This window comes from Phyllostomus discolor, chromosome 4 (assembly GCF_004126475.2).
Source record: "Phyllostomus discolor isolate MPI-MPIP mPhyDis1 chromosome 4, mPhyDis1.pri.v3, whole genome shotgun sequence".
NCBI classification, from domain to species: Eukaryota; Metazoa; Chordata; class Mammalia; order Chiroptera; family Phyllostomidae; genus Phyllostomus; species Phyllostomus discolor.
The window spans coordinates 5,905,290-5,977,378 of record NC_040906.2 but is presented as its reverse complement, the minus strand read 5'-3'; the positions used below and the strand labels follow the sequence as shown (position 1 = coordinate 5,977,378).

Below are 72,089 nucleotides of genomic sequence, written 5' to 3'. Positions count from 1 at the left end.
TTATGTGTGTGATTTACAGATTTCCTCAGCCATCTCAGCAGAAGCAAAAAATTGGTATGTGATTATGTAGGGAGGATCTGTGCAGGAGCCCTTTGTTAATGGAGCAAATTCCCATGACATATATGGGTGACCTATTTGGTTCTTAAGAATTTTATACCAACAGAAACAGAGCTGTCCATGTGCAATCCCCAGAAACTGCAATCTGTTTCTTTTTTTTTTACTTTATTGTTGTTGTTGTATTCTTTTTTATTGTTGACACTATTGTTACAGGGTGCAGCCAAGAGGGGGGACCCCAAATGGGCATTTAAAATGGTGTCCAGAACTCAAGGTGTCTAGATTTTAGGATGTCTTCACCCCCCCCACCTCAATTGGGTGTGGGTGTGGGTTGGGGGAAGGGACAAATGGAGCACGGCCATTGAGAGCTGTTTTGCATAGCAACAGCCTTGCAGCTAACCTCTGGCATGGTCATTTAACATATCTATAGCCTTTGGCTGGTCGCTTAGATATGTTAAATAGCTGTGGCCATGCTCTGAGGCAGAGGAATGGAAGTAACTACCCCACCAAGGTGTAACTGGGGGGGCAGGTCCCCCCAGTTACAGCACCTGCTTGGGAGCTTGGAGATGATTGGCTCCATGGCATGGGGCCACACCTGCCCAGACTCATGATGGCAGTCCAGTAAAGCTGGAAGGGTATGAGTTCTAGCATGTGAGGCCGCGTGTAGGAGGAGTTGGAAATGGGGTTGCAGAGGAAGATTGGTGTGGGGATTTAAACCCAGATGCAGCAGCCATTAGAGAGAGAACCACACAGCTTTAGCAGAGTGAAGACTCCCGCGGCCCTGAGGGAGAGAACCACGCGGCTCTGGCAGAGTGGGGACTCCCGTGGCCCTGGGATTGAGGACCACGTGCCTTTGCCAGAGTGGGGAGCCCCCGCAGCTTTAGAAGGGGGAACCACCACCTGGTTTTAGCAGAGATCCCAGCGACTCAGCTGAGGGTGCCGGGAACCCAGGGAGGTCTCCCAGTAGAGATGGAGTACTAACTGGGAAGAACCAGAGGACTGCCTGAGCCATGGACTTCTATTTCCTTTCCTGAGATATGGTACTCTAGACTGGGCAAAGAGGGGAGGAAGGAAGGACTGTGTCTGTTTGTAGGTGTTTTAAGGGACTTTGGGATTTTAGTGAAGACATTAGGTCACTACTTTAAGTCTGTATAGCATTAAATAAACATTTCCTTTCCTTTTCACAAATCTCTGGCATTGAGAGACGTCTTTCCTCGGGCAACGGACATAACGGACCCGGGGGCTTCTTTCAATAACAGTATATCGTCCCAGGCCCCCCTTGTTGTGCTCTGTAACACTATGACAGATGTTCCCAATTCCTGCCTTTATTCACCGCCACCCAGCGCCCATCCTCCCTCCCTCTGGCCATCACCACACTGTTGTGCATGTCTATGTGTTATGCATATGTGCTCGTTAGGTAATCCCTTCCCCTTCTTTCACCCAGTCCCTTTGTCCTCCCTCCCCTCTGACAGCCATCAGATTAGTATCTGATATCCAGTTCAAGTTCTTTAATTTTTGCACATGACATTAAGTAAGGTCTTTGGGGGATGGCATATAGATATTCCATTGTCCTTGTACCATTTACTGAAGATTATCCTTTTACATTGAACCAATTGCTTTGACATTTTGGCTTATGGCCAAAAGTCATTTGCCCATCCAAGTAGGATGTATTTCTCTACTTCTTTTTCTGTTCTATATTGTTATGTGTCTATCTTTAGGTCAATATTCTATTTTCTTGATTACTACAGCTTTATGATAAGTCCTAAATTTATGTACTAAGACCTATAATTTTCTTTCTCTTTTTCAAAATGGTTTTAGCTATATTAGGCACTGTGTATTCGGAAGCTTCTTCTTTCTTTCAGTTTAGCCACTTTGAAGATCACATCATTGCCCAAGGTGCCTGCTGAATGCAGCCACCTAGACATGCTCTAGGTCATCCAAAGGAGAAATGGGGAAGAGCAAAATACACTTTCCTTCAGAGATCTGCCCCTTTTGTGAGAAGCTTTCCTAGACTTCCCCACCTCCCACCTCTCACTCATCAAATCTGAAACAGGTGGCCCTGCCAGCTATTAGTGAAGTTATGGACTACGGTATTTTGTCTGGGCTATGGCATCTCCAAGAAGGCACATGTTCTGTTAGTAAATTAGGAATTAAAAATGCACAGCTGGAATACAGTATGAAGAATTGACTCTTTTAGCTCTTAAAAATCTATTGAAAGTTTCTTTGGAATCTAATTGTGTGATCCATATTTATAAATGTTTTCTGTCCCTTTCAAAGTATGCACATTGGAACTATTTTGGTGATCTGGCTCCTCCCCATATACATTCTCTTCCTGAAGCAAACTTGGTTGTTTAAATCCCCTGGATGCACAGGAAATTAGGTTGTACGCATTCCATCCTGTCATATAGGGATGTATTACATGCCCCGAGTTGACTGTATATTTGACAATTCCTCCTTGTTCTGTTTTTTTACTGGAAATACTTTGAGGCTATTCATGACTGTTATTACTTAGGTGGATTTCTTCTTTTATAATTACAGAGTGTTCCTCTATATCATACTAAATACTTTTTACTTTAAAATCTTTACTCAGGGTGCTAATATTGTCACATCAACTTTTATGTTTTATGTTTTTTTACTGCCTTTTCTTTAAGTCCCCCTATGCAGTTTATGTTATGCCTCATAATGACACTCTGCCTCTTGCAACCTTCTCTGATAAATCTGGTCTTTTAACATGATTTTATTATTATTAGATTCCTGATATATGTGGACTTATGTATTCTATATTCTTGTTAACCATTTCTGTTGGGTGTTTTTATGGGGTTTTTTTCCCTCATCCTGATTGATTGAGAGAGAATTCCATATTCCACCATTTGTCTCTTCTGGTGTGGAAATTGGAGATAAAATTTCTGCAATCTCTCCAACTATGCACTAATCTCAAAAGATGTCAAGGATCTCAGCATGAATATTCTCAAACTACACTTTTAATCTCCATGATTGTTGTTTAATGTCTTGTTACTTCCTTTCAACTATAAATTTTGAAACTATTATCATTTTGCAGTCAATATTTCTGCAAAATAATTCTTCATCATTTTATACCCTTATCATTGTTTCTTTCCTTTGGTTTTACTTTGTGTCTAGTCGAATTAATACCTACTATTGTAGTGGCTGTCTATGTGCCAAACCTGCCAGTGTCGTATGTGCAAAGTTGCCTTTGATAGAATTTTAAATAGAAAGATGTCCTCAGTATGCCAATATGGTTACTGGTTGTCGTTCAGAATCTAGTGCATGGGTGATTATTTCTTTTTTGTAGTTTAAATGTCATTTTTTGCTTAATAGCTTCTTTTTTTGCCAAAATCTTATTTTCCAACTATCAAGTTGTGAAAATTTTAGGACCACTGAAAACTTGAAATATTGTACCATAGACATCAAAATACTTTCCCATCAATGCAAAATTAACACTCACTATTCTGGCTTTGTCACATTTCTGTCCATCTATCCATTTCCCTATCCATCCCTCAGGTTTGAAACATTTCCATCTGCAGGCACCAGTACATTTCTCTCCAATCCCTACAGCATGCAGAGTATTAACTAGACTGCAATATTTGTTTGCAGTGCTTTTCTTTGTCTCTTGACATAAAGTTTATCATTTATAATAAGATGCACAAATACGAAGAGCTATGATTAAAGTATTCTCTTGTAAAGTCCAATCTTTATGAAGATACAGAACATGACCATCACCCTGGAACATAAGGAGCTCTCCCCTGGGGAGAGGAGGGACAATGGACTATCCTAAAATATCTCAGGGGTGAGGTGATCTCTATTTTATATTGATCAGGTAACAACATTAACATTAGCTTGCAACACAGTTTCTTAATCACAATTCCTTGAAAAGATACCCTGAGGAACCTGGAAATGCCACAGAAAATTGCGTCCCAGTAAGCTCACCCCACATAGCTGAGTCTGGCAGTGTTCCCAGGAGGACACCACTCCACCAGCCACTCTGATTAATATCACCACCAAGGGGTGCTGAGTCCCAATCCATTCACTTGTTTCCTGCAGCTTTTACCAAGTCCCTTCTACCGCAAGTGCTTTAGGATCCCGTCATCACTCCTATGGTGCAAGTCACCATGTTTCTATGAGAGAGACAAGTGAACACAGTGCCCTCAAAGGGAAGTATTCACCGCTGTCGAGGTCTGTGAGGATGTGAATATATATCCACTGGGAGGTGCGGGGACAGGCATGATCTCCAGTCTGGGCCACTGGCCAGCTATAGGTCTTATGAGTTGTTGCTTCTGTTCATTGTTTCTAGTTTTTAGTGGGGCAAAGTCACTACCTAAGAACCATCTCTCCAATTTGCCTCTTATGTCTATGACACCATCCAGGTCACATTTGTTCTTTTCACAACCCTTCACCAAATGACTAAGAATCTATGTGGGGCACATTGCCCAGAGACATTCTGCATGGGATTTCAGATACTGGCACCAGCCCATTTCCTTGGATGCTCAGTGGCAGACTCAGCATCCCTGTGGTGAAAGGCCTGGACCAGGTGGTTTCATTCTCTAAGGAGGACTCAGGGAGCTCTGAATGACAGACATCATTAATGCCTCCTTACCTCCCCTACCTTCCTAGATGTTTCCTCCTCAGGTGCCTGGATCTTTGCTCTTCCTTCACTGTTACAAAACCTGTGTGTACTATTCCACTGGCTCCAGCTTTATTGTTCTTTCCATAATCTCCTGCTCTCACTCAGATTTTTCATCCATAAGGGTCACACATAAAATGGAAAAGGCATTTCCAAAAAAAAAAAAAAACACATGAAAGAAATTAAACCTGAATCATCTGGGCACTCCAAGGACTCCACCTTCCAGGCTGGTTGGGGAAAGTATGAGGCATGAATGCCAGCAAGGGTCAGAGCAGAATCTGGACTTTCCACAGTTGGTCTCTGTAACACCATTAATCCCCACATTCACTTTGGTCCTGAGCACAATGCAGGAAGAAGCTGATCCCTTTCTGCCTTCTTTGGGGGCAGCTGCCTTCAGGGACCAAAGAGCCCTCACAGAGAAGTGTGTGGACAAGACAAGACAAGGTCATCTCAGTCTATGGACTTAGATGATCAGAGCATTGGGTGTAGCTTTTGATAGATGACACACCATTGTCAGACTACAACTAGTCTAACCACCCATGCAATTTATAGATTGCCTAGAGATTCCTGAGCTCCCTTTCACACAGGAAGATGCAGGTACAGTCTGGGACTTTGTCCTCTAATGACCTAACTACAGGGAAATAGCACAGTTGCAGAGCTCCCTTCTACCAGGAACAGCAGTGTCACTGTCACATAAGACTCAGGGGGCTGACTGCATGGGAGCCTAAGACAGGTGTCCTGATGCCTGGTGTCTCTGCTAAAGCAGTTCTGAGTGTGGGGGGGTGGGTTGAGAGGTGAAATCAAGGCAAACGTTCTGTGGGTATGTATGAATAATGCCACTGAAAGAAAGGCTTGGAGACTCTGAAGATGTGTGGAATACAGTTTCCTTAGTATCCCTATGACTTGTAGAAACAGTAACTACATGGTAGGAACGTTCTCTGTGTGCAATTATGAAATGAGACAGATAAAAACCTTTTCTTTCAGGGTCAAGGACAGCAGCCAGATGCATCTGTGAATTTTCGTGCTGAAATACTTCCTGTGGCCTGTGGGGAGATGAGGGGGCTGTTAATTAAGAGAAAATTGGAACGAGGTAGGTTTCCAGGTTTACTTTAATTTGAAACCACTCTGTGAAGGAATCACATGAAATAATGGAATGACCCATGTGAATTTCCTGTCATTCAAGGAATTGAGTCCCCATTGTATCTTGAAAGAAAAAAGAAGGATCCCTAAGATGATATTTTTACACTGTAAGCAGTGCTGCGCATCAACTGCTCACCCTCATGTGCAAGTGCCCATGAGGATGCCCAAAGAACCAAAGAGAAGTGCAGGAGTGTCAGTCTCAGGGTTCAAAATACTGCATTTCCTACTTTGAATCAGATATAACAGGGAAGAGGCCCTCAGCCTCCAATGTTCACATCCTGTATCCCATCTGGGTAATCACCACCAGGACAGGGTGTTGGATGCAGTGAGGAGATCACAGAGTTTAGAGTCAGGAGACCTGATCCCAGCCTCAGCCCTGCTGAGAGTGACAGTGTGAAGACTGGGACCTTCCTGAGCCTGAAACTTTCCACCTAAGAAATGGATAATAATTACAAACATGCCTCCTGCTCTGACTTTGAAGAGTTCTTTTATATATGAATATAAGGTGTTTGTGATTTTAACATTATAAAGCTTAAAGCTTTTTGTCTATATGCTGAACTTCATATCAGATTACTAAGATTTTATCTATTATTTTTACAGAGAAGGGAAGGGAAGGAGAAAGAGAGAGAGAGAGAAACTTCAATGTGTGGTTGCCTCTTATGTGTCCCCTACTGGGAACCTGGCCTGGAATCCAGGCATGTGCCCTGACTGAGAATAGAACCAACACCCTTTGGTTCACAGGCCCGTGCTCAAGCCACTGAGCTACACCAGCCAGGGCTCAGATTATTTTAATATGGCTATGAGAACACTAATATGAATAAATGTTTTATCATAATTAATTTTAAACAACCTCCCAGAGACTATAACTCACATATGTATAATTCACCATTTAGAGTGTAGATTTCACTGATTTTTTTTATTTTGTTCATTCACAAGATTATAAACCCATCATCACAATCTAATTTTAGAACATTTTGTCCCCACTGAAGGAAACCCTATGCCTCTCAGCTGTCAGTGGCCATTCCCACCCAGGCTCATTGCCCACCCTAAGCAATGATTAATCTAGTGTTCTGACCTGTAAATTTGAGATAAGCATTTTATCTCAATTAACTCACATAACATCTGCCTTTCTGTCACTGGTTCCTTCACTTAGCATGAAGTTTTCAAGGTTCACATGTACAGTGGCATGTTTTATAAGTCATTCTCTTTATTGTCATCTGTGAGCCATAATATGGATATGCAATATTGTGTTTAGCCTTCAGTTAGGGTTTTCTCATTCTTTAGCTATCATGAATAATACCATTTTCTGTAAAGTTTTTTTGTGAATATATTTTTAAGATGATTTTTAGTATATGCCGTGGAGTAGAATTGAGGATTACCTGGTAATTCTATGTTTATCTTATTGAGAAAAAGACAAACTATTTTTCAAAGTATTGCACCAGTTTAATTCTCATCAGCAAAATCTGAGGGTTTCAATGTCTCTGCATTCTCACCAACACTTACAATTGTCAGTCTTTTTTGTAGTGGCCACCCTAGTGCTTAGACTGTAGAATTTGATTGTGGTTTAATTTCCTTTTATCTAATGATAATGTTGTTAAGTATATGACAATCTTTTACATATCAGTTAAATTTTCTACTGATTAATATTTTGCAATTATTTTAGTATCAGCTACCCATGATTTCAAGGATGGAAAAATATCTGCTCAATGAGAGTAAACTCAGAGAAAACTGTTGTAACACAGGATATGGATGTTGCCTTAGTGCCATTGTGAGCTGCAGGGCCCCCACTTGAGATTTTAATTCAAAGCAGCAAATCTCCTTGGAGGGAACTTAGAAGCTAGGATTCTAGGTTCTGAAGTATGGAAGGGGAGGCCAGATGCTCCTGCTATTGATCTTGATCCCAGATGGGTGACATCAGATCCAAAGTGGTGGGAGGCCAACCTCTGAGCTCTGAGGACAAAGAGGGGTCGGGATCAACATACCCTGGTCTTACAGGAGCCACAAGGAAGTGCATAAGAACTGAAGATGGAAACTGGTTCACCCCCAGGGAATTTGAAGTCAGAGGAGGCTACCAATCATGTAACTGGAAGACCAGCCTGACCTGCGGTGGAAAAAACCCTAAAAAAGCTGATAAAGGTATTTCAGTAACAGGGGCAGAAGGTATGACTTCCTTTGCTGTCATCAAAGATGAGGTCAGTATTCAATACCCAGTATGTGCTGAGTTGTGGCTGGAGCCTTGAGGCCAAGACTTTATCCTTTTCACAAGAAGAGGTGCCCCACACTCACACCTCAGTACAAGAGAACCCATCCATTTGTCAAAGGGGCTCTGTCAGGGTGACTGCAGGGACTTGGAGGAAGGAGAGGTCATTCTGACCCAGGTGCTTACAGACAACTTTTGGCACTAAAAGAAAGAAGACTGTGTATAGTCACACAACTGGGCAGAACACACTCCAGAGAAAGAGCAGTATAAAACCAGAACCACAGTTACCGTGACTCCATGAGTTGAGGTAGATGGATTGTGTGTGATACAGCATAATCCATCAATTGGAGTTGTTTGCAGAGGGATTTAACGTCAGGTTAAAGAGTGCAAACTGGTAACATAGACAGTGCAGAACCACAGAGTCTCCTGAGCTATGAAATGACATATTTAAAACAGTATTTCAGACAATGCGGGAACTTGAACTGAATTCACTGTCTTTCAGCCCAAGAAACGTATAGTCAACCTTCAAGGCTCAGCTCCCATGTCACTCCTGTCTGAATGTTCCCTGACTGACCATCCCTGGTCACTCCTTCCCTGGGTCCCCTGAACTCTCAAGTGAGGCCCTTCTCACACTGTCTTATTCTTATCCTTCCACCCATTCCCTTTGTTTCTCTAGAACCCCATAGGGTTTGTCCTTTATGTGCCCAACATTGTCCAGAGGGTGTGACACCCTGTAGGTGTGGGGCACGTGCATTCAGTTAAATAGCCCTGGTGTGAGCAGGCAGGTGTGAGTGGCACTGGTGGGAATGGAGAGGGGGTGAGAAGTGCCTAAGAGATTGTGAAGGAAAACCTCTGAAAAGTTATTTTAAAATGCACAAAAGAAAGGAAAGAATTTCCAAAGATGTATTTCTGGGTTCTGTGGATGGATCTAGAAGAACAGGTGAGGAGAGGGAGATGGCCCCTCAGTTAGACACCTGGGCTTTGAGATGACAGTTGGACATTTGTGCAGAAATATTTATAAGGAGGTGGGAATGCCAGACTCACAAAACTTAAACACAGGCTAAGCATCAACTTGGATCTTTTTTCTTTCAGGATAAACATATCCGTCCACCTCCCATTACACGTGAAAGCAAGACAATCGGTGATTATTACTTTATATTAGTTCTTATTCATAACTGATTTTATATGTACTCCATCATTTGTAATGGTTTCTCAGTTGTATAATAACTTTGTTTCTTTTTCTCCTCTCCTGTATCTTTATTTATGTACTGTGCATGTATGTATGTAATGTATGTATGTATGTATGTATGTATGTATTTTGCATGCCTTCAGAGTTGCTCCATTGAACATTAGGTTGTATGCAAGGTTATCTTGAATTGTAAACCATTTCAGATGGGGATGATAAGGAGCCATCAAAACAGATCTCTTAGCTGAGTGTTACCTATAAATGCAGCTGCTGTAAAGTTGTTAAAGTTGTAAAAGCAAACATGATTATGGAATACATGAAAACCTTCCTTAATAAGGTCATAGGGTTATCTTCGACTCAATCCCAGATTTTTCTGATAAAGGTTACTATTTTCTAACTTTAATGAAATTTAATTAAAAAAAAGTTTGCTCCCCATCATCCAGATGAACCTGTCTAGTGGATCATCTATCTTGGGACATATATGAAACCATATACTACTTCATGAGATAGGAAGCTAAGAGCGTATTTCTTCTCTAATTACTTGTGTACTCTTTCCTCCTTCAATAAAACATACACACAAACAAAATTCCTTCTGAAGCAGAAAATACTGGCAAATTTTTCATGAGGATGGTGCTGTTGGAGAGGGACCCTTGGGAGATAGATGTAGCTTAAGTGAGGGACAGACCTGGAAAATTGTTTACTTTGATGCCCTCCTTATAGCTCCACCTCGGGGTCTGTGCAAACTGATTTCTCCTGTGGATGAAGGCTATGGAGGCAACAAACACATATGTAATATGAATGCAGATCCAGGACAAAGTGGTAGTTTTTACAACATTGGGGATGAATGAGAACTTGAGAAGTGGGGGAAGGTGCCATTCTCTACACTACAGGTAGAAATGGCCTACCCAGGTACATTCACAGAATTCTACATTAGTTTACACAGAGCTGGCCACTGGGACTTCATCTAGCACTGGGAATGTGGGACCCAGGCCTTTACACTACCTGATGTTCTGGGTCTTTTAAACACTCAGACATTGGAACATTTCACCCACTGGGTTTAGTAAAGAGAAATTACTATCGGACCTAGTCAGTGACTGCTGTAAAGTTTCTATCATTCTCCATGTGCCTAGAGTTACCTTATCTGGATTACCTGAAGGAGCTAGCAACTTCCTACCCATAGGTTCTATCATTATATGTGGGTGCAACACTTTGTACCAACCAGGTTCAATTTTCCATATATTTTGTGTCTTTTCATCAAGAACCAAAGTGACTCAGGTTGGCAGATCTCAGGATGTATTACTTCCTTGGTGGATCCTCTGTATCTCCCACAACTTCTCTTGTTGATGGAGCCCCTGGTTCCTGGAAACTTCAGTGTCAATTTTGGCACCACACAACAGCTTCCTGTCATCAGATGAGGTCCACTCATACTTTCTGGTGACAGCTTCTGACTGTTGTCATGTAATCTGAAATAATCAGCCAGACCAACCATTTATTATATGCTAACATTTGCTAAAAAGATAGATGTTCTCTTTTCCTAAGTGAAACCATACTCATTTATTTACTCATTCAACATACAGCTACTCAGTGCATAGAAATACCCAATGACCATAAATAATATTGAAATCATATCCCTGAGCTCAAGGATTGTTTCAAATTCAATTATCCACCATGTAAAAATAACTATTGGAGATCAGGGACACTAGAGTACTCAAGAGACAGGCTGTGACATGACCATTTCTCAGGTCACTTTCCAGTGGATCACACTAGTCTGTGACCTCTCTGCCCTGGGTGGAGATAAAAGCTGAGGCTGCCTGAAGGGAAGGAGGCCAAGTCATTCCACTGAAGGTACAAAAGCACTGCAAGTGTAGTGTGCAGAGCTCAGTTTCCTGTGAAAGGCCAGCCAGGTGCCATCTGGGGATTTGGATGAAGGGAGAGGGGTGTGACCTTCTGGAAGAAGAATTGGAGTATAGAGGACCTAGGATTCATTTTATCATTAGGGTGGTGTCCTAGAAGAATTGAAGGAGCTGCTGGACTTCTCTGGGACATGTGCATGGTTCCCAGGACACTGATAAGAGATGGCAATCCAGTGGGTTCTGTGATACTGCCACTAACCAAGAGGCTGTCAGGAGGAGAAGGCAAGTGTTCCAGGAAGAGTACTCTCACTCCTGTTAATAACAAAGTTTTCCAGGATAGATATTACAGGCCAATTCAACAATGCCTTATAAGATTCCCATGCATTAATAACCACACTGGCTCAGGCTAAAGGTCAATTTAGGCTGTACTGGAATCACCTGAGGACTTTTGGAAAATAACACTGCTTTAATCCCACTCTACACAAAAGTTTGATTTCACCGTTCTACATTATCACCTGGACACTAGAATTGTTAAACAGTCTCCAGATGATTTTCATACACAAGTTACTCATTCTACAATTTAGGGAGAATGCCAATGCCTAAGCCCTACCAAATCAATTGATCAGAATCTCTGCCACTGGGACCAGGAAATTATTATTTCATATACTTTCCTCAGACAGTTCAAATGTATGGCTGGGCTAACAAAGAGTGAGCCAAAGAAATAAGAGCTGCTCTTGATTAAAATGTATGAGTGCAAGATTTTTAGGCACTTTTTACATTTATTATTTCCTTGTTCTTCTGAGAAGAGGGTTGCCACTTTCTGGAGAGGATTATGGTAATTTGAGAGTCCCTGCAGTGAGGAGAAGGAAATTATCCCATGGCTTCCATGGTGGAGCAGTCTCAGCCCCCACTGCACATGTGATTCAGGATTCGTCCAGAACACTGAATGGCAGCTCTTGGCAAGATGTCATTGGCACTTGCACTTTCTCCTATACGGATATAAAACAAATGACCAGACTCTTGATTCTGGGAAATCTTTTCACCCAAAATTCCAAAACATGATTCAAAATAATTCTTACTGACTTTTCATCCTTTATTATTTTGTACATTCAGAAAAATAACATAGCTATGTTCCAAATTACTCTGCCTAATTATTTAAGGACATTTCTGATCTTTCTGTGTTGTTATTAGAGATATAATACAGATTTGAGAAACGGACCCCTCTTTTATATATTAAGCTTGAACCATCCTTTAGGGTCTCAGCTTCCCTGTTTGCAGTGGACCCTACAGGGACAATGAATTTAACATCAACAAAAAAGCTTATATTTTACTGTGAGAAGAAATGGGGATAGATTGGATTTGGGACACAAGCAAGAATATGGACTCAGAATGGATTCTAAGGTTTGTGCTTGAAGGTGTATGTTTTATGAGATGGAAGCACCAGGATAGAACACGTAGTGGGTTGGGGAAAGAGAATACATTATGTTTTGACTGGATAAGTTTGGGATGTGATTTAGGGCCCAGGAGGAGATGCTGGTGAGCACAAGGATGTACACAAAGGCAGGAGGCAGGGTGGACATAGGGACACTAGGGACACAGTGATGTAACTGTGGCTTTGAGAGTGATTTAACCATCTGGGCCCAACCAAATGTCCAAAAATAGTAACCTGGAGTATCCTTTCTAAATGTTGGAGGAGAAAGACTGAAGGTAACATCATGCATCAGTGAGTCAAGGGAGTAACCCCAGGAGAAAGACAGCACAGACCATAAGTGTTTGGAGAAAGCAGAAGGGTCTCAATAGAGAAAGGTGGACGCTGTCATTCCTGCCTCCTGCTCTTCAACAGCCCACTTCCCTCCTACCCAGCACTCACGAATGGGAGGGCAGGTCCCCAACCTCCTTTGTGTCACCTCAGATGGGCACTGGAGGGGAAGAATTTCTCCCACAGTCCATGGGATAGACAGGATGTTTCTCTCTGGGAGAGAAGAACCTTCAAGCAGTTCTCAAACTTCTTGATTCTCTCAGAAGGCAAAACCAGGAAAGCAACCACGAGCTCATACAGTTCCTAAAAGTTCATCCTTCATCTATAAATGCTGGTTTTCATTTTTTAAGTGGGTTTTGCTTTAATCGCCCCCTTCTTCACCCTTCTTTAGGGGGGATGGCAAGTAATAACATCTGTCACAGCACAGTTGGATGGACAGGTGTTATTAGTCATACCTACTCCCACACTGTGAAAGGAGGTCAATGCCAGACATGCAGGCCTTACCGAGATCACAACCAGGAACCAAGTGGACAATGAGGGGCTGCAAAGTGTGGGGTGGCCGCCTGGTTTCCATGGGAGGTTGTGGCTGGCTTGTGTCAAAGATTGCCTGGCTCACAGGGAACTGAAACCTGGTATTCCACAATGGGCAGGATCAGTGCTGGTCCCTTGACAAGGGAATTATTTATTAATAATAATGCACAGCTAAATTACTTAGATGTAGGACCTTATCCAGGGAAATAGAGTGGGGAGAGGAATGTGCAGATAGGCTGTCTGAGGCCATCTCAGTCTTAGCAGATGTCACAGCAGCACCTGACTTTGAGCTTTAATATTATTTCTCACACTATTTCCTTCATTAACAAAAAGCTCAGTCACAGGCCAGTTCATTCTCACAGATACACACACTTGGATAGAATACAGTGTATCTTCATATCTGCTGTGCAAATTTATTAGGTTTTAATGAATAACGGTCAAATTTTGGATGAAAATATTATCAAATTTTATCTTCTCCAAGTGAAATTGAATCTGGTCAAAAGACACATATTGAGACTGGTAAGAAATCCAGTTTCAGTTGATTGTACATGGTTTAGGAGAGAGCTCCCCACTCTGTTTACAGCACAAAGCACTTGCCCCACTCTTTGGACACTCAGAGATGGAGGCTCCATATCATACATGCCACGGTGAGTCACAGGGCATCTTCCTCAGCCTTCCAGAATCAAAGAACTCCATCTTCCCTGGCAAGACATGGTCATTTGGGTCCATGATCTTTCCAACCCAAAGGCAATGTCACAGGGCCAGAGGCCCTCCAGGCCCAGAATCCATAGTGCAGAAACCCCTATCAGGCCCTTCAACTCAGGGGGAGCCTACAGCCAAGAAAACGGGACATTTATTCCACCTTATTGATATCCCAGCATACCACTTTTCCATGATTCAGTTCAGGCATTGTGTGTAGGTATAAGTATTTATCACTTTGTTTCAGAAACTTGATTTTTCTACAAGGTAATAAGATGATTCAGATTTCCATGAAATCATCCTCTTGTTTTGTTGCTTGTCTTTCTGAGTTAGGTTCTCTGGTTTCTTGTTTTGTTTTGTTTTGTTTAATTATTTTATTGTTGTTCAATTACAGTTGTCTGCATTTTCCCCCCACCCACCAAACCCACTTCTGTCCTTTGCTTCCACCCTCCCCCTTGGTTTTGTTCATGTGTCCTTTATACTAGTGCTTGAAAACCCTTCCCCCCACTGTCTCCTCCCCTGTCCCCCCTGGCTATGTTCTTAATTTCAATGTCTCTGGTTATATTTTATTTGCTGTTTTCTTTTGTTTTGGATCTCTGGTTTCATTGGAAAAAAACTTCTCCAGTCTGGTCACACAGGCCCCTCCTTCTGAACTTCACAGCAGACCAAGACTTCCTCTTCTGACACCTCCACTCCATGCTGCCCCTTCACAGCTCACAGAAACACATAAGAGTCCCTGCAGGCTCACACAAAGACCATGAGTCCTACATTCCCACGGTGCTTGTCATCAGGGGCCCATGAGAATGTGGACCTTATTTCACCTTCTAGGAGGAAAACTCAGACAAATGCACGATCTGCCAGGATGGAGGAAGGGTCTTCCCCTGTGAAAATTGTCAGAGCTTCTTTCATGGGGACTGTCACCTCCCACCTGTGGACACAAAGAGGTTTGTCAGATGCAGCCCCCTGTCTCCTTTTAGAGACCAATCCTCCCAACAAGCACAATACCCCTGCAAGGTTCCTCCTTGTTTCCTGATGGAGACAGAGTGGGGCTGGAGGTACAGGATCCAGCAGTATGATCCTGGGAGCTGTTGAAAGGAGCTAGCAACAAGAGGGTATTGTTCTCTTCTCTCCTTGGGGATCAGGGACTAGAGACTGGGTCCTTTGCCAATACACTGCTAATGTCCTTCCAGAACTTTCCCAGCACAGACACCTTTTCATGGGAGTGGTAGTGCCAATTGTCTGTATTCTGGGCTTATTCAGAAAAGGATGAAAACATGCCTGGTTTCCTCATTTCACTACATTCCAACTGGATGATGAAAGCCTAAGGTCCCCATGGGTTAAGGTCCAGTTTCTGGTGCTCAGGTTGATGGTCAGGGCTCCCTGTGCTCCCAGTAGCTCAGACAGGGAGAGGAGAGCCCACTACCCACACTGACTCAGCCTTCCACCCACTCACCCTCTGTGGTTACCCTCTATGAGTATCACATGAGAATTCTGGGGACCCCTGAAGATGTCCCCTTCACCCACAGTCTGCGCCTACTGGCCGTTCCTTAAAGACAACAGTGGGTGTAGTGATGGTGGTGCTTTCTGGGCTTTCTCTTTTCTCACTTATATCCAACATCTTAGGAATGGTTGGAATTGTACCTTCTGCACAGTAGAAAACTTTTCACCAAGTCTGCAGCTTTATATGGAATCTGAGGTCCTGGTGAAGCAGATGGATCCTGGGAGGAAGTTGGTGAGTTGAATGTGACCCCAAGCCTTTTCTGTTCTGCTCACATGTAAGAAATCAATCAGTCACAGGATGAGGGGGAGGGTGTCAGACGATGCCTCCTCTTCTGAATGTGTCTCAACCACAATGAAAACTCACCAGAAACTATATGCAGGAAAAAAAAATACAGTCATTACCTGTTAGTGTCCAAGAGCAATACCAGTGTGGGGATAATTCCAGAAGATTGATGTGGGCTTGTGTCTCTCATGGCATACCTTTGAGCTCATTCTCTCCAAGCTGTTTTTCATTCACTGCTGCCTTCTTTTGCAGAAATGTGAGTTCCTCCTCTTAAAGGTCTATCACCATTTAGAGAGCAACATTTTCCCAAATATTCCACATGGAATTTATGTGAGTAACAACAAAAAAACATCAATGCCAACCACCATGATATTTCCTGACCTTGACATGGGCATTTGTGGGATTTATGCTCTGAAGCCACTGGGAGGGAGTGCATGAGCTACTTTATTGTCACCTTGGATTTCTGCTGGATTTGATGGGAATCCACAGAACACATTGAACTCTGTCAAAACTCTCCATTTGATTGCTATTGATATATTTTTCACCAGGTTACAAAGGCTTCTCAATACCTAGGGAAACTTAGGAAGTTGGATATAATCAAGAAGAAACTAATCAAGGACAATTACTGCAAAGTGCAAGATTTTATGGAGGCCATGAACAAATTTTTTCATGACCCCAGGGTAAGTGGCTCCCATGCATTCATTGCATTTTCTTTCCATGAGCTTCTCTGCTCTCATTTCCTGTTGCTGGGGATTTTTTAGAGTTTCCCTCAGATTTTATGATAAGCCAGTATGAGCAACAGTTCAGAAAGTGAGTTGGACTTTATATAAGGATTTCAGCTCACCAAGTAGAGGAACTATGAGTGAGAAGGTGTGTCTGCATCCAGAACCCCTTGAGAGCTTCAGTAAAGGCAACAGGTGCCCATTGAGAACAATCATGTCGTTCTTCCTCCACACCTACAAAGGAGACTGTATCCTGAAGTCACATTATTCCTCTTACCTCTCCCCATTTATACTTAATGAGACCTCTCAGGGGTCCCAAAATTCAGAGTCTTTTGCAAGTGATTCCCCATATAGTTAACAGGGGTGACTAAAGGGGAATAGAAGTGTCAACATGAAAGGAAGACCACTGATTGTACTTAGACATCTGTGATGTTTGATTGTTTCTAAGATCTTAGGTTACTTTTCTAACTCTCACTGAAAGAGACAACCCAAACATAAGGAGTAAGAGTCCTCAAGAATGGTAATGATTTCCCATTTCTGTCTAGTCATCAAGAAGTAATCATGCTGTTAGGAAACAAGTTACTCTTAGCTGTGTGTGTTTTTAAACTTAACCTGGTTAAGAGTTCTGATCATTGTCAATTGCAAGATGTCTAATGACAATGTAAATGAGTATCATTATTTTTCTCTGCTTTTTCTTGTAGCGTGAGAAATTACACTTAAACCAGAGAGAATTTATGGAGAATTCCAAAAAGGTCTTCGCTATTCAGGAAACAAATTAGAACAGTGCACTGGTGCAGTGCATGCTGTTGGCACCCTGAAACATCATGCTGCTTTCTGGCACATTTCTTATCCCCCTGCTGCTATGAGGTTGGCTGCTGATGCCACCTCTCCACAATGTATTGCTTTGGGCCAAATGGAGCCAGATTCACCTGAATGTTATATCTCTGTGGCCTAGGGTGTGGTTCCCACCCCAAGGTTGAAACAACTATGTTCAGTGACTCCATGTCCCCCAGGGACTGAAGCTACAACCATTGTCCAGCTATGACTACATCCTTGCTTAGCTTTCTCCTCCATGGTATCCTGCATCCCTTATACTCCTCCTCCTGAGAGAATCCTCACAATAAATCATGTATTCAAGACACTTTATCTCAGGCTTTTCTTTTTGAAGCCCACCTTAAAATAATGGTTTTAGCAAGCCAACCCTTAGGCATAGAGTACTGAGTTGGGACACTGTCTAGCTGGAAGGTTCCAGGCAGAATATAGATAGTACCTGGGGTGCTCAAGCAGTGTGGTTCCAAAAACATTCACCTTCAGAAACTGAATGTAATATAGGCGAAGATGTATACTACCAGATACAATTGTCTAACCTTCACAAAGGGAGAAATAGTAACCATAAGAACTGTATAATTTGGTGGCTTTTTCTAAACACCACTAATGTCTTAAATATTGAGTACATGACAGGCCTAAATATATTGATCATTACCTACAGCTAGAAAGCAGGCCCTAAGGAAGGCCTAGTATAGCCCCTAAGTTTAAGAATGAGAGAACTTCAGTGAAGACTGAATTCTAAGCTCAGTGTGGCCTCTTGAGTCAAAGTCAAGGCCCTGATAAAGAAATCATGAAGCCCTGAAATTCAGAATGAGGCTTTCTAGGTAGATGCACCTGAACTCTGAACTATAGATCCCTCTTATCCCACAGACTTGCAAAATGGTCCCTTGTCCCTGTTGGTGGAGACCTCTGTCTTACCTCCCATTTAAGACTATACACTGTTCTCTCAGCATAACAAAACTAGGAATATAAGAGATAACACTCCTAGCTGAACAATTCAGCAGAGCTGCAGGACTAGAAGATTTGTGTGGGACTGGATCCTGGAAAAGCAATGTTACAAGGTACCACTGATGGGCAGTGGAGGCTACTGATACAGGTATACTGTCCTGGGTCACAGAGATTAATTAGCCTGGCAAGTTTCAAAGGCAATGATTCTTGGTGATTCTTAGTGGCTTGCTATAAAGCACAGTGCACACTAGATAGAGTGAAAGAAGAAATACTAGATTTGCCCGGGCCAGCAAAATGGAGTTCGGGCACTCAAAACTCTTAGGAAGATGGCACGGCTCTACTCTCTGCAACTGGAAAACCCATCCTTCAGGTGACCATGTTCTCAGGAGGCCTCAGATACACCACCTTAATGAGCATAAGAAATGCAGTCTTAAGAGGGCACCTGCATCCTTAAGATGCTCAGGTGGGACTGTCCTCTGTAGGCTCTAATAATGTAGGAATCATGTACAGTGCTGGATTCCTTCATAGCAAAGGAAATGATAGGATTCCAGAGTAATTTAAGCTATGTGGCAGCACTAGTTTATCAGAGAAAGATGAGTAATCTCCATAATGAGCAGCAAGCTTAGAATGACAACCAGGGACCCTGACCCATAGATGTCTAAGGAAATAGCTCATAGAAGATGGTGTTCTCACAGGCAGAACAGAGCAGCCAACAGGATATTGCTTCACATATCTCACCAAAAGATATTTTTTAAAGATTTTTATTTATTTATTTTTTAGAGAGGGAAGGGAGGGGGGGAGAGAGAGAGAGAGAGAGAAACATCAATGTGTGGTTGCTGGGGGTCATGGCCTACAACCCAGGCATGTACCCTGACTGGGAATCGAACCTGTGACACTTTGGTTCGCAGCCCGTGCACAATCCACTGAGCTACACCAGCCAGGGCCCAAAAGATATTTTTAAAAGAAGATCAGATGGTTCAGGTGCTACCTGAAAGAAAAGACAACATTCCTTGCCTCCTTTCCAGACCTCGGCCAATCCTTGCTCCAGAAGCTATTGTTGGAAATGAAGACAGTTTTTATCAGAAAGGAGGGTGCAAATGTACACAGTAGTAATTCCCTAAGTTCTTCACCAAAGGGGCCTATGGTCATTCATTCAAGCAACCATATTCAAAACAAAGAAAACATATAGAAATTTTAAGGGTTATTAATACAATATCTCAGTCCACATTTGGGGACCCAAAGCACCGCCTGTTAGAGTACACTTATGGAGGTAAGGTAATGACCACCTAACACTGAGTCCACTCAATCCATGTAGCCATCCAGCAGTCATTTCCCAAGTTCCCAAAGGTATATTCAGGATGCACATAGCAGTTGGCCAAACTGGTTTTCTATCCTACCATTCCTTAACCTAGGAAATAACAATGACTGTCCTAGGGACAGCCAGATGGAAGGCTCTGAAACTGAAGTTTTCTTTAGTGAAAATAGTAAGTTGAAACCAATGTCATAATTCTGGTGGCGAGGGGAATGACAGAGGTTGGTACCTCCTGCAAAGATTTAAAGTTGAAGGGATATCATCCTTATTACATCTCCATGTGATTCAGCAGTCTGGCTTAGGCACAAGCCAGGTGATTTCTGGCTACTAGATGACTGAGAGAAACTCAAGCAAGACTTTTGGCCAAGATGAAGGTGTAGATACACACACTGTACCTCCTTGCACAACCAAAAGAAGGACAACAATAATTTAAAAACAAAAACAACCAGAACTGACAGAAAATCAAATTGTATGGAAGTCCAACAACCAAGGAGTTAAAGAAGACATATTCATCCAGAACCAGTAGGAGGGGCAGAGTTCAGTAGCCTGGCAGAGAGGACTGGCAGCAAGGCAGTGGCTGGCAGACTGGGGCATGCAAGGTGGCAGCTGGCGGATCCAGTGAGGCAGCAGATTGTGGAGCAGGGTGGGCGAGGCTGCATTTGACCAGCATGGCAACAGCTGGCGGAGCAGGTGGTCGCACATTCAAGTGCAGATAAACCAGGTGTAACTGGAGACCACAAAACCCAGGGTCTCGGTGCAGGGAAATAAAGCCTAAAACCACTGTGGGGATTGAGGCGGCAGTCAGAGAAACTCCCAGCCTCACAGGAGAGTTAGTTGGAGAGACTCACAGGATCCTAGAACATGCACAAACCCACCCACCCAGGAATCAGCACCAGAAGGTCCCAATTGGCTGATGGGTGATGGAGGAAGTGACTGAAAGCTGTCAGAGAACAGTGCAAGTGCCATTGTCCCCTCTTGGATCCCTCCCCCACATACAGCATCAAAACCCAGAGATGTGGGTTGCCCCACCCTGATGAACACCTCAGGCTCTGCCCCTCACTATGTAACAGATGCATCGAGACAAAAGAGATGGCCCAAAAGAAAAGAATAGATCAAAGCTCCAGAAAAAATATAAACTAAACAATAAAGAGATAGTCAACCCATCAGATGCACAGTTCAAAACACTGCTAATCAGGATGCTCACAGAATTGGTTGAATTTGGTTGCAGATTAGATGAAAAAATTAAGGCTACATTATGTGAAATAAAGGGAAATGTACAGGGAACCAATAGTGATGGGAAGGAAATTGGGATTCAGATCAATGGTGTGGACCAGAAGGAAGAGAGAAACAACCAAACAGAAAAGAATGAAGAAAAATAAATTCAAAAAAGTGAGGAAGGGCTTAGGAACCTCCAGGACATCTCGAAACGTTCCAACATCTGAATTATAGGGGTACCAGAAGGGGAAGAGCAAGAGCAACAAATGGAAAGTTATTGGAACAAATAATAAAGGAGAACTTCCCCAATCTGGCAAGGGAAATAGACCTCCAGGAAGTCCAAGAAGCCCAGAGAGTCCCAAAGAAGTTGGACCCAAGGAGGAACACATCGAGGCACATCATGATTACATTATCCAAGATTAAAATGAAGGAGAGAATCCTAGAAGCAGCAAGAGATAAGGAGACAGTAACCTACAAAGGAGTTCCCATCAGACTGTCAGCTGATTTCTCCAAAGAGACCTTACAAGCAAGAAGGGGCTGAAAAGAAGTATTCCAAATCATGAAAGGCAAGGACTTACATCCCAGATTGCTCTATCCAACAAAGCTTTCATTTAGAATGGAAGGGCAGATCAAGTGCTTCTCAGATAAGATCAAGTTAAAGGAGTTCACCATCACCAAGCCCTTATTATATGAAATGTTGAAGGGACTTATCTAAGAAAAAGAAGAAGAAAAATATGAACAGTATAATGACTGCAAACTCACAATCATTAACAACCACAACTAAAACAAAAACAAAAGTAAACTAAGCAAACAACTAGAACAGGAACAGAACCACAGAAATGGAGATCACATGGAGGGTTATCAACAGGAGAGTGGGAGGAGGAGAGAGGGGGGAAAGGTACAGAGAATAAGTAGCATAGATGGTAGGTAGAAAATAAAAAGGGAGAGAGTAAGAATAGTATAGGAAATGTAGAAGCCAAAGAGCTTGTATGTATGACCCATAGACATGAACTAAAGGGGGGGAATGTGGGTAGGAGGGAGTGTGCAGGGTGGAGGAGAGTGAAAAGGGGACCCAACTAGTAGTGCTCCCCTTCTGCAGAGTAAAGCTCCTCATACCATCTGGTCAGAGAGCTCAGTTGGCCATTTTACTTGATTTGGGTCCCAAGTCACACCATACCACACCATGGAGCCTATTCTACTACCATGATGTTATAAAACAAGAAATCAGTAACAAAAGGAAAGATGAAAAATTCACAAATACATTGAAATGCAATCCCTATCATGATTCCAATAGACTTGGAGTCATGATCAATTTGGATCATTATTCCAAATTTCACAGAAATAAAAATAAATCCTAAAATTCTTCTCAGCAACAATTTATCTGTCTCATTATTATGGGTGGTTTGTAAAGTATTCACTCCAACTGAAATTCTAGAATAAACCATGTTTTATTTTAGAAACATGGTTTGTAAACTGTGTTTCTGCTCCAATGAGCACAGAAGTACGAAGTGTATCTAGCCTGGCTTGTGTCTCTCCGAACAAATACCTGCCTCTGATGCTCTGCACAGCAGCATCTCTCCTGCTTGGTGGGCAGAGGCTCAGGGGCACTGGGCCCACTGGCATCTCCAGAAACCAGAAAGAGGGCTGAGCGTGGGAATGGGCATAGCAGATCTGCTTACATGCAAGGACAAAGCTTTCTGCTTCTGATCTGTAGGAGTGAGCTCCTAATGAGCCACCCTCTTGCAGAAACAGCTGGAAACCCTGGGTAATATTTGGAGAATAAAGAGCTTGAAACTCAAGAAAGTGAACAAAAACAGGACAATTCTGCAAGGAAGTCAAATCTCACAAGCAGCAAACATGTGATGTTGCTAGTGTACTATTACCGGACTCTGAGAGCAGCCACAGGCTTGTGGGGTGGTCAACACTTTAGTAGAAAGTCCACCTTCTTCCTGGTCAGCAAAGTCAGGCAACCAGTCTTTCTGGGGGCCAGAGGGTAATCCCAGAAAGGAGAAGGTTATAGAGAAACCTCAAAATACCAGCATTCTCCCTGGTAAAATCTGGATCAAGGGACATGGCTTAGATGTGTGCCAAAAATAACCCCTAAATCTGAACCCCAGAAGTGGACTTACCCACATGGCCTCTAACTGCTCCAATCAACTGCTTGCACACACACCACCCCAGAGGCTGTTGTCCCTGTGCACTTGAGCTCTGAGGAGCACAGAGCCCTGGCCTCTCCAGCATGGTGAGCCCAGGGACACCTGCCAGGGAGCAAACTCACCTTTCACAGAACTCCCAGCCTGAGTGTGCCCTCGAAATAAGGGAGGTCAGGGGGACCAGGAACCCTCCCAATCCCACAGATACCACTGCTGTTCCCAGATTCAGATTTGTGCCAGCTTTCTCTCTCCCCCAAAAAGTGTCCCATGCTCTTTGGCTAGAGCAGGCTAAGTATAAGACTGTCCACCCAGGAGGCTGGCCATTATGGATTTTCCACCCAGCTGACTGCTATTCACCTCTCATTCACATGGTGACTTGATGACTCTAAGCAAACTCAGGGAAAAGCTGGCACATTTATGCCAACACCAAGCATGAGGGTGACCTAGTTTGCCGGCTGCCTGGGCACAGGAGAAAGAGTGTGAGGGGACGAGGTAAAAGGCTGGTGCCATCTGTGTCAGACCTCGTTGTGTCCCATGAACCATGGAGGCCAGGAGCAGAGGACAAGAGTGCCCAACAGAGGCTCAGCTTACTAAGTTTTCTTTTTCTTTTTTATCATCCTCATGCAAGAACCTGCTTATTGATTTTGTTTATTTTTTATTTTATTTTAATCATTGTTTAAGTACAGTTTTCTCTTTTACTCCCAATGCCGCCCATCCTCCCAACCCTCCCCACTTCCCTCCCATTACCACCCTCCCCCTAGTTTTTGTCCATGTGTCCTTTAAATTTGTTCCCATGAACCCTTCCCATTGTCCCCTGAAATTCCCTTTTCTCCCCTGTGGTCACTGTCAGCCTGTCCTCTATTTCAGTGTCTTTGGTTATATTTTGCTTGTTTCTTTGTTTTGTTGTTTGGGTTCCTGTTAAAGGTGATATCATGTGGTATTTGTCTTTCACCGCCTGGCTTGTTTCGCTTAGCATAATGCTTTCCAGCTCCATCCAAGCTGTTGCAAAGGGTAGGAGCTCCTTCTTTCTTTCTGCTGCATAGAATTCCATTGGGTAAATGTACCATAGTTTTCTGATCCATTCATTTACTGATGGGCATCTTGGTTGCTTCCAGCATCTAGCTATGGTAAATTGTGCTGCTAATGAGTTTGTTTATTTTTTTAAATTATTTTATTGTTGTTCAAATACAGTTGCCTGTATTTACTCCCCACTACTCCCTCCAACCTCAGCCATCCCCACCTTCCTCCCTTGCTTCCACCTCCCTTGCTTCCACCCCCCTTGCTTTTGTCCTTGTGCCCTTTATAGTTGTTCCTGAAAACCTTTACCCCCTTCCCCCATTATTCCCTCCCACCTCCCCTCCAGTTACTGTCAGATTGTTCTTAGTTCCAGTGTCTCTGGTTATATTTTGCTTGCTTGTTTGTTTTGTTGACTAGGTTCCAGTTAAAGGTGAGATCATATGGTATTTGTGTTTCACTGCCTGGCTTATTTCACTTAGCATAATGCTCTCCAGTTCCATCCATGCTGTTCACAAAGGGTAGGAGGTCCTTCTTTCTTTCTGCTGCATAGTATTCCATTGTGTAAATGTACCATCGTTTTTTGATCCATTCATTTACTGATGGGCACCTAGGCTGCTTCCAGCACTTGGCTATTGTAAATTGTGCTGCTCTGAACAGTGGGGTGCATAGGTTCTTTTGGATTGGTGTTTCAGGGGTCTTAGGATATAGTCCCAGCAGTGGAATTGCCAGGTCAAAAGGCAGATCCATTTTAGTTTTCTGAGGAAATACCATACTGCTTTCCACAGTGGCTGCACCAGCCTGCCCACCAACAGTGCACTAGGGTTCCCTTTTCTCCACATCCTCTCTAACACTTGTTGTTTGTTGCTTTGTTTATGATGGCCATTCTGACCAGTGTGGAGTGGTATCTCATTGTGGTTTTAATTTGCATCTTTCTGATGGCTAGTGATGTTGAGCATCTTTTCATATGTCTCTGGACCCTCTGTATGTCCTTCTTGGAGAAGTGTCTGTTCAACTGTTTTGCGCATTTTTTAATTGGGTCGTTTGTCTTCCTGGAGTGGAGTCGTGTAAGTTCTTCATATATTTCGGAGATCAAACCCTTGTCTGAGGTATCATTGACAAATATGTTTTCCCATATAGTGGTTATCTTTTCATTTTAATGCTGTTTTCTTTAGCCATAAAGAAGCTTTTTAATTTGATGAAGTCCCATTTGTCTGTTCTTGCCTTTATGTCCCTTGCTGTAGGGAACATATCAATGAAAATACTGCTGTGTGAAATATCTGAGATTTTCTTGTTTATGTTTTCCTCTAGCACTTTCATGGTGTCATGACTTATATTTAAGTTTTTTATCCACCTTGAATATATTTTTGTATATGGTGTAAGTTGGTGATTGAGTATCATTTTTTGCATGTACCTGTCCAGTTCTCCCAACTCCATTTGTTGAAGAAGCTATTTTTACTCCATTTATGCTTCTTCCCCCTTTGTCAAGTATTAATTGACCATAAAGACTTGGGTTTATTTCTGGGCTCTCTGTTCTGTTCCATTGATCTATGTGCCCGTTCTTATGCCAGTACCAGGCTGTTTTGATTATAGTGGCCTTGTAATACAGTTTGACATCAGGTACTGTGATCCCTCCTACTTTGTTCTTTTTTCTCAAAATTGCAGCAGCTATTTGGGGTTGTTTATGGTTCCATATAAATTTTTGAAGTATTTGTTCTATGTCTGTGAAATATGCCATTGGTACTTTATCGGGGATTGCCTTGAATCTAGAAATCGCTTTGTGTAGTATGGACATTTTGATTATGTTAATTCTTCCAACCATGAATACAGTATATGCTTCCATTTGTTTGTGTCTCCCTTAATTTCTTTTTTCAGTGTTGTATAGTTTTCTGAGTACAGGTCTTTTACCTCCTTGGTTAGGTTTATTCCTAGGTATTTTATTTTTCTAGTTCCTATATTAAATGGGATTTTTCTCCTGATTTCTGTTTCTGATATTTCATTGTTGGTATACAAAAATGCCTTTGATTTCTGAATATTGACTTTGTATCCCACTGTTTTGCCAGATTCACTTATTACATTGAGTAGATTTCTGGTGGAGTCTATAGGGTTTTCTATGCACACTATCATGTCATCTGCAAATAATGACAGTTTTGCTTCCTCCTTTCCAATTTGGATGCCTTTTATTTTTTTTTCCTGTCTGATTGCTGTAGCTAAAACTTCCAATACTATGTTGAATAAGAGTGGTGAAAGCAGACATCCTGTCATATTCCTGATCTTAGTGAGAAAACTCTAAGTTTTGGGCCATTGAGTATGATGTTGGCTGTAGGTCTCTTCACATGTGGCCTTTATTATGTTGCGGAACACTCCCTCTATTCCCACGCTAAGTGTTTTTATCATAATTGGGTGCTGTACCTTAGCAAATGCTTTTTCCGCATCTATTGTTATCACCATGTGATTTTTGTCTTTCATTTTGTTTATGTCCTGTATTATGTTTATTGATTTGTGAATATTGTACCATCCTTGCATCCCTGGGATGAATCCCACTTGATCATGGTGTATGATCTTTTTAATGTATTGTTGGATGAGGTTTGTCAATATTTTGTTGAGGATTTTAGCATCTATGTTCATCAATGATATTGGCCTGAAGTATTTTTTCTTTGTTATTTCTTTACCTGGTTTTGGGATTAGGATGATGATGGCTTCATAAAAAGAGTTTGTGAGGCTTCCATCTTCTTGGATTTTTTTTGGATAGTCTATGAAGAATAGGGGTTAGCTCATCCTTAAATGCTTTATAAAATTCTCCTGTGAAACCACCTGGTCTGGGGCTTTTGTATGTTGGGAGGTTGTTTTTTGTTATTACTGCTTCAATTTCATCTGCTCTTATTGGTTTGTTCAGGCTTTATGCTTCTTCACTCGGTTTTAGAAGATTATATTTTTCTAGAAATTTGTTCATTTCACCTAGGTTTTCAAATCTCCTGGCATATAGTTCTTTGTAGTAATTTCATACAGTCCTTTGTATTTCTGTGGTATAAGCTGTAATCTCTCCTCTTTCATTTCTGATTTCATTTATTTGGGTCCTCTCTCTTTTTTTCTTGATGGGTCTGCTTAAAGGCTTGTTGATTTTGTTTATATTTTCAAAGAACTGGTTCCTGAATTTATTGACTCTTAGAATTGTGCTTTTAGTCTCTACGTCATTTAATTCTGCTCTGATCTTCGTTATTTCCTTTCTTCCACTTGCTCTGGGCTATCTTTGTTGTTGTTCCTCTAAGTTCTTGTAGATGTAAGGTTAGGTTGTTCATTTGAAATGTTTCTATCTTTTTTAGACAGGCCTGTATCACTATGAACTTCCCTCTCAGAACTGCCTTCATTGTGTCCCATAAGTTTTGGATGGTTGTGAATTCATTTTCATTTGTTTCCAGAAACTTTTTTATTTCTTCCTTGATCTCATTCTTGACCCATTCATTGTTTAATAGCATGCTATTCAATCTCCATAAGTTTGAGTGTTTTTTCTTTTTTTCCTTAAGGTTGGTTTCCAGTTTCAGTCTCTTGTGGTCAGAGAAAATGCTTGATATAATTTCAATTTTCTTGAATTTGTTGAGGTTTGTTTTGTATTATGTGGTCTATCTTTGAAAATGTTCCATGTGCATTTGAAAAGAATGTGTACTTTGCTTCTTTGGGATGAAAAGCTCTCTCTCTATATATATACCAGTTAAGTCCATTTGATCTAGGACACTGTTCAATGTTGCAATATCTTTGTTGATATTTTTTTTGGAAGATCTATTCATTTTTTATAGTAGGGTGTTAAAATCCTCTACTATAATTGTGTTGCTGCCAATATCTTTCTTGAAGTCCTCCAAGACTTTCTTTATGTATTTGGGTGCTCCTATGGTGGGTGCATATATATTTACAATGTTTATGTCTTCTTGATGTATTCTTCCCTTGACTATTATGAAGTGACCTTCTGAGTCTCTTTTTCTGGACCTTTTTGTGCAGTCTATTCTGTCTGAGATGAGTATTGCTAACCCAGCTTTTTCTTCCCCTATCCATTTGCCTGGAATATTTGTTTTCCCTTCACTTTTAGTCTGTATAGATCTTTTGTTCTGAGATGGGTCTCTTGGACATCCCAATTGGACATTTAATCCATTTACATTTAAGTTTATTATTGATAGGTACTTATTCATTGCCATTTTTTCATACCTGTGTTTCTCTCTCACACACTGTTTTTCTTCCTGTCCTTATAACAGACCTTTTAGCATCTCTTCAAGAGCTGGTTTGGAGGAAGTATATTCTTTAAGGCTTCTTTGTCTGGGAGGGTCCTTATTTGGCCTTCCATTTTAATTGAGAGCCTTGCTGGATAAAGTAGTCTTGGTTACAGACCTCTGGTTTTAATTACTTGGAATATTTCTTGCCATTCCCTTCTGGCTTGGAGTGTTTCCATTAAGAAGTCAGCTGTTAGTCTTATCAGGGCTGTCTTGTATTTTACTTCCTGTTTCTTTCTTGCTGCCTTCAATTTTCTCTGTCTTGGAATTTTGCCATTGTTATGATGTGTCTTGAAGTGGGCCTCTTTGGGTTCCTCTTGATTGGGACTCTGTGTTTCCTGGATTTGTGTGACTTTTTCTCTCATCAAAATTAAGGAAGTTTTCCATCATTACTTTTTCACAGAGGTTTTCTATCCCTTGCTCTTCTTCTTCTCCTTGTGATATCCCTATTATATGGACATTATTATGTTTCATGTTGTCCTGCAGTTCCCTTAACACCTCTTCATTCTTTCTGAGTGTCTTTTTCTTTTCTTGTTCTTTCTGTGTGTTTTTTTTTTCTACCTTGTCATCCAGCTCACTGATTTGATCCTCTGCTTCATCTAGCCTACTTTCAATTCTTTCTATTGTGTTCTTCAATGCAGAAATTGTATTCTTCATTTTCTCTTGGCCCTTGTTGATAGTTTCTATTTCCTTTTTCATGTTAATATAGTTTGTAGTGAGTTCATTGTTGTTTCTCTGTAGTTTTTATTAATTCTCTGTGAGCTCGTTGAGCTTCCTGATAACCATTGCTTTGAACTCAATATCCAATAATTGACTTGTCACTATTTCATTTAGCATTCTTTCTGAGGTTTCCTCCTTTCCTTTCATTGGAGGTTTGTTTCTTTGTCTTCCCATTGTTTGTGAGACTCTTCCTATTAGCTTCTGCTTCTTAAATGAATCTGTTCTGACTCCCTAGGTTTATAGTGTGAACTTCTATGGTCCTACCTATGGACCTGTGATATTCAGTAGTGCAGTCTCCTTGACCTCCTGAACTTGCTGCTCTGGGCTGTTTATGTTGGCTCCCTGGATGTCTTTGGGTTTTGATTGTTGTTGGGTCTTTCTTTGGTGGGTCTTTCCCTCCAGCTGGTTAAGTAAGGGTCACTCCACCCACCAGGTCTTGTATTATATTGTGCAGGTGCAGACATGTTGCATCAAAGCTGTTTCTTCTGTCTAGCCTAGGTTTTGAGACTTCTCTCCCACTCTTGTTCATTTGTTTGTTCTTGGTAATTTCTCCACTGTTTAGTTGTAACTCCAGATTAGTCCTAAGTGGAGGTTAGTGTGGCTTCCACTCACTCTTTCATGTTCTTCTGCTATTATCTGTTGGTGGTTCATTTTTTGGTGAGTTCTCTCTTGCAACAGGTATACTGGTATTCACAGCTCCCACCTACTCTTTTATGTGATCATTTGGAAGGGGAAGGCATAATGGATTAAGACAGTGGGAGTGTATTCTAAGGGACTTAAAGTACCAACCCATAGAGAAGAGATAGGAATTGCTTTGGATAAGTATAGCATTAACTGTGATATTTCACCCAACTAGTCACTTTTAGACAGGGTGGAAAAAAAGATAAGACTCTTGTTAGGGGAGGGGGGAAGGATTGGAGTTGGATCCAGAAAATAATGAGCTTATGGGAGGTCAGATTATGAGATATAGTGAGAGTAAAGGATAGAAAATGTTTGTGATGTGTGATAGAATAGAGCTCACCACCACAGTAATAAAGTTCTGGAGGACAGTGAAGTGAGCTAAGATCAGGAGGGGTGTTGTATAGTATTTACATTTGTATGGAAGTACAATTTTTTACAATAGTGATGGAGCAACAATCATATGACAGAATCTATGTGATCTGAATAACAAGAATAGGAAGTACATGACCTATAGTAGTGTGCTACTATAACACAAGTGAAGTGAAAAAAAGGAAAATTAAAAATACACTATGAAAGATGAAACAAAGAAAACCAAACAATGCAATTAAACAAACAAAACAAAGAAAATTAAACAGAAAGAAGAGAAACTTTGAAAAATGCTAATAAAATAAAAGAAGTAAAAATAATGAAAAAATAATAATACCAATAAACAATCACTTGCAAGTTCTCTGGAATAGCACAGTGAAATTTGTCTCAGTTTCTCAGTTGTTGGGATGACCCCTCTTTGGGTCTGACTCTGTTCCTTTCACAGCTCCAGGTTTTATTGTCTCACTTGTAGGGGAAAAAAGAGAGAGAAAGGAAAAAGGAAGAAAGAAGCCTCCTGCTTACTTTAAACTGGCCAAGTGAGTTCTGCTGGTGTTCCTGGCTGCAGTAGGCTGAGGGGAGTTGGGTTTCACTTTCCTCTCTTCCTGTGGCACGATGGGGGTCAGGTCTGAGCCACACTCTTCACAGTTGCTCAGCCTCCCGCCCAGTCCCTCAGTTCACTGCCAGGCCTATGTCTTCAGTCCACCAGTAGTGTTGTCCTTGAGGTACACCAGTTACAGGCAACTCACACACCACTTTCTCGCTCTTTGCTGTCCTAGGTGCTAGGGACTCTCAAAGTCTCTTTAGGGTAGTTTGGCTCCCCCACCAGGTTAAGTCTTTCTGGGGGCTGCTGATTCCCTGAGCCCTGCTGCTATCCTCTGAGGGGGGGCATCTCTACCTTCCTCTTCACAGCTGGTCCACTCAGCAGGGCAGGAGCACTGCCGTGGCAACAGAGGTGGACGCAGGTGTGCACCTCTCAGCTTACTAATTTTTCTAAATCCAATGAGGGAGTGCAGCAGTGTTTGAGAGAGAGATCCTATACCCTTCCCCCATGTGTGCAGCATCTGGACACACTGACACCCAGCACTTTGAGAAAGAAATATCCTCATCAGTGTATGGAATCTTTCTGGATTGATGTTTGCCCCTTTGGGGGAAAAGAAAGGACAGAGGTGGAGAGAGGGTAGAACTTTCCTCTGTATCTTAAATTTAATTGGGCAAGAACCCTTAGTTCCAGATAGAGGGAGTCTGACTCAGAGAAAAACCATGGAAACCACCGCTATAAGAATGGTGCTTCTCCAGCCCTGTATCTGAACATGGAGACCTAACTCTGTTCCTCTGCATGCTCTTAGTTAAGCCTGTGAGAACATTGGGATTCACTGATGTTTTTTGTGTCTTGGTCCAAATAAAGAGAGTTAATGGGGGGATGGGGGGTCCTGCTCATTGCTGGAGTCCCCCACCCTGGTCCTCCAGGTCCTGACTGTCCCCTTCTTGAACTCCATTCCTGTTGCCACAGGTCCTGATGGCTGAGAACTACCCTGGGCCTGCAGGAGGCAGGAGACAACACTTGAAAAGTTACTTTCACTTTTATTTTCCCCATTTGGGTGGAGCGCTCCTTGGCTGAGTCAATTCACACACTTCCTGCTCAGGGTTGGACAGCCACACTGAAACCGGGCTGGGGGTTCAGAAAGGATCTGAAGTCCTGGCAGGGCCCAGGACAGGACCATGGCCAGTGGGGGCAGTGATCTCAGCACCAGGTCAGTCTCTGTCTTCCTTCTTTTAACTTCGTCTCTGGCTGTGCTGCTGCTTTAGTGCCTGTCGTTAGACACTCGTCTAAACCTTGAACTTAGTCCTGCTTTACATGTACGCTCACATGCAGTATAATGGAATGCGGGAGTATGTAGTGAGGGAATTGGATCTTTAAACTTCAGAGGGACAGCTGCTGATGTGAGCACAGCTGACACAGTCCACAGGATTCTTGTCTCACAACTGCTGCTAGCTGTGGCACATCTGGACTAGGCTGTCACTTCTGACACTTTGAGAAAGGGATTTGTTATTTTCTCATGACCTCTGAACCCTCTTGTTTCCTTTAGGCTTCCTATATCTTCACCTGGGCCATTTCGAAGATGGTACTTTAGGAAATATAAAATTCAGGATAAACATCTGACTTTTCAAATCTGGGTGGCTTGATCTCCTACCTGACCTCGGGATGGGTCAGCTCCAGATCTATTCCTGTCTCGGGCAGGGGGTCTGGGTCTTCATCCAGGGATCTTAATAAGGAAGTTAAAAGGAAGCAGAAGTAAAAAGATGACAAAGACCAGTGTAGGCTGGTGATTTCCATTTGTGCTTTGATTTTCTGCCCTGGATGGATATCTCTGACAAGGAAAAGGCTAGAAATCCTACCCTTTTCTTTACTAATGGGTCAGGAATTACATTACTTAGTAAGTTTGATTGTTTGATATTTAGTACAAAAATACAATACACATTTTTGGTCATAAAATTTCAAGTGACATAGATGTATATAGAGGGAAGTTGACCCATTCAACACCACCCCTGCTCTTCCCATCCTGGGGCTGCGGAGTGTTGTGGCCACAGCCTTTTATGTCTCTTCTATGCATTTATACACATGACTTGTTTTCCTAAATGCATAATTTCTGTCTTATTTTTTAATGAGTGAGATTATATTGTATATATCATTCTGGATTTTACATTTTTTAAATTTCAATATTAAAATTATTAGAGATTTTTCATGTTAATAAGCATATGAATCTACCTCATTCTTATTAAAGCTGCACACTGCTCCATGAAGTTGTCTTCCATAATTGTTAAATTATGTTTCATTTAAAACGTTTGTGTTGTTTTCAATTGTTCACTGTTACCAACAAACTGTGATAATAACAATTACATATTTCTTTATGTTTTTGCATATATACAAGTATTGTCTTGTGTCAGAAAACAAAAGGTAGAATTGTTCAGGCAAAGGGTACTAATATTCACTTGTTCATAGGTCCTACCAAATTGCCTTCCTCATGGCTGAACCACTGTATTCTCCCGCCACTGGCTAATGAGCCATCTCTTCACACCCAGACTTCACAAAGGTGCTGGATAAAGGGATGCAGCCTGTTAGTGTGTATTCTCTGATTGCATGGGAGGTTGAACAGGTTTTCAAGTTTACTGTCCATTTAAATTGCCTCTTCCATGAATTGTTGGTTTCATTTTGGCCAATGTAAAAGTCGAGGTGATTGTCCTTCCTTTAATGACAAGGGAGAGTTTGCTACATACTCTGGACTTATCAATATGCTTCCTTGTCTTTTAACTTTTTATGGCAACTTTTATCTTACTAAAGTTTTCAAATTAGAGTAAAAACATATAATATTGATTTTATAAGATAGATGCACCCTGTTTATCACAAGTACATACTATGTGTACACAAAAGTATACTTTGATACAAGTACACAAAAGCTATATGTACACAAGTACACAAAAGCTATGCTGAAGGTTACTGGTAAATTCCACACACACTGTCTTTAACCAGAGTTCTTGTTTAGTGAGGTGGCAGAGTCAATTCTACCTTCACTTCAGGGAAAGTTGCTTCTCTAATATCTACAAAATGTATTTTTTTAATTTTGGGGGTAAAACTCTTCTTCCCCGCATGCAACTGTAGCCTTCATAGACTTATTTGTCCCTCATAAATCATCTTTTTACTTCCTGTTCATAATAGTCGTCTCAAGTTTGCTTCTATGACAACTACTTAATTTTTAGTAAATCTTGTGGATTTTTGTTACTACTAATTTTTTGGAATGCTGAGTCTGTGGGTTTCCTCATCTCCCAGCTGTAGCCCTCTGTCTGTGTAAAGGCCAGGTAATCAGTCCCCAGGTGTGGCCAGAGCTGAGCTCTGCTTTCCTGGGGGGAAGTGGCTTCCCAGCTTTCAGCTCTATGTTCTCTGGACCTCATCATCATGGTCTTGGCCAGCTCCAAATGGTGAGCCTTTGGGGAATTCCTCTCTGCTTTTCACGGACATTTGACATGCCTTCTTTCGTTTTTTGGCCTGTAAAACTTGACCGTGTATCCGAAGGGAGAATCTGACTGTGTGTTGTGAACCCTCACTCCAGCCCTGCCTGACCCTTACAAGCTCACCTGTCCTCCTTGCTCCCAGCAGAACTCCTTGTCCTTGACCAAGCCTAGGTTCTCATTCTCTGCTCTGGGACTAGTATTTTTCATTTTTTAATGGTGTCTTTCAAAGCACAAAATATTTACTATTTTTTACTAATTTATCAGGTTATTTTTTACTGGATCTAGCTTTTGATGTTACAGCTACCTTTATGTCTATAACCCGAAGCACAAATACTTTCTCCTAGATGTTTTTCAAAAAGTGTTCTCATGTTCACTTTTATGCAGTCCCAGCTGTTGCAGTTCATGCTCACAGCAGTAATAAATGTCTGCTTCTCTGAATCTTCTCCCACACTGCATTGTAACTTATGAAATTGTGTTTGCCAATCTAGTGGGTGAGAAATTGTTTCTCACTGATGTTTTAGTTTATATGTATTCATATGTTTAATGGACATTTTAATTTTATTTTCCCTGAGTGACCATTTAAATCCATTTGGGGGGGGATAATATGTCATATTTTGTCAATAGGCTGGAGTCTTAGTATATCATATTAATTATTACACATGTGTGCTGAAAATATTTTTCTACATTCTGTTAATATCTTACTGTATTTTTAATATTAAACCTATTACATTTTCTTCTACTTACTTGTTTCTTATACTTTGCTTGACTCAGATATTTTTCCTGTCATATGCATTTTTAAATTACCTTATCCACTTTCAATAGGATTACAAATTGCAGGTGCACTAAAAGGGGACTTTTACAATAATTTCAGAAAGATTGAGACTTTAAAATTGTTATGTTTTCCTAACTGGAGGCACCTTCTACATCTCCATTAATTTAGATCTTGTTTAATTATCTTCAATAAGACGTTATAGTTTCTTTCATATACTTCATAACTTTTAGATGTTTATAAATATATGCATGTGTATTTACTATTGTGTTTGAAGTAATATTTTCTTTCTTTTCAACATATGTTGTTGCAAATAAAATCTGTTCATGTATCTTCTTTAAAAATTCATGCCTCTTGGCAAATTTTTTTTCTAGACTTTAGGGAATGTAATTAGGTTCCTATCATTTCTCTATATGTAATCATATATCATATAATGCCATGTTTTATTTTAGTATTTATACCCATGAATTCTTTTCCTTATCCTATTGTATTAGCTAAAACATATATGTGTGTAAACTATTGTAATGGTAGACATCACTGAATGATCTCATCATTTCATTGTTTACTATAATATTTTCCATATTTGGAGAATTTGTATTATGTCAGCTTTCATCTATTTTATATAGTTTTTCTTAAAATAGTGGCTAGGTGTTTCCAAATTTTTTTAAATAACTTTTTTTTTACCAATTCTACGCTGTCTTTATTATTAGATCTTTATAGTATAGTTTGATGTCAGGTAGCATGATGCTTCCCACCTTGTTTCTTCTCAAGATTTCTTTGGTTATTTGGGGGTTTTTGTGGTTCCATATAAATTCTAGGATTAGTTCTAATTCTGAGAACAATGTGTTTTAATAGGGATTGCATGGAATCTGTATATTACTTTAGGTAATAAGGACACTTTAACAATATTAATCCTTCAAATTCATGAGCATGATATATTTTTCCACTTATTTGTATCTTCTTCAATTTTTGTTTATCATTGTTTTATTGTTCAATATATTTTATTGATTTTTCTATTACAGTTATCCCATTCCCCCACCTTATTCCCCTTTGCCCTGCACACCCCCTCCTACCCGCATTTTTCCCCGACCCCATAGTGCATGTCCATGGGTTGTACATGTAAGTTCTTTAGCTTCCTCATTTCCTATACTATTCTTAACCTCCCCCTGCCTGTTTTCTACCTACCATTTATGCTACTTATTCCCTGTACCTTTTCTCCCATTCCTCCTCTCCGCCTTCCAGCTAGTAACCCTCCATGTGATTTCCATTTCTCTGATTCTGTTCCTGTTCTAGTTGTTTCCGCAGTTTGTTTTTGTTTTTGTTTTTTAGTTTCATTTGCTGATAGTTGTGAGTTTGTTGTCATTTTACTGTTTATATTTTTGATCTTCTTCTTCTTAGATAAGTCCCTTTAACATTTTATATAATAAGGGCTTGATGATGATGAACTCCTTTAACTTGTCTTTATTTGGCAAGCATTTTATCTTTCCTTCCATTCTACATGATAACTTTGCTGGGTAGAGTATTCTTGGATGTAGGTCCTTGTCTTTCATGACTTTGAATATTTCTTTCTAGACCTTTCTTGCTTGTAAGGATTCTTTGGAGAAATCACTTGACTCCTTTGTAGGGAACTGTCTCATTTCCTCTTGCTGCTTCTAAGATTCTCTCCTTATCTTTTACCTTGGGTAATGTAATTATGATGTGCCTTAGTGTATGTTTCCTTGGGTTCACTTTCTTTGGGACTCTCTGAGCTTCCTGGACTTCCTGGAAGTCTATTTCCTTTGTCAGATTGGGGAAGTTCTCTTTCATTATTTTTTCAAATAAGTTATCAATTTCTTGCTCTACATCTTATTCTGGCACCCCTATGATTCAGATGTTAGAACGTTTAAAGTTGTCCCAGAGGTTCCTAAGGCTCTCCTCATTTTTTTTTTTTTTGAGTTCTTGTTTCTTCATTCTGTTCCAATTGAATGTTTATTCCTTCCTTCTGGTCTAAACTATTGATTGAGTCCTGGTTTCCTTCCCATCATTGTTAGTTCCCTGTACATTTTCCTTCATTTCACTTTTCATAGCCTTCACTTTTTCCTCTATTTTGTAACCATACTCCACTATTTCTGTGAGCATCCTGATTAGCAGTGTTTTGAACTGTGCATCTCATAGGTTGGCTATCTCTTTGTTGCTTAGTTGTATTTTTTCTGGAGCTTTCATCTGTTCTTTCATTTGGGCCATTTTTTTTTTGTCTTGGCCTGTTATGTAATAAGGGACAGAGCCTTAGGCATTCACTGGAGTGGGGCAACCCACATGGATGCGTTGTGGCACTGTATGTGGGGGAGGGGTCCAAGTGGAAACAATGCTGCTTGCTCAGTTCTTTGCCGCCTTTCAGTCACTTCCCCAGATAGCCACAAGCAAATTGGGCCCTTCTGATGTTGATACCCGAGTGGGTGGTTTTGTGCACATTTTAGGCTCCTGTGGGTCTCTCCAATGAACTCTCCTGTGAGGCTGGAGTTTCTCCCACCACCACGACCCCAATGGTTTTTTTCAGTCAGAGATTTTGAGGCTTTTTTTCACCACACTGGAACCCTGAGTGGTGTGGTCTATCTCGCTCCCCAGTTGTTCCTCCCAGTTTATCCACATGCAAATGTGGGGCCACCTAGTCCACCAACCAAAGCCCTGCCTGCCCTGGTCTTCTGGCTGCTGCCTTACCACAGGTACCCACCACCCCAGCCACCCGTCTTTTTCCTTCTACTGGTCTGGATGAATGTTTCTTCTATAACTTCTTTGTTGTTAGAATTCCATACAGTTTGATTTTCTGTCCATTCTGAATGTTTTTTGTTTTTAAATTTGTGGTTGTCCTTCTTTTGGTTGTGCAAGGAGGCACAGTGGATCTACCTACTGCCTCCATCTTGGCCAGAAATCTTCAATGTTTTATTGTTTTCATAGTAATAGTGTTTCACCTCCTTGGTTAAAATTGTCCCTAAGTATTTTATACTTATTGATGCAATTGTAAAAGGGATTGTTTTCTTAATTTCTTCTTATGATCATTTCTTATTGATGTGTAGAAACACAGCAGATTTTTGTATATTGATTCTGTATCCTGCAACTTTATTGATGTCATTTATTGGTTCTAAGTTTGGCGGTAGAGTTTTTTAGGGTTTTCTAATATAATATCATGTCATCCTCTAAGAATGAGAGTTTTACTTCTTTCCAATTTATATTCCTTTTATGCCTTTGACTTTTCTCATTGCTATGGCTAGAACTTCCAATACCGTGTTGAATAAAAGGTTTTAATAAAAACATTGCTGACATGTTTGTAAAAAGATATGTTTATAGCGGCTTTGATTGGAGCACTCTGGACATTTTCAATAATATATACGTTTGTCTGATCCTCCATGTTTCCTTCTGTTCTGTCTTTGCTGACTGAGCCAATTCCATTTATGGTCTCTACTCAGAACCTCTTATTTTATACATGTTGCTTCTTCACATTCTATCCTTCATGTATAAAATGTTACACCCTCCACTGGCACTTCAAAATCTTCATTACTATTTTATCACAGTATCTTTTCCCCCTAGGATGTTTGCAAAACAAAACAGACTTATGTGTGAGATTGCCTTCAAACACTTCAAAGAACGTAAGGTTGAGATTTCAGATGCAATAAAAACACCATTTCCTTTCCTTGAGACCCTTCGTGACCGTGAATTCATCACCAATAAAACATATAAAGTAAGTGAAGATTATTATGTCACAATCTGGTAAACCAGCCCCACATTAGTTGTTTTGGTGGTTTGGAATCAAATGTCAGGGCACACAGAGACAAGTGAGGGGTCTCCTGTAAGTGGGGGTCTTCCCAACCACTCTTTTAAGTGTTCCTATAAGGTGAAAAGGAGAAGAAGGCATCATGGGAGGCAGTCATGTTCCTGACTGAAGGAATGGGACATTTTGGTGCCCCTTAGAGTCAAGGTGAAAAACACTGGAGATTGGTTGTATCTGAAGGTTATGGGCCCTATAGGTGTACAATATAATGCCTTGTAGGTGTTAGATGTACAATATAGCATAAACTAGAGATTAAATGTATTTTTAATGAATGGATGAATAACTTTAATCAACTGATTTAATAAAATAATTTACACAGCATTTTACTCCAATGAACATCAATTTAAATGCTTTGATCTGAGAACATTAAAATCCACAGAAAATGAATACATTGTTAGGACAAAGTTCTAAGTAGTTACATGCTAGTCTCCCTCCAACAGCTTTCAGTTTTCTTTTCCTTTGTTATTTCTGGAATCTTGAAATTTAGATAATTTTAGCAAAAGATATTGGTGGAGATACAAAGATGCAAATCTTCTCTTTCTCTATGATTAGGCTACTTTACAGCAAAGCTCACAGGAAGGGAAAAATGACCACCTGGCTTCCTTGAGCTTTGCCAGGCCAAGTTGCCCCTAGGGAAGGGACAATTGTTTTTCATTCAATAGAACATCAGCCTATCACCCGCTCAGTCAATTCCTAAAATATTTTGCCAGATTCTGAAAGGGCTACATATCATTTAACTTTAAACCAATTTTCATTCTGCATATTGCTCCTCCTTCCGTCTAATATAAATGGGAATGACGAGATCAAATGCACAAATGCGTATTTTTAAGGAAAAAAGATTTACTTATTTGTAGCTATACTAATATGGGGAAATTTTAAAACTGTACATGAGAAGATACCTATGTAGGAGAATTGTAATACATTAAAATGAAATCACTTTCTAGGGCTCTTCTGTAACTTAAAATTCTGTATTCATATTTCCCTGTTCACTATTTTTTAAGGAGTCTAAAAAATCTTGTGAAAACCTGTTGGCCGTACCAAAAGTGGTGTATGCAATCCTCGATAACATGGAGGAAATATGTCACCTGCCACTTCTGGAAATCTTGTTCAGCGAGTTCATGACGAAGAACTACCCTGATTTAAATGGCATTTGTGAAGGCTTCAGAGATGGTAATGAGGTTTATAGCCTACCTTTCAATGTCTGCGGCAAATTTTTCTGACAAATATATTTTGAGCATGTGTCACACATGATGCTGGTCTGAGGTGACATAGCAATTAAGAATACAGACATCATGAGCCTTCTTGAAGCTTTTGGTATAGTGATTACAGTATAAAATACACCTGGAGGTCTGCTTAACTAAGCATTTAAACTCACACAACAATTAGAGTCACAGTCACGTCAGATTTACTTCCAAGAATAAACGACAAGAACCACTGCACCTGAGTAAGGCACCATCAGTTACTGCTCTTTTTTCACGTGTCCAAATAGCAGACCATCAAGTACCCTACCATCTGCCTCAGCTGACAGCTCAGCTGTGGGTGCAGGATCCACCTGGCTTAGCAGCACCAAGACGAGGGGAGTCAATGTCTCATGTAACAATTCTGTAGTCATTGCTTTCAGGGACCCCATTAGAGACAACTGAGTTACAGTTGTGGTGCTTCCTACAACTGTGGTGACAAGAGTCACCACATTGGAGGAAGACCAGCTACAGCTTATAGTTTACATGGAGTCCTTCTGAGTCCAGTTATGGGTCATTTTTCACCCTAAACCCATTGTTGATCTGGTAATACAGAAAAGAGAGACCACCTTCATCAGGTGCCCAGAGTAATGAGCAAGAAAATTAACCCAGGTCAAATTGGCCCTTAAACAAAGATAATAATGGCTGTATTAGCTCTTTCTCCACCAGGGGTAAGACAAACCAATCAAATAATCTCAAAATCAATTTCTCTGCCACAAACTGTGTTTGATACCACATGAAAGGGTTTGATTCACCACTTTCTCCTAAGACTCACAATGTATAATTTCTAACTGTAGTCTGAATTTGTGGTTCAAACTGTCCAGCCAATAATTTTAAAATGATTGTCCCTCATTATATTTTGTTCTTCCCATAATTTTTGTTTTGACTTGCTGGAAAGAAATTTTATTTCAATGCAGTTTAGTATCCACCAAGATCTCCAAATAACAATGGAGAATTCACAGGAAAAAGAATTAGTTGCACTGAGTAGTGCAGATGCTCTGGGGAAAGCACTTGGCTGGTGCACTGGTCTCACCTTTTTGGCAGCCTCCCAGGCCCTGGTCCAGGCCTCTTGGGACATCCTCCAGGGCCACAATATTCACTCCCTCCTGGCAGCTTCAGAGAGTCTCCTGGGATCTGCATCCCCTGGAGGTCTTTCTAGTTCTTCCTGTGTCCTCTGCTGTCTCTTTGGGAAGTGCTCATCTTCCCAACACAATAAACTCTACCCTATCTTAAACAAACATTTATTTCAAGTTTCTGTGCTTTCACTTTCATACATGCAGTCACTTATAGGATCTTTGTCCTTCTCCCAAGTAAATTTCTGTATTTTCCTTATAGTTTGAAGAGGTCAGAAAACACACTTCACTTCCATCTTTTATTTGACACAGGCTTTTCCAGCTATTTGTGCATTTCTTTTACATAAATAACAAGCTCACGATGTTTTCCATGACTCCTTTATCCTGACACTCAAGTGGTTCCTTTCTGTGTGGGTAACATAAGGGCTTCCTTTTGGAGGGTTCTCTTTTCTGTACCAAGTATGGTGTGGAACTTGACCATGAGGACTGGGACTCACTGAATTCTGAGTGACCAGATGGCTGAAAATTCCTAAATATACACACTTGAAATGATGTCCCTGAGCTGTGATACAGATCTCTGACTTCTTTTCTCTCTCTGTTCAGCGATCCTAAAGGAAATTTGTGACCAAGCAAGTGTGAAAGAAGAGAGTGCAGAGAACCCTATTACTCAACTAAGCCTTGAACGAGGTGATTGCAAATAAAAACTGTTTCTCTTCTGCTAAGAAGAAAAGAGAAAGGGAAGTGGGACCTGAGCTCTGAGTGGATTTTGGGAATCAGGAGAGAACGTCTGATGAGAATAGAAAATGCAGGGAAGAGTGTTTGTATGAGCATCTGAACAGAGGCCAACTTCTAAGAAGTAGTTGTAACAAGAGACCATGGACTCAATAACCAAGACAAAGAAGCAGGAACCCAGTGTGTCAGGAAATGAGACTTAAAAACAGCTCTGACCTGGAAGTAATTATTGTTTAAAAAGTCCCATGTAGGAGAAGATCAATGTGAAGCTACAAAGGGTTAGGAACTATAGGCCCAAAGTCAACATCAAAAGCAGACATTTAGTAATGGCAGATTAAGCAGCTGATTTAACTGTCAGGGATGTTGTATAAGAGTAGGAACATTGAAGGAGACAAGCAATCATAGAGAAAGAGAAAAGAAGAAATGAGAAGTTGTGGAGAAGGGGATAGGGCTATTTTGAGAGAGAAAAAGAAGAGAAAGGAAAGGTGGGAGAGGGGAAAAGGACACAACGAAACAACCATATTATTGAAAGCTTACTCAGTGAACATTTACTCTGGCAGTTGTGAGTTTAGTGCTCACTGCTACCCTTGGATGGAAGTATCACCATGTGCCCATTTGCAGAAAAAAATCCAGAGAGACCATGTACGCAGTTGGCTTGGGGTCAAATGAGCAGGATGAACCCAGGCCTTCTGATCCCAGAGCCCATGTTCTAAACCCCGTATACTCCCAGATAAACTCATGGAAAGGACAGACACTTGAGACAAAAATAGGGAAATATATGCAGAAAGGAAGATACAAAAAGAAGAATACCAAGAGGTAAAGCAAGTGAAGGAAAATCAGTTGCTGAACCCTGATGAAAAGGCCCACAAATCAGAGTGAACAGACCTGCAGGGAGGGTGTGTATGAAGCAGGCTGGGGAGTCCAGTAAGACCACCAGGCTGGGGTAGCTCTAGAGACTAAAACAGGTTCCTTGTGTCTGTGGCTGACAAGACAAGCCATTTCTAATTACCAAGAAGCTCATGGATGACATAGTGAGATGGCCTGACTGAGGCCAGGGGTGCAGGTCTGCATTGATTCCTGGGGGAAGGGGTTGTCAAGTACTGTAATGTAAAGATTAACATGGGACTGGAGGAGAATTGCACAGCCCACACCTCAATTCTGAAATAAGGTTCTAATCTCTTCCTTCAGGAGCTGGTGAAAACTCATATCCATTCCTGCCCTGGCTCTTCCCAGATCAGTCCAATTACAAAGGTCTGTTCCTTCTGGCTGTTCTGTGATGCTTTGCTGTTCTTGTCCCTTTCTGCAATAGGCTGTGGTGGGAGGGCTGCTTCTTTGTAGTACAGAGTGCCCAGAATTGTCCATCTTGTCATGTGCATTGTCTCCCAAGATTTAGAAAACAGAGTCTTCATACACTGAGTTGCCTGGGAGGGTTGGTCCTCTCCTTCTCACATGTGCTTGCTGCCAACTGTTGACAGCTCTGGGACCTGTTGTCCATGTACCTGGCTTCATGGCCTCTGCATCTGTCTTGCTTGAAATAGGCTGTGGCCTCAGCTGATGATTTTCCATCCTGAGGTGGCCTGTCCTGCAGGAAAGAGGTCAGCAGTGATGACTGCGTTCCTTGGGGGAGAGTCCCTCATTTGCTGAATCCTTTGCATAGTTCTCTGGGCCTCCCGTGCAAATATTCTTCCATCATCTCCAGTCCCTATTATAGCTTCCTATTTATTATTTTTGGGTTTCCCCACTCTTCCATTTGATTTTCTCAGCTCTTCCATCAGCTGTATAACTATACTTGTCTGGATTCAATTCCTTCTGCTCTACAAGGTTAGAATGATTTCTCTTTTCCTGCTGGACCCTGATTGATGTAGAAGGCAAGCAAAATATCTATGATTTATACCTGATTCATAGGTACAGCTCCACCTGACAATAGGCTCCCAGAGCACCCCACTAAAAGGAAAGACATAAAAATGGAAACAAATATAATCAATGACAACGATGCACTGGAAAGCCAACAAGCAAATGAACAACGTGCCCAAGTGTCTGAGCCAGCAGGTAAGATTGAGTGGCTTGGGTTGATGAGTGTAGAGGGGAACTGGCAGGTGGAGGGACTCCACATTGTGAATAAAGGCACAGGAGAGACCGTGGTGATGATTTGAATACTAGGAATGAAAAAAATATAAAGACAAAGTTGATATAGAAGAGGCATTCATGGGTCACAAAACTAATTAAGAGACTGAAATAGAATAAGAGAAAGTAGGCAACATAACTGAGAATGGATAAGCTGAAAAATCAGGTGGGGCAGCAGGGCCAGGTCTAGGGTGAGACACAAAGACCCTGGGATACACGTAAGGAAGGGTTCACCCTCAGGACCTCTTGTGTTGTGTCCTGGGCCCCTCCTCTGCTTCATCTTAGATCCTGCTGGCCCTGGTGAACAATGATAAAAATATAAAGAAATAATCTGAAGAGAGAAAAACATAGAAGGAAATCAATATCAATAAATACAAAATGGGGAGGGGGACACAAAGAAAACTGTTGAAATGAATAAAGGACAATGCACGAAGAACCAGCAGAGAGAGGACCAAGCATTGTCTAATTGGAGGAGACAGTCACCACGAAGAAGTCACAGGGGGCTGCTCCTCACACCACTGAGAAGGCCAGGTACCCACAGTGATCAAAGTGGCCCTGGAACTCTCTCAGACAAAAATAGGCTGCTACTTTGAAAAGTTAAAACAAACTAAAACCCAAGTTAACAGAGGGTTTTTGAAATTAAAAACCCAAGTTAACAGAGGCACAAAGGAAGGACAGAGCTGAGCAGCAGGAAAGGAGAGGGTGGGGGAGCTCTCCCTGCAGTGGGAATACAGGGAGAAGGGCTTAATTGTAGGGAGGGTGCATACTTCCTTTGGGGAGACAAATGAAATTCTTCATTTATTTCATTTGGTCCAGGAGTGGAGCTACCCCACCACAGAATCCCAGTGAATTCCTCCTGTTCACATCTGAAGGACACAATGAAGGAAAAGCCATTTTTTAATTCAGAAAGTGAATGGAAAGCAAGGAGTGGTGGTAACCAGGAGTCTGACATAATAGGTAAGGCTGACTGAAAGAATGTGCGATGTGAATCTCCGTACCAGGTGGGGGTCTCAGGCACATCATCGGGCCCATGGAGACTATCCTAGTGGCCTGGGTTAGAGGTAGGGAGTGGAGGGGACCAGCACCTTATCCAGCTAGCTCAGGAGAAAAATGTCCCCAGTAATTGGAAAAATATGTAAAAAAGAAATGGTTAATTTAAGTATTGATATCAGAGAATATTTTTCTATATTCAAGGGAAATAATTCAGAGGGCCAAGATATTCATGAAAGGAGATAAAAATAAGAGGAAGAGGTATGAAGAGATACCATTGTCAGAAACAGGTATAATTACAAAAAATAGACTGAAGCAAAAGGGAAATGGAGAATTAAAATAAGAATGAAAGAAAGTAGAATGGCGGGGTAAGTGATAGAGAGCAAAGGTTAGAGGTAGAGTGAGGGTGGAGGTGGGAGACAGGGTGACTGTGGGGTAAGAAGAGCTCCAGGATGGGCACAGCTGCCCTCTGTGCCTGACCCTCACCACCTCTGTGTAGGACCTGGAGCAACCTGCAGGTCACACACAGTAGAGCACAGACCATGGTAATCTCAGTTACCTTCTAGGTCCTCCTAGTGCTGTCTTAAGGGTTTCCTGTGTGTGGGACCCTTGAGACCCTAAGGAGTTTGCTCCTCTGTGCAGAGATCAGCAGCGATGAGTCTGCAGAATGCAGAGACAGAGAAAAGCCTCCTGAAGCTTCCACCTCAGCACTGAAAAGAAAACCAGGTAAGGAGGTGGGAGCTCAAGGCTTGGGCCGCAGGAACTTGAATTAACAGTCTTTCCTGAAGCATCTATTCTGAGTTCAATCTGCACCAGGGATACAGTTTATTCTGGAATCCCTTTTTCTGCACTTATTTTACTTGACCTTTGGGAATGTGCAAGGTAATAAGAAATCATTGTATTTACATTTTTGAAGATGAGGTCTATTAATTTATAGGTCTTCTTAATCAACCTATGCATCTATCTATTGATTATATAGTAGAAATAGACTAGCAAAGTAATTAATTTGTTTGAAAACTAAATCTATGACCATAAAGTGTTGGTTTGGATTTTTATAGTGGTTCCTGGAGAGAAAGGAAAGCTAAGTATTTCTTTATTGGAAGGTCATATTGTCATCAGGTCACGAACTTTGAACAGTGTCATGGGCCAGTTCCTTCAGTTATCTAGTGTCAGCAGATAAGGCATTGATAATAGATAAGGTATTTTGACACCCAAAGTATTGTTTTTGACAGAGTTCTTCAGCAAGTTATGAACATATAGTGACTTTTCAAAGGATCTTTGCAAATAGTGTCTTACTTTTTCTTTTACAGCAACCCTGAGGGGGTAAGCAGGATGGACAGTGTTACTCTTGTTTCTAGATGAGCAAACACAAACACATAAATGTTTCAAGGTCTCCCACAAAGTCTCACGGAGAAAAAGGGAAAGATAAAACTAGCATCCTGGATGCTGTATTATTTCCATTGCAAAACTGGAGCTCAAAACAGTTACCAAAATGCGGCTTCCTCAATCCTGTGTGCAGCATGAGTAATCGTAAGATCTGTAGCTCTTTAGTGCACAAATCAGAGATTGGTTTTCCCTTCTTACTTTCTCAGTGGATATTGGAAACACGTCTACTTAGGAAAACACCTTAAAACAAGATCTAAAAACAAATAAAAATGTTATCTGCTCTTGATATTATAAAAGACTAATGTTGCACATAATACTTCTTATTCAAAACCTCTGAATCCACGTGTAAAAAAAATGTTTTATTATTTTAGAAGTGCACTGTGGTTTATATCCTGTTTGTTACAAAAGACCCCAACAGTGCCTGGGGCAAAATCTTATTCTCAAATATATTAATGTTTCTGCAACAAATTCTGTGACTTCACACCAAGTGTGATAAGTTAAAGATTGTACATGGACTCATAGCAGCTAAGTCCAGCTTCCCTGCCAAGTGAATTAGCTGCAAACCTGTGAAAAAATATTGGTTTTCAAGTCTTCTTTGGTCCTGCCTATGGGATAAAGAATTGTGAGTCTTTGCTTCATTTTGTAGCAATCTCATTCCTTCAGTTGAGAAGAGACAGAAATGATCATCACCACATCTTTATATTCCAAATCCTTCAACAATGTGAAGAGTCATAAGATTTACCACTCTGTCGGTTATAGAATATTGGCTGTGTTTTCCTTTTCTTCCAAATCCTGTGGACGTTAAAAAAATACCTGTTTAGGGAATAGGCAATCAGAAAAAACCTAAGAGCAAAGATAACTAATAACTCTCTCTGTTACAAAAGCTTTATTCAAGCATTCTTGTTTTTTCCTTTAAATAAAAATAGTAATTTGTTGGGCTTTTAGATGATACACAATAAACATTATGCGTTCGGTGAGCTGCTGATTGGTATAAAAGGTCAACGACACAAGTGCAGCACAAGTGCATTTGCATGCAATAAAAGATAAAGTAGTTGTGTCACTTTTGGGGGACCCAGCTGGGGGGGCACTGATATCTCACAAAAATCTTAAGACCCGGACAAGATGGAATACCCGTTACAGTCCCTGCATAAAATGAAGTTTAAGGTATAACAGAGGCATTTAAGGTATATTTCAAAGTCATATTGAGAAATGAAGCAAGACCCAGGGCCCATTCCAGACTCCTATGTCTCATTTCAGTAGGTATTTTGATCCTTTAGAAGAAAGAGAGAAACAAGAAATCAAACATCCTTATACTCGTATACTAGGTCTCCTTCAGTAACAGCCATCCTAAGATCTGTAACTTCCATCTGTTCCTTTCTGTTTTCTCACCACTGCCTGTTCTTTTCTAGGTTTCATGGATCTTGGAAACAACTCTGCTTTACAAAAACCTAAGAGAAGTAAGAGTGAATAAAACTTTACTTACTTTCAATGTGATAAATGAGATTTTAAACACCAGAGTTTCATCATTACTATTTTTTTTACAATATTGTGGTAGGTAGAATTATGTCTCCTCAAAGATGTCTATGTCCTAATCCCTGGAACCTGTAGTCTGTTACCTTACATGGCGAGTGGACTTCACAGATATAATTAAACTAGGGACATTGAGATTTGGGAGATTTTCCTGGGTTACCTAGGTGGCCCCAATATACTCGATAGCCCTTAAAAAGTGGAGAGCCTTTCTTGGCTGTTGAGAGAGGAAGAAGTGACTATGTAAGAATGGTCAGAGAGGTGCAATATCACTGGCTCTGCAGATGGAGGAGGGACTAGAGAGTATGGGTGACCTTAAGAAGCAGGAGAAATCAAGGAAGCAGATTGTGAAACCCCAAAATAGTTATATGATTATATAGGGGAGATCTGTGGAAGACACTTTGCTCTAATGGTACAAATCCCTATGACATTCATGGGAGAACTATAACGTTCTTGAGAATTTTATACCAACAGATACAGAGCTGTCCATGTGTAATTCCTGAAACCTGCAATCTGTTTCTTTTTTAACTTTTTTTATTGTTGACACTATTACAGATGTCCCCATTTCCCACCTTTATCCACCGCCACCCAGCCCCCATCCTCCTTCCCTCTGACCACCACCACACTGTTGTGCGTGTCTATGCGTTATGTATATGTGCTCGTTAGGTAATCCCTTCCCCTTCTTCCTCCCAGTCCCCTATCCCCTCTCCCTTCTGACAGCTATCAGTCCATTCCATGTATTCCTGCCTCTGTTTCTATTTTGTTTTTCAGTTAATTTCGTTCAGTAGATTCTACATATAAGTGAGATCATATGGTATTTGTCTTTTTTCTAACTGGCTTATTTCAATTAGCATAATAATGACTACGTCCATCTATGCTGTCCCAATAGGTAAGATTTTCTTCCTTTTTACAGCCATGTAGTATTCCATTGTGTAAAGTATACCACAGCTTGTTTTTGTTATCCTTCATTTAACTTTTAAAACACTACCATAATTGAATATTAAAATAAAACAGGGGCAAGTAATGAGCACATTATGATTATAGTCCTTCACACATTCACTACTGTGCATAAAATGCCAGCAACGAGTGTTACTCACTGGCCAAGTTAAGAAGTCTGACACTAAACACCACCACTAGGATGATGCTCATCATCCTCACATGCTTCTCCATTGTAATGGCACCATCTCCTTTCCTCAGTGTCCTGTAGTTTTCCAAGTACAGGTCTTTACCTCCTTGGTTAAGTTTATTCCTAGGTACCTTATTTCCTTTGTTTCAGTAGTAAATGGGATTATCTTCTTACCATAATTTCTGTTTCTGGTACTTCATTTTTGGCATATAAAAATGCCACTGATTTCTGAATATTAATTTTGTATCCTGTTACTTTTCCAAATTCATGTGTTAGATCTAGTAGATTTTAGTGGAGTCATTAGGGTATTCTATTTGCATTATCATGTCATCTGCAAGTAATAACAGTTTTACTTCCTCCTTTCCAATTTGGATGTCTTTTATTTCTTCTTGTCTGATTGCTGTGACTAGGACTTCCAGTAATGTATTGAATAAGAGTGGTGAAAGTGGACATTCCTGTCTTGTTCCTGATCAGCGAAATGTTTTCAGTTTTTGTCCATTGAGTATGATGTTGGCTGTAGGTTTTTATATATGGCCATTATTATCTTGAGGTATGATCCCTCTATTCCCACTTTGCGGGAAGTTTTATCATAAAAGGGGTTTAATCATAAATGGACTTTATTGAATGTTTTTTCTGCATCTATTGATACCATCATATGGTTTTTATCCTTCATCTTGTTTATGTGATATATCACATTTACTGATTTGCAAATATGTACCAAACTTGCATCCCCTCAATAAATCCCACTTGATCATGATGTATGATCTTTTTCATGTATTGTTTGATCTGGCTTGTGAATCTTTTGAGAAGAATTTTTTTAAGATTTCACTTATTTACATTTAGAGAAAGGGAGAAAGGGGGAGAAAGGGCTGGGGAGACCAATCAATGCAAGAGAGAAACATCAATGGGTTGTTTCTCTCAGGCATGGACTCTGACTGGGAATCAAAATAGCAATCTTTGGCTTTGTGGGACGATGCTCAACCAACTGAGCCACTCTATTTAGGGTTTATTGAGGATTTTAGCATCTATGTTCATCTGGGATATCGGCTTATTATTTTCTTTCTTGTAGTTTCTTTATCTGCTTTCGGAATTAGGATAATGCTGGCATCATAAAAAGAGCTGGGAAGTCTTCTTTCCTCCTGAAGTTTTTGGAATAGTTTGAGAAGGATGGGTGTTAGTTCTCTTGTGAATTTTTGGTAAAATTTGCCTGTGAAGCCATCTGGTTCGGAACTTGTATTTGCTGGGAGTTTTTTGATTACTGCTTCAATTTCATTTGTTGTAATCAGTCTGTTCAGGTTTTCTGATTCTTCCTGATACAGTTTTGGAAGATTGTATGTTTCTAGGGATTTATCCATTTCATGAAGGTTATCCAATTTGAAGGTATACAGTTTTTCATAGTATTTTTTTGCAATCCTTTGTATTTCCAGGGTGTCAGGTGTTACTTCTCTTTTGTTTCTGACTTTATTTGAGTCCTCTCTCTGTCTCTTTAGTTTGTCTTTTCAAAAAGTCAACTGTTGGTTTCCCTAATCTTTTGTATTGTTTTTAGTCTCTGTGTCATTTATTTCTGCCCTAATCTTTATTATTTCCTTCCTTCTATTTACTCTGGGCTTTGTTTGTTGTGGTTTTTCTAGTTTATTGAGAGGATTAGGTTGTTTATGTGAGAATTTTCTTGCTTCTTGAGGTAGGCCTGTAATGCTATAAACTCCCCTTTCAGACTGCTTTCAATGTGCCCCGTAGATTCTGGGTTGTTGTGTTACATTTTCATTTGTTTTCAGGTAGTTTCGATTGCTTGCTTGATCTCAATGGTAAGCCATTTATTGTTTAATAACATACTATTTAGCTTCATGTGTTTTTTCAGTATTTTTATTGTAGTTGATTTCTAATTTCATAGCATCATGGTTAGAGAAGATGCTTGATATGATTTCAATTTTCTTGGATGCTTATTTTGTTCCCTGACATGTAGTCTATTTCTGAGAATGTTCCACGGGCACTTGAGAAGAACATATATTCTGCTGCTTTGGGATGAAATGTTCTGCAAATATAAATTAAATCCATGAGATCCAGTGTGTCATTTAAGGCCACTGTTCCTTGTTGAACTTTTTGTCTGGAAGATCTATCCATTGGTGCAGTGGGGTGTTAAAATCCCCTACAGTGAGTGTGTTGCTACCAATCTCTCCTGAATGTCCACCAAGATTTTCTTTATATATTTAGGTGCTTCTATATTGGGTGCATGTATGTTTACAATGGTTATTTCCTCTTGTTGACTCAAATTCTTTAATATTATGAAGTCATCTTTCCTGACTCTTGTTATGGCCTTTGTTTTGAAGTTTATTTTGTTAGATATAGTAATGCTACCCTAGATTTTTTGTTTGATTATTTGTTTCCATTTATGTGGAATATTTTTTCTCCATCCCTTCACTTCAGCCCATGTGAATCTTTTGTTCCGAGGTGGGCCTCTTGTATATGTATATACACTGTCTACATGATGTTTTCTTATTCATTCAGCTACCCTATGTCCTTTGATTGAGCATTTAACCCATTTACTTTTATGGTTATTAATGATAGGTACTTATATATTTCCATTTCTTCAAATACTTATGTCTCTATTTCTTCTTCTTATAGCTGGCCCTATAACATTTTTTGCAATTATTATTTGTTGGTAATGAATTCCTTAACCTTTTTTTGTGTGGGAAGCTCTTTATTTTGCCTTTAATTTTACATAATAGCCTTGCTGGATAGAGTAGTCTTGGTTGCAGGTACTTGCTTTTCATCATTTTGTATACTTCATGCCAATCCCTTCTGGCCTAAAGTGTTTCTGTTGAGAAATCAACTGACAGCCTTTTGGGAACTCCCTTGTAGTTCATTAAAACTAACACTCTTGCTGCCTCTAAGGTTTTCTCTTTGTCTTTAACTGTTGACATTTTAATTATAATGTGTCTTGGTGTGGGTTTTTTGGGGGGTTCATCTTGGTTGGTACTCTCTGTGCTTCCTGAACTTGTGTGACTTTTTCCTTCACTGGACTGGAGAAGTTTTCAGCCATTATTTCTTCAAACAGGTTCTCTACCCCTTGCTCACTCTCTTCTCTTTCTGATGCCCTTATGATGCAGATGTTGTTACACTTGATGTGTTCCAGAAGTTTCGTAAACTTTGCTCATTTAATTTAATTCTTTTTTGATACTCTGTTTGGGTGCTTCCTGTTATTTTTGTCCTCTAAATCGTTGGCTCAATCCTCTGTGTTATCTAACCTGATGTTGATTCCTTCTAGTGTATTCTTTACTTCAGATAAATGCAAATATTCTGTTAGTACATTGAGAATTAAAAATGGATATCTGGAACACGATATAAAAAATTGACTTCATTAATTCTTTAAAATCTGAGGAAAGTCCCTTGGAATCTAATTCATGATCAATATTTATAAATGTTTTATGTCTCTTTAAAATAATGTGCATTTGAACTATTTGGGGTATCTGGATTTTCCCATAAACATTCTCTTCGTGAAGCAAAGCTTTGTTGTTTAAACCTCCTGGATCCACAGTAAATTAGGTTGTACATGTTCCATCAGGTCATATAGAGATGTATTAAATTCTCCTACTTGATTGTGTATTTGAAAATTCCTTCTTGTTCTGTATTTTTACCTGAAATACTTTGAGGCTATTCCTGACTGTCACAACTTAGATAATTTTTTTCTTTTAAAACTACAGTGTTTCTCTTTATGCCTTTTAATGCTTTTTGCTTTGAAATCTTTATTCAGGGTGCTAATATTATTAGATTTGTTTTATGTTTTATGTTCACTTTTATTAAGTCTTCCTCTACAGTTAATGTTTTTTATAATGACACTTAGTGTTTTGTAATCTTCTCTGATAATTATAATCTTTTAATAGTTAAGTTTATTTATTGTTTTTATTATGATTCCTATTATGTGTGGACTTTTGTATTGTATTTTCTTGCTATCCATTCCATTTGTATGTTTTTATGTCTTTTTCCTGCATACTGATTGATTGAGAGGTACAGTTCCATATTCCACCTTTTTTCTCTGCTGCTTTGGAAAATAGAGATAAAATTTCTGTAATCTTTTTAACTATGCCCTAATCTCAAAAGATGCCAAGGATCTCAGCATGAATTCTCTCAAATTGAACATCCCATTTCCATCATTAAGCTATTGTTATTTAACACTTTGTTATTTTCTTTTAATTTTAAATTTTGAAACTATTATCTTTTGGCGTCAATATTTATTTAAATGATATTTTCATTATTATATACACTTACCATTATTTCATTCCTTTGGTTTTACTTTGTGTCTAGTGGAATTAATACCTGGTTATATTAATGGGTTGTCTATGTGGCAAACCTGCCAGTGCTGTATGTGCAAATTTGCCTTCAATTTGAAAGAATTTTTGAACAAAAATTTGTCCTCAGTATGCCAATATGATTACTGACTGGTCTTTTAGAATCTATTGTGTGGCTGATGAATGCTTTTTTGGATTTTTACCTGTCATCTTTTGGTTAATAGCTTCTTTTCTTGCCAAAACATTATTTTTCAACTATCAAAGTATGAAAATGTTAAGGCTACTAAAAACCTGAAATATTTTACCATAAACATCAAAATAGTTTCCTATCAATGCAAAATTAACACTCACTGTTCTTGCTTTATCACATTTCTGTACATCTATCCATTTCCCTATCCATCCACTAATGATCCTCAGGTTTGAAACATTTCCATCTACAGGCATCAGTACATTTCTCTCCAATCCCTTCAGCATGCATAGTATCAACTAGACTGCAATAGTTTGCAGTGTTTTTCTTCATCTCTTGACATGAAATTTATAATGAAATACACAAATATTAAGAGTTATGCCTAATGTATTCTCTTGTAAAATCCAATCTTTATGAAGATACAGAACATGACCATCACCCTGGAACATAAGGAGCTCTCCCCTGGGGAGAGGAGGGACAATCGACTATCCCAAAATATTTCAGGGGTGAGGTGTTCTCTATTTTATATTGATCAGGTAACAACACTAACTTTAGCTTGCAACACTGTTTCTTAATCAAAATTCCTTGAAAAGATACCATGAGGCACATGGAAATGACACAGAAAATGACCTCCCAACAGGTTCACCCCATCCAGCAGAGTCTGGCAGTGTCCCCAGGAGGACACCACTCCACCAGCCACTCTGATTAATATCACCAAGAGGGGCTGAGACCCAATCTATTCACTTGTGTCTTGCAACATTTACCAAATTCCTTCTACCACAATTGCTTTAGGATCCTGTGATCACTCCTATGGTGCAAGTCACCACGTTTGTATGAGAGAGACAAATGAACACAGGGCCCTGAAAGGGAAGTATTCACCACTCTCGAGGTCTGTGAGGATGTGTATATACATCAGTTGGGAGGTGGGGGGACAGCATGTCCTCCAGTCTGGGCCACTGGCCAGCTATAGGTCTTGATGAGTTTTTGCTTCTGTTCATTGTTTCTAGTCTTTGATGTGGCAGGATGGAGGGAAGGTCGCTGCCTGAGGACAGTCTATCCAATCTGCCTCCTATGTTCATGACACCAGCCGGGTCACATTTGTTCTTTTCCCAACCCTCCACTGAATGACTAAGAATCTGTGTGGGGACATTGTCCAGAGACATTCTGCATGGGATTTCAGATGCTGACACCAGCCCCTGTTTCCTTGGATCAGATGCTGAGTGGCAGACTCAGCATCCCTGTGGTGAAAGGCCTGGACCAGGTCATTTCATTCTCTAAGGAGGACTCAGGGAGCTCTGAATGACAGATATCATTAAGGTCTCCCTACCTCCCCTACTTCCTAGATGTTTCCTCCTCAGGTTCCTGGATCTTTGTTATTCTTTCATTGTTACAAAACCTGTGTATACTATTACTCACTCAGATATTTCACCCAGAAGGGTCAGACACAAAAAAGGTGAAGGCATTTCCTTTAAAAATCACCGAAATTAAATCTGAATCATCTGGGTACTCCAATGACTGTGCCTTCTGCATTGTTTGTGGAAAGGATGAGGCATTACCAGCAAGGATCAAAACAAAATCCAGAATTTTCAGAATTGGTCTCTGTAACACCATTAATCTGCCTCCCACTTTGTCCTGATCACAATGCAGGAAGGAGCTGATTTCTTATTTCTGCATTCCTTTGGGACAGCTGTACTCAATGTCCAAAGAGCCGTAACAGGGAAGTGTGTGGACAGGAGGAGATGAGGTCATAGACTTAGATGATCAGAGCACTGGGTATATCTTTTGAGAAAGGGCACACCATTATCAGACTACAATTGGTCTGGCCAGCCATGCAATTTTCAGATTGGCTACAGCTTTGTGGGCTCCCCATTCAGCTCTGGAGAAGGCTAATGTGGGGGAGAAATGAGGCAAAGCAGTGAACACAAACAGGAATCAGACACCATCTCCACTAGGTCACCCCATGTTTGTCTTCTCTGCTCCTGAGTCAGAGCTCACACAGGAAGAGGAAGGTACAGTCTTGGACTTTGCCTCCAGTGACCTTAGTTCAGGAAAAAGCACAGCTGCAGAGCTTCCTTTACCAGGATAGCAGATGCATGAGTCACTGCCCCATAAGAATCAGGGGGCTGACTACATGGGGAGCTAAGACAGTTGTGCTGACGCCTGGTGTCTCTGTTAAAGCATTCTGATTGTGCAGGGTTTGAGAGGTGTAATGAAGGTAGACTTTCTGTGGGTATGTATCAACAATGTCACTGAAAGAATGGCTCTGAAACTCTGGAGATTTGTGGAATAAAGTTTTCCAACTTTATGGCTTTACAGAAATGACTTGAGCATGGCGGGGTAGTTGTCCTTGTGCAATTGTGAAATGAGACAAAATGAAAAATTTTCTCTTTCAGAGGCAACACAGCAGCCAGGTGTGTGTGTGAATTTTCGTGCTCAAATACTTCGTGTGGCCTGTGGGGAGATGAAGGGGCTGTTAATTAGAAGGAAATTGGAACGAGGTAGGTTTCAAGGTTTACTTTAATTTGCAACCCCTCTGTGAAGGAACTACATGAAGTAATGGAATTACCCATATGAATTTCCTGTCATTCAAGGAACTGAGGCCCCACTGTGGCTTGAAAGAAGAAGGAAGGATCCCTAAGATAATATTTTTACACTTTAAGCAGTGGAACCTATGCAGTACTCCCCCCTCATGGAAGTGCCCATGAGGATGTCAGGAGAACCAAAGAGAAGTGCAGGATTGTCAGTCTATGGGTGAAAAATACTGTACTTTTCTTTACTTTGAATCAAATATAACAGGGTAGAGGCCCTCAGCCTCCATGTTTTTTACATCCTGTATCCCATCTGGGTAATCACTATTAGAACAGGCTGTTAGATGTAGTGAGATCACAGAGTTTAGAGTCAGAAAACCTGATCCCAGCCTCAGCTCTGCTGAGAGTGACAGTGTGAAGACTGGGACCTTCATGAGCCTGAAACTTCCCATCTAAGAAATGGATAATAATTACAAGTCTGGCCTCCTCCTGTACTTTGAGAGTGCATTTACATATGAATATAAAGTGTTTTTTTTATTTTAACATTAAAAACCTTTTTAATTATTATCTATATGATGAACTTCATATCAGATTATTTTAATACAGCTATAAGAACACTAATATAAATAAATGTTTTCATCTTAAGTATTTTTTGAACAGCTTCACTGAGATATAACTCAAATATACAATTCACTATTTAGAGTGTAGAGTTCGATGTTGAGTTTTTTGTTTGTTTGTTTTGTTCATTCACAAGATTATAAAACTATCATCACAATCTAATTTTAGAACACTCTGACCTCCACTAAAGAAAACCGGATGTCTCTTAGCTGTTAAAGCACATTTTTACCCTAGGCCATCACCCATCCAATGCAACCACTAATTTACTTTCTGATTTATAAATGGGTTTATTTAAGCATTTTAAATCAATCAATTCATATAATACCTGCCTTTCTGTGACCGGTTCCTTCACTCAACATGATGTTTTCAAGGTTCATACATATAGTACCATGTATTTTACTTCATTCATTTTATTGTCTTATAATATATTAAGCCATGGTATGCATATATAATATTGCATTTATCTTTCAGTTTGTGTTTCTCATGGATAATACTGTTTTGTGTAAAGTTTTCGTGGACATGTTTTTAAAATTCTTTTTGATATACACACTGGAGTGGAATTGCATGATTATCTGTAATTCTATGTTTAATTTATTGAGGAAAAAACAAACTATATTTTTTATTATTTAGAAAAATTATATATGTGTGTTCAAGATTATATATGTGTGTTTGTGTGTTTAAGATTTTATTTGTTTATTTTTAGAGAGAAGAAAAAGGAGGGAGAAAGGGAGGGAGAGAAACATCAATGTGTGGTTGCCTCTTGTACGCCCCCTACTGGGGATCTGGCCTGAAATCCAGGCATATGCCTTGACTAGGTATTGAACTGGCAACCTTTTGATTTGCAGGCCAGTACTCTACCACTGAGCCACACCATTAGGAAAGATTTTTTTTTAATTTAAGGTTGTTTAGTTATAGTTGTCCTGCCTTTTTCCCCATTTCTTTCCCTTACCCCATGCCCCCCATACCCACAGTTAATTCCCTCCCATTCTCTGTATCCATGGATCTTCTGTTCATGTTCCTTTGCTTGTCCATTCCTCTTTTTTCCCCATCATCTGCCTCCCCCACCCCACTTATCACTGTCAGTTTATTCCTTATTTCCAAGTCTTTGGTTCTATTTTGCTCATTTCCTACTTTTGTTGATTAGGGTCTACATATAGGTGAGATCATATGGTATTTGTCTTTCACCACCTGGCTTATTTTACTTAATGTAATGCTCTCCAGTTCCATCCATGCTGTTGCAAAGGGCAGGAGTTTCTTCTTTCTTTCTGCTGTTGCATAATATTTCATTGTGTAAATGTACCACCTTTTTTGATCCACTCATTTACTGATGGGCAGTTAGACTGTTTCCAGTACTTGGCTATTATAAATAACATTGCTATGAACATTGGAGTGTATAGGTTCTTTTTCATTAGTGTTTCAGGATTCCTAGGGTATAGTCACAGCAGCAGGATCACTGGATGGAGAGGCAGTTCTATCTTCAGTTTTTTTTAGGAAATTCCATACTGTTTTACACAGTAGTGCACTAATCTGCATTCCCCCCAACAGTGTGGTGCCTGGGTTCCCTTTTCTCCACAACCTCACCAGCACTTGTTTGTTGATTTGTTTATGATGGACATTCTGACTAGTGTGAAATGGTATCTCATTGTGGTTTTAGTTTGCATCTCTATGATAACTAGTGATGCTGAGCATCCTTTCATATGTCTCTGGGCCCTCTGTATGTCCTCCTTGGAGAAGTTCAGGTCCTTTGCCCATTTTTTAATTGCATTATTTGTCTTCCTGGTGTGCAATCATGTCAGTTCTTTATATATTTTGCAGATCAAACCCTTGTCTGAGGTATCATTAGCAAATATGTTTTTTCATATGGTTGGTTCCCTTTCCACTTTGTCGACTTTTTTTTTAGTGGTGCAGAAGCTTTAGTTTGATGTAGTCTCATTTGTTTATTCTTTCCCCTATATCCTTTGCCTTAGAGGATATATCAGTGAAAATATTGCTGCATGGTATATCTGACATTGTCCTGCCTGTGTTTTCCTCTAGGACTCTTATGGTATCATGATTCATATTTAATTCTTTTATCTATCTTATCTTGAGTTTATTTTGGTGTATGGGATAAGTTAGTAGTCCAGTTTCTTTTTTTTTTTTTTTTTTGCACATATTTGTCCAGATCTCCCAACACCATTTATTGAAGAGGCTGTTTTCACTCCGTTTTCTGTTCCCACCCCCTTTGTCAAATATTAACTTACCATAGAGACATGGCTTTATTTCTGGGCTCTCTATTCTGTTCCAATGATCTATGTGTCTTTTCTTATACTAGTACCAGACTGTATTGATTACAGTGGCCTTGTAAGATAGTTTGATATTATGTATTCTGATCCCTCCTTTTTTGTTCTTCTTGCTCAAAATTGCTGAGTCTATATAGGGTCATTTTCAGTTCCATATACATTTTTGAAATATTTCTCCTATATCTGTGAAATATGTCACTGGTATTTTGATAGCGATTTGCACTGAATCTATAGATTGATTTAGGTAGTATAGACAATTTAATGATATTAATTCTTGCAATCCATGAACACGGTATATGCTTCCATTCATTTGTGTCTTCCTTAATTTTTTTTTCAGCGTTCTGCAGTTTTCTGAATACAGAACTTTTGTCTCTTTGGTTAAGTTTATTCTTATGTATTCTATTTTCTTGTTCCTATCATAAATGCGATTTTTCTAATTTGTGTTTCTGATATTTCACTGTTGGTGTACAAAAATACCTTTGATTTATGAATGTTGACTTTGTATCCTGCCATTTTGCCAAATTCATTTAATAGGTTAAGTGATTTTTTGGCGGATTCTATAGGGTTTCTGTATACACTCTCATATCATCTGCAAACAGTGACAGTTTTGCTTCTTCCTTTCTAATTTAGATGCCTTTTATTTCTTTGTCTTGTCTAATAGCTGTGGGTAGAACTTCCAATACTATATTGAATAGAAGTGTTGAAAGCAGATACCCATGTCTGGTGCCTAATCTTAAGGGGAAAGGTTTTAGTTTTTGCCCATTGAGTATGATGTTGACTATAGGTTTTCATATTTGGCCTTTATTATGTTCAAGTATGCTCCCACTATTCCTACTTTGCTGAGTATTTTTAACATCATAAACTACAACATCATAAATAGATGTTGTAGTTTATCAAATGCTTTTCAAATATCTGCAATGTAATCATGTCTCTTTCATATTGTTTAAGTGATACATTACATTTATTGATGTGTGTATATTGTACCATCATTGTATCCATTGGATGAATCCCATTTGATCACGGTGTATGATCTTTGTAATGTATTGCTGCATCTGATGTGCCAATATTTTGTTGAGGATTTTAGCATCTGTGTTCACCAGCAGCCTGTAGTTTTCTTTCATTGTTGTGTCTTTATCTGGTTTTGGAATTAGGATAATACTGGCTTCATAAAAAAAAGCTTGAGAGTCTTCCCTCTTCTTGCATTTGAGAGAAAAAAAAAAAACAAACTATTTTCTACAGCACTGTACCAGTTAATATTCCCATCACTAAAATCTGAGGGCTCCAATTTCTCTGCATTCTCACCAACACTTGTTTTTTTCTGTCTTTTTCATTATGACTATCTTAGTGCTTATAACGTAGTATCTCATTGTGGATTTGATTTCCTTTTATCTAATGATAATGTTGTTAAGTATATAACTATCTTTCACATATAAGTTAAATTTTCTGAACCTGGCTGGCATAGCTCAGTGGATTGAGCTCGGGCTGCAAACCAAGGTGTCGCAGGTTCGATTCCCAGTCAGGGTACATGTCTGGGTTGCAGGCCATGACCCCCAGCAACCGCACATTGATGTTTCTCTCTCTCTCTCTCTCTCTTTCTTCCTCCCTTTCCTCTCTAGAAATAAATAAATAAAATCTTTTTTTAAAAAAAAGTTAAATTTTCTCTGATTAATATTTCATAATTACTTTAAAATCAACTACCCAAAATTTCAAGGAAAGAAAGTATCTGCTCAATGATGATGGTAAACTCAAAGAAAATTGTTGTAACAGGGATGTTGCCTTAAGCTACTGTGAGCAACAGGGCCCCCGCTTGAGATTTTAATTCAAAGGAGCAAGTCTCCTTGGAGGGAACTTACAGGTTAGGTTTGGGGGTTCTGAAGCATGAAAGGGGAGGTCAGACTCTCCTGCTTTTGATCTTGAACCCAGATTGAGTGGCTTCAGATCCAAAGTGGTGGGAGGCCAACCTCTGAGCTCTGAGGACAAAGAGGGGTCAGCATCAACCTACCCTGGTCTTACAGGAGCCACAAGGAAGTGCATAAGAACTGAAGATGGAAACTGGTTCACCCCCAGGGAATTTGAAGTCAGAGGAGGCTACGAAAAAGCAAGTAACTGGAAGACCAGCCTGACCTGCGATGGAAAAACCCTAAAACAGCTGATGGAGGTATTTCAGTGACAGGGGGCAGGAGGTGTGACTTTCCTTGTTGTGGTTAAGGGTGTGGTCACTATTTGCTCGCCCAATGTATGCTGAGTTATGGCTAGAGCCCAAAGACCCCTGGCTTTAAACTTTCCCCAGGGGAAAGCTCCCTACACTCATACCTCAGTACAAGGTAGCACATCAGTTTCTCAAAGGGGCTCTGCCTAGGTGGATGTAGGAGCTTGGAGGAAGGAAAGGTCACTCTGACCCAGGTGCTGGCAGACAACTTTAGGTACTGAAAGAAAGAAGACTGTCTACAGTCAAACAAGTAGCAAAAGACACTCAAGAGAAAAATTGTGTAAAAACCAGAACCATGAATAAACGTGACTCCATAGGTTGAGGTAGATGGACTGTGTGTGAAACTGAACAATCCATTGATTTGGGATATTTGCAGAAGGATTTAATGTCAGGCTAAGGAGTTTAAACTGATAACATATACAGTGCAGAACCAGGGAGTCTCCTGAGTTGTGAAATGACATATTAAAACAGTATCTCAGACTATGTGGGGATTTTAAATGACTTCACTGTCTTTCAGCCCTAGAAACTTACACTCACCCTTTAACGTTCAGCTTAGTTGTCAGTCTTCTGAAAATATTCCCTGAATGACCTGCCCTGGTCATCCCTTTCCTAGGCCCCCTGAACCCACTATTAAGGCCCTTCTCACAATGTTTTATTCTTATCCTTCCATGCATTCCTTTCATCTCTCTAGAGCCCTCCAGAGTGTGCCCTTCTTTGTCTGCCCAGCATTGTCCAGATGTCTGACATACTGTAGAAGTGGGACATGTGTGTTGGTTGAATAGGCCTGGTGCGAAGAGGCAGGTGTGAGTGGCACTGGTGGGAATGGTGAGGGGGTGAGAGATGTCAAAGGACTTGTGAAGAAAAATCTCTGAAAACTTAGGAAAAAAACACAAGAGCAAGGAAAATATTTCTAAAGATGAATACCTGGGTTCCATTGATGAATCTAGGAGAACAGATGAGGAGAGAGATGATTTCTCCTTTAGACACCTTGCTTTGAGCTGACAGTGGGAAATTTGAGTAGAAATATTTATGAGGAGGTTGTAATGTCAGACCCACAGAATCAAACACAGGCTAAACTTGGATCTTTTTATCTTTCAGCTTCGACTTCTACTTCCTCCTCCAAGAACATTTTGCAAGAGAAAAAAGGTGATTATTACTTTCTACATGTTCTTATTATATAGCTGGTATATGTAATGCATCATTTTTATGGTTTCTCAGTTATTTAATTAACATTGTTCTTCTCTCCTGTGCCTTTATGTATGTATGTATGTATGTATGTGCCTATGTATGTATGTGTGTATGTATTTCTTTATTTTGCATGGGTTCAGAGTTGCTCCATTGAACCTTAGGTTGTATGCTGGGTTATCTGTGAGCAGTAAACCACTTCAAATGGGGCTGATAAGGAGCCATCAAAATAGATCTCATAGCTGAGTTTAAGCTATAGATGCAGATGTTGTAAAGTTATCAAAGTTATAAAAGCAAACATAATTAGGAAATACATAAAAACATTTCTTAATAAGACAACAGAATTATCTTCAACTCAATCCCAGGTTTTTGGGTTTGTTTGTTTGTTTTTGTAAACCTTACTATTTTCTAACTCTAATGAAATCTGATAGGGTAAAGTTTGCTCCCCATTATCCAGATGAACCCATCTAGTAGACAGTCTATCTTGGGAGAGATACGAAACCATATACTACTTCATGAGAGAGGAAACTAAGAGCATATTTCTCTTCTGATTTTTTACATCCTCTTCCATCCTTCAATAAAATATACACACAGATGTACAGAATTATTTCTGAAGCAGAAATTATTGGAAAAATATTCATGGGGAAAATTTTGGGGAGAGATCTCTTGGGAGAAGGATGTAGCCTACACGAGGGGCTGACCTGGAAAATTGTTTACTTTGATACCCTCTTTGGCTCCACCTCAAGGTCTGTGCAGGCCTCCTTTCTATCTGTGAAAGTGGTTTTTCCCTCTGTGGATGAAGGCTGTGGAGGCAATAAACACATATATAATGTACAGCATAGATTCAGGACAAAGTGGTAGTTTTTTGAAATTCGAGTATGAATGAGAACTTGAGAAGGAGGGGAAGGTGCGAGGTGCCATTCTCAAACACTGCAGGTAGAAATGGCCACCCAGGACATTCACAGAGCTGGTCACTGGGAATTCATCTAACACTGGGAATGTGAGGTCCAGGCCTTTACATTACCTGATGTTCTGGGTCTTTTAAACACCCAGACATTGGGACATTTCACCTACAGGGTTTAGTAAAGAGAAATTATTGTTGGATCTTGTTAGTGACTACTTTAAAGTCTCTACCATTCTCCATGGGTGCAGAGTTACCTTATCTGGATAACCTGAAGGAGCTAGCAACTTCCAACCCCCAGGTTCTATCCTTATACATGGGTGTAGCACTTCGCATCAACCAGGTTCAATTTTCCGTATATTTTGTATCTTTTGATCAAGAACCAAAGTGACTCACAGTGGCAGATTTCAGGATAGCTTGGTGGATCCTCTGTATCTTCCAAAACTTGTTGATGGAGCCCCAGGTTCCAGGGGAACTTCACTGTCAATCTTGATACCACATGACAGCTTCCTGTCTCCTGATGAGGGCCACTTATACTTTCTGGTGACAGCTGCTGTGTATTGTCATATAATCTGAAGTACTCGGCCAGAACAATCATTTATTATATGCTAAAATTTACTAAATCTCTTTTCCAAAGTGAACAATATTCATTTATTTACTCATTAAACATACAATTATCAAGTGCATAGAAATGCTCAATGTCCATAAAGAAGGTTGACATAATATCCCAGACCTAAAAGGATTGTTCCAACTTCATTGTCTACCATGGAAGAATAACTATTGGGAAGCAGGGATTCTAGGGGTCCTGAGAGGCAGGCAATGACATGACAATTCTCAGGTCACTTGCCAGTGGATCATACTAGTCTATGTCCTCTCTGCCCTGAGTGGAGATAAAAGCTGAGGCTGCCCGAAAGGAAGGAGGCCAAGTCATTCCACTGAAGGTACAAAAGCACTGCAAGTATAGTACACAGTGGTCAGTTTCCTGTGAAAAGTCAGCCAGGTGCCATCTTGAGATTTAGATGAATGGAGAGGGTGCTGACCTTCTGGAAGAAGAATTGGAGTACAGAGGACCTAGGATTCATTTTATCATTAGTGTGGTGGCTTAGAAGAGCTGCTGGAGATGCTGGACTTCTTCTTTGGGACACATGCATGATTCTTAAGACCTTGATTGATAATGAAGATCCACAGGGTCCTGTCATACTACCAGTAGCCAAGAGTCCATGAGGAAGAGAAGGCAACTGTTCCAGCAAGAGTACTCTCACTCCTGTTAATAATAATCTTTGCTAGAATAGATATTACAGGCATATCAACAATGAATCATAGGACCCTCATGTATTAATAACTGCACTGCACTGGCTCAAGCTAAATCTGAATTTTGGCTGTACTGGAAACACCTGAAGACCCTTGGAAAATAACATTGCTTTAATGCCACTCTACACAAAATTTTTATTTAACCACCCTGAATTATGACTTGAACATTAGAATGGTTAAACAGTCTCCAGGTAATTTTGATATACAAGTTACTCATTCTACGATTTACGGAGAATGCCAATGCTTATGCCCCTCTCAGAACAATTGGTCAGAATCTCTGACACTGGAACCAGGACATTATTACTTTATATGCTCTCCTCAGACCATTCAAATGTGCAGCTGCACTAACAAACAAAGAGCCAAAGAAATAAGAGCCTGTCTTGTTTAAAATATATGGATGCAAGATTTTTATGCACTATTTACTTTATTATTTCCTTGTTCTTCTGGGAAAAGAGTAGCCACCTTCTGGAGAGTGATGCTGGTAATCTGTCAGTCCCCAGAGTGAGGAGAAAGAAACTGTTACCAGGCCTCCATCCTGGAGCAGTCTCAGTTCCCTTTGGACATGTGATTCAGGATTCTCCCAGAACACTGAATGGGAACTCCTGGTAAGATGTCCCATAGCACTTGTATTTTCTCATATATGGATATAAAAGAAATGGCCTGTCTTCTGATTCTGGTAAGATTTGCACCAAAATCCCAGAACAAGATTCAAAATAATTCTTAGTGACTTTTCATCCTTTATTACTTTCAACATTAAGAGAAATAGCATAGCTGTGTTACAAATTATTCTCCCCACTGGCTTCAAGAATGGTGTTTCTGATCTTTGTGTGTTGTTATTAGAAATGTACTACAGACTTTGGGAAACAGACCACTTTTTATGTATTAAATTGGAACCATTCATCAGGGTCTCCATATCCCTGTATGCAGTGGACCCTACAGGAACAATGGATTTAACAAACAAGCTTAAGTTTTACTGTGAGAAGAAGTGGGGATAGATTGGATTTGGGGTATGAGCAAGAATATAGACCCAGGTTGGATTCTCAAGTTTGCCGTGGAAGGTGTATGTTTTATGAAATGGAAACACCTAGAAAGAACATATAGTGGGTGTGAGGACAGGAGAATACATTCAGTTTTGACTGGATGACTTTAGGGTATGATTTAGGGCCTGGGAGAAGGTGTTGTGTGAGCACAGGGATGTGTGCAAAGGCAGGAGACAGGCTGGACATTGGGAACCTGGAGACATAGCAATGGAACTGCAGCTTTGAAAGTGATTTGGCCAAGATGGAAACCTGAAGGATTCTGCCTAAATGTTGGAGGAAAAGGACTGAAGGTAAAGTGATAGATACATCAGTGAGTCTGAGGGAGTAACTCCAGGAGAGAGATGGCACAGACCACACATGTTTGGAGAAAGCAGAAGGGGTCACAGTAGAGAAAGGTGGATGTTGTCATCCCTGCCTCCTCCTGCTCCTCAGTGACCCACTTCCCTCCTACCCAGCACTCATCGATGTGGGGGTGGGGGAGTCCCCAAGCCAATCTCATTTTTGTCACTTCAGATGGTCACAGGAGGGGAGGAATTTCTCTAATAAACCATAAGATAGACAGGATGTTTCTCTCTGAAATAGAACAACCCTCAAGTGGTTCTCAAACATCTTGATTCTCTCAACAGGCAGAACCAGGAAAGCAACCAGTGGCTGATATAGTTCCTGATATTTCCTCATTCACATTTAAATGCTAATTTTCATTTTTAAGTGGTTTTCTGTTCTAATCACTTCTTCTTCACTTTATTCATGAGGAAAAGATGCCCACTACTGTTTTGTGGTTGCAAGTAATGGCATCTGTCACTAGACAGATGGACTGACAGGTGTTATTAGACACATCTACTCCCAGACTGAGGAAGGAGAGCAGAGCCAGCCCAGCAGATCTCACTCACCAAGGTTGCCCTCAGGAACCGAGTGGACAACCAGGGGCTGGGAAGGGTGAGGTGGTGCCTGGATTCCATGGGAGGTTGTGGCTGGCCAGTGTGAAATAGTCCATGGCTGACAGAGAACTGAAAACTGACATTCCAAGATGGGGAAGGTCAGTAGTGGTCCCTGGACTAGGAGAATTGTTGACTGAGAGACCTTATCCAGGGGTGCAGAATGGGGAGGGGAATATACAGAGAGCTTGTTCAAGGCCATCTCAATTTTACTTGATGTCACAGCAGCACCTAAGACAGAGCTTCAATATTAGTGCTTACACCATGTTTTCTTCATTAACAAAAAGCTGTCACGAGCCAGCTTTTTGTTATGAATACACATGTTTATACATAACACAGGGCATCTTCATATCTGCTGTACAAATTTATTTGGGTTTAATGAATAACAGTCAAGAATTGGATGAAAATATTATCAAATTTTATCTTCTCCAAGTGAAATTAAATCTGGTCAAAGGACACATATTGAGACTGGAAAGAAATCCAGTTTCAGTTGACTGTGCATAAGTGTGGGGAGAGAGCTCCCCACTCTGTTTACAGCACGAAGCACTTGCCCCACTCCCTGGACACTCAGAGATGGAGGCTCTGTATCATACATGCCATGCTCAGTCAAGGGGCATCTTCCTCAGGCTTCCAGAATCAAAGAGCTCCATCTTCCCTAGCAAGACATGGTCATTTGGGTCCATGGTCTTTCCAACCCAAAGGCAATGTCACAGGGCCAGAGGCCCTCCAGGCCCAGAATCCATAGTGCAGAAACCCCTACCAGGCCCTTCAACTCAGGGGGAGCCTACAGCCAAGGAAACAGGAAGTTTATTCCATCTTATTAATTTCCCAACACACCACTTTTCCATGATTCAGTTCAGGCATTGAAGTGTAGGCATAAGGATTTATCGTTTTGTTTCAGAAACTTGATTTTTCTACAAGGTAATAAGATGATTCAGATTCCCATGAAATCATCCTCTTGTTTTGTTGCCTGTCTTTCTGTTAGGATCTCTGGTTTTATAGGAAAAACTTCTCCAGTCTGGTCACACAGGCCCTGCCCCTGAACTTCACTATAGGCCATGAATCCTTCTTCTGAAACCACTACTCAATGCTGTCCTTTCACAGATCAGAGAAACATGTAAGAGTCCCTGCAGGTTCCCACAAATGCCACAAGTCCCAGGTTTCCACAACCCTGGTCATCAGGGGCCCATGAGGATATGGACATTGTTTTACCTTCTAGGAGGGAAACTCAGACAGATGTGTGATCTGCCAGGATGGAGGAAAGCTCTTCAGGTGTGGTACTTGTTACAGATTCTTTCATGGGGACTGTCACCTCCCACCTGTGGACACTAAGAGGTTTGTGAGATGCAGCCCCCTGTCTCCTTTTATAGAACAATCCTCCTGCCATGCATGCTCCCCCTGTGGGGTTCCTCCTTGTGTCCTGATGGAGACAGAGTGGGGCTGGAGGTACAGAGTCCAGCAGTGTGATCCTGGGAGCAATTGAAAGACATTGGCAGTGAGAAATTAATGTTCTCCTCTCTCCTCTGGGAGGCTGAGGCCTGTGGTTGTGTCCTTTGTCAACACACTGCTACTGTCCTTTCCAGAACTTTCCCAGCATAGACTCCTGTTCACAAGAGTGGTAATGCTGATTGTTTATATTCTATGCTTATTCAGAAAAGGAAAGAAACATGACCTGGTTTCCTTATTTCCCCACATTTCCAAATGGATGATGAAGGTCTCAGGTCCCTATGGGTTAAGTTACAGTCCCATCTCTGACATTCATGCCTGGTGGTCAGGGCACCTGTGCTCCCAGCTGTTTAGATGGGAAGAAGAGATCCTATCACTTACCCTGACACCACCCTCCACCCACTCACCCCCTGCAGCTACCCTCTATGGGAGGAAAGTCATCAATGACAATAGTGGAGACGAGGGAAGGGGCACCCTTCTTCCCCACTGGGTGTCTACCTGCCATTCACCTGAAAGGTGAACAGTGGCAGCTGTAGTGATGGTGCCTGTTTCTGGGCTTTGTCTTTTCTCACTTATATCTGACATCTCAGGAAGAGCTGGAATTGTACCTTCTGCAGAATGGGAAACTCTTCGGGATGTCAGCAGCGTTACAGAAAATCTGAGATCCTGGTGAAGCCGATGGGGCCTGAGGAGAAGTCGGTGAGTTGGGTTTGACCCCAAGCCTTCTCCTTTCTGCTCACACATGAGAAGTCAAACAGTCACAGGATGAGGGGGAGGGTGCCAAATGATTCCTCATCTTCTGATCATGTCTCAGCCACACTGAAAACTCACCAGAAACTATTTGCAAGGGAAAAAAAAACAGTCATTACCTGTTAGTATCCAAGAGCAATACCAGTTTGGGGAAATTTCCAAAAGACCGGTGTGGTCATATGTGTGTGTCTGGACATGCCTATGGGCTCATTCTCTCCAAGCTGTTTGTCATTCACTGCCTCTTTCTTTTGCAGAAATGTGAGTTCCTCCTCTTCAAGGTCTATTACCATTTAGAAAATAATGTTTTTCCAAGTATTCCACGTGAAAATTATGTAAGTAACATGAAAAAATCATCAATACAGGCTGCCATGATGTTACCTGACCCTGACATGGGCTCTCATGGGGTTTGTGATCTGAAACCTCTGGGAGGGAGAGCACAAGCTGCCTTTATCTTCACCTTGAATTTCTGCTGGATTAGATGGGAAACCACTGAAGACAGACATTGCATTATGTCAGTAACTCTTCTATTGATGTTTTTCACCAGGTGAGAAAGGCTTCTCGATGTGTATGGAAACTTAGGAAGTTGGACATAATCAAGAAGAAACTAATTAAAGGAAACTACCCTCAAGTTGAAGATTTTTTGTGGGCCATGGAGAATTTCTTTTGGGATCCCAAGGCAAGTGGTTCTCATGCTTTTGTTGCATTTTCTTTCCATGAGTCCCTCTGCTCTAATTTTCTGGGACTCGGGATTTTTCAGTTTCCCTCATTTTTTGTGATGAGCCTGTTACAAGCAACAGTTCAGGAAGTGAGTGGTTTTTTACACTAAAGATTTAAGCTCACCTGGGAGGGAAACAACAAATCAGAAGGTGGCCTTGCACCCAGAACCCAGGACCTTGAGAGCTTTAGTAAAGAGGACAGGAGCCCACTGAAAATAGTCACATCCTTCTTGCTCCACACCTACAAAGGAGACTGCATCCTAAAGCCACATTGTTCCTCTTATCTGTCCCCAAATATACTCAATCAGACCTCTAAGAAATCTCAACCTGCAAAGTCCTTTGCATGTGAATCACCATATAGTTAACAGGGGTGACCAAAGGAGAATAGAAATGGCAACATGAAAGGAAGATCACTGATGGTACTCAAATATCTGTGATATTTGATTGTTACTTTTCTAACTCTCACCAAAAGAAACAACTCAAACCCTAAGGAGTAAGAGTCCTCAAGAGTAGTAATGATTTCCCATTTCTGTCTAGTCAACAAGAAGTAATCAAGCTCTTAGGAAACAAAAGTTTCTCTTAGCTGTATGTGTTTGTAAACTTAACCTGGTTAAAAGTTCTGATCATTTTCAATTGCAAGGTGTCTAATGACAGTGATAATAAGTGCCATTATTTTTATGTGTTTTTTCCAGCAAATACATTTATACTTAAAAAAAGAAGAATTTATGAAGGACTTCAAAGAAATCTTTGCTATTCAGGAGACAAATTAGAACAGTTCACTGGTGCAGTAGATGCTGTTGGAACTCTGAAAATCCTGCCATCAAGCAGATTTCTTATCCCCCTGCTTCTGTTAGGATTGGCTGCAGATGCCACCACTCCCTAGTATATTGCTTCAGGCCAGATTCATTTAACCATTATATCTTTTTAACCTGGGGTTTTGTTCCCAGTCCCAAGGTTACACCAATGATACACAGTGATTTATGTTCCCATGTCCCCAGGGACTCAAGCTAGAGCTATTGTCCAGCTGTGAGCATGTCCTTGCTTCATTTTCCCCTCCATGAAGGGGAAAGTAAGGGATACTTACCCTCCTCCTCCTCAGAGAATTCTCACAATAAATCACTTATTTAAGAGACTTTATACCAACTTCCGGACAAGATGGAGGCATAGGTGGACACACCGTACCTCCACGCACAACCAAGATAGGGACAACAACAATTTAAAAACAGAATAACAACCAGAGCTGACAGAAAATTGATCTGAATGGAAGTTGGACAACCAAGAAGTTGAATTAGACCCATGTATCCAGACCGGTAGGAGGGGCGGAGACGAGCAGCTGGGCTCGGGTTGAGTCGCGACACCAAGAACAGAGAGCAGTGGGACCAGCGTGTAAGACATCTGGGAACATGTAAGGCATCCAGGGTACACAGGACCGCAGCGGGTGGACCCTGAGTGCACAGGCAGCAACTGGCAGACGCCAGCCCAGGCGTGGCAACCGGCAACCAGCAGACCCAGTGAGGCGGTGATAATAAAACAAGGCAGGGCATGCAACCCAGGATCACAGCGCTGGGAAATAGAGCCTCAGGACACTGACTGAGGACATCTGTGGGAATTGAGGCGCATGGAGAGACACCCATCCTCACGGGGGAGGTCCTTGGAGGGTCCCATGGCATGCACAAGCCCACCCACATAGGAATTGGCACCAGAGGGGCCCAGTTCGCTTGGGGGAAACAGCAGAGGGGACTGAGGTCCCACGGAGAATGGAGCAACCACCATTGTTCCCTCTCAACCCTGCCCCCACATACAATGTCACAACCCAGCAACTGGGGTGCCCTGACCTGGTGAACACCTAAGGCTCCGTCCCTTACTGTAACAGGCGTGACCAGACCAAAAAAAAAAAAAAAAGATGGCTCAAACAGAAGAACAAATCAAAGCCCCAGAACTCATCCTTTTAAGCAACCGAGAGAAACCTAACCTACCAGATGCCCAGTTCAAAACACTGGTAATCAGGATGCTCACAGAATTGGTTGATTTTGGTCGCAAATTAGATGAACATATGCAGACTACAATAAGAGAAATGAAGAAAAATGCACAGGAAACCAATAGTGATGGGAAGTAAACTGGGACTCAAAACAATAGAGTGGACCAGAAGGTAGAAAGAAACAACCAAACAGGAAAGAATGGAGAAATAAGAATTCAGAAAAAAGAGGAGAAGTTTAGGAACCTCCAGGGCATCTTTAAATGTTCCAACATCCAAACTATAGAGGTGCCAGAAGGAGAAGAGGAAGAGTCAGAAATTGAAAACATATTTGAACAAATAATACAGGAGAACTTCCCCATTCTGGCAAAGGAAATAGACTTCCAGGAAGTCCAGGAAGCTCAGAGAGTACTAAAGAAGTTGGAGCCAAGAAGGAACACACCAAGGCACATCATAATTACATTAGCCAAGGTAAAGATGAAGGAGAGAATCCTAGAAGCAGCAAGAGATAAGGAGACAGTAACCCACAAAGGAGTTCCCATGAGACTGTCAGCTGATTTCTCCAAAGAGACCTTACAGGCAAGAAGGGGCTGAAAAGAACTATTCTAAGTCATATACCATGAAAGGTAAGGACCTACATCCAAGATTGCTCTATCCAGCAAAGCTTTCATTTAGAATGGAAGGGCAGATCAAGTGCTTCTCAGATAAGGTCAAGTTAAAGGAGTTCATCATTACCAAGCCCTTATTTTATGAAATGTTAAAGGGACTTATCTAAGAAAAGAAGATTTAAAAAAAATATGTATAGTAAAATGACAGCAAACTCACAATTATTAACAACCACACCTAAAACAAAACCAAAAGAAACTAAGCAAACAACTAGAAC

General features: G+C 40.7%; 2 protein-coding genes across 3 annotated transcripts in view; both read left to right on the top strand.

The window, feature by feature from the left end:
• Positions 1-17,707, top strand: part of LOC114493818 (nuclear body protein SP140-like protein) — a 61,751-nt gene extending 44,044 nt beyond the window's left edge. Inside the window, exons 2-5 of one of the 2 annotated variants that reach the window (XM_036025010.1) lie at positions 15,685-15,793; positions 16,097-16,174; positions 16,393-16,524; positions 17,268-17,707. In XM_036025010.1, coding sequence (XP_035880903.1) covers positions 15,746-15,793; positions 16,097-16,174; positions 16,393-16,524; positions 17,268-17,345 — 336 coding nt within the window. In that variant the 5' untranslated portion in view covers positions 15,685-15,745 and the 3' untranslated portion in view covers positions 17,346-17,707. Of the gene's footprint in view, positions 1-12,122; positions 12,609-15,684; positions 15,794-16,096; positions 16,175-16,392; positions 16,525-17,267 lie in introns of those variants that run through there. The other variant, XM_036025011.1, reaches the window with a different exon arrangement.
• A 13,968-nt stretch (positions 17,708-31,675) lies between these two features.
• On the top strand, positions 31,676-70,363 carry LOC114495407 (nuclear body protein SP140-like). Its single transcript, XM_036025013.1, has 18 exons — positions 31,676-31,813; positions 38,404-38,554; positions 39,646-39,814; positions 41,559-41,642; positions 42,876-42,938; positions 43,593-43,736; positions 44,628-44,768; positions 45,444-45,527; positions 47,597-47,641; positions 49,786-49,794; positions 55,707-55,811; positions 60,754-60,896; positions 62,046-62,093; positions 67,539-67,654; positions 68,356-68,464; positions 68,770-68,847; positions 69,060-69,191; positions 69,924-70,363. Exons 1-18 carry the CDS (start codon positions 31,782-31,784, stop codon positions 69,999-70,001), a joined length of 1,731 nt encoding a protein of 576 aa, XP_035880906.1. The 5' UTR covers positions 31,676-31,781; the 3' UTR covers positions 70,002-70,363.
• The last annotated feature ends 1,726 nt before the right edge of the window (positions 70,364-72,089 follow it).

What these genes read in the sequence shown, in the direction of transcription:
- LOC114495407 (XM_036025013.1), top strand. Translation starts at nt 31,782, where the DNA reads ATGGCCAGTGGGGGCAGTGATCTCAGCACCAG. An exon ending in CCAAGTGTCTGAGCCAGCAG is followed by an intron (nt 43,737 to 44,627) that starts GTAAGATTGAGT and finishes CATTTGGTCCAG; the next exon opens with GAGTGGAGCTACCCCACCAC. An exon ending in AGCACTGAAAAGAAAACCAG is followed by an intron (nt 45,528 to 47,596) that starts GTAAGGAGGTGG and finishes GTTCTTTTCTAG; the next exon opens with GTTTCATGGATCTTGGAAAC.